This window comes from Dama dama, chromosome 10 (genome assembly GCF_033118175.1).
Source record: "Dama dama isolate Ldn47 chromosome 10, ASM3311817v1, whole genome shotgun sequence".
In the NCBI taxonomy this organism is placed as follows: Eukaryota; Metazoa; Chordata; class Mammalia; order Artiodactyla; family Cervidae; genus Dama; species Dama dama.
In genome coordinates, this window is record NC_083690.1 from 41,774,582 (window position 1) to 41,827,843 (window position 53,262).

The following is a 53,262-nucleotide window of genomic DNA, read 5'->3' on the forward strand; positions in this document are numbered from 1 at the left end:
GGCACGTCCAGCCACCCCGCCCCGCGCCCCCCACATCCCGCCGAGCCTGTGCCAGCCCCTGCCCTGGTGTCCTAACCACGCGCCTCTTCCCGACCAAACTGAGACCCCAGAGGCCTGGGCTCCAACCCCAGCTCTGCTTGCTACCATCCAGGTGAGCCGGGCCGGCCGCAGCCTTCCTGAGCCTCAGCTCTGTGGGGACGAGAGGGGGACCGCCAGGGCATGTGGCGCTCAGTGTTCACAAGATGATCTCAGCGGGTCCAGTAGAGAGTGCCCGGCACATGGAAGGTGCTGGAAAAACGGTCAAGCCTGACTAACTCGTCTAGTCCACGGTGCCTGGGAAGGATGGGCAGACGGATCAGGAAGGGCTCCTTCCCAGCTGACAGTGGGGCCCAAGGTCCACCGTTTCCAGGCAAAGTCCTACAGATCGCCCCGGGGCCCCCCGCCCTCCACGGCCCGGCTCCTCCTCCAGAAGGAAAGACGCAGAGGAGGAGGAGGAGACGTCTGAGAAGTTGGCACGTTGCAGGGCAGCGAGTGGGTTTCTGAGAACCCAGGTGCAGCTTAACCTACAAATGAAAAATTATGGTGATGAGAAAGAAGGAATATTTGATGAGGCAGCCTTGGGGGAATTGGAATTTGGCTGATGTGCAAGGAGAGGCTGGCTGGGGGGGAGGTGGGGAGGGGGGAGGCCCGCGGGGAGGGCGAGGGGAGGCATTGGCGGGCGCGACCCTGGCAAGGTGCCCCCCTCAGCCTCACACCCTCCCCGGCGCCCACTGCCGGCCAGCAGGGCCCGCCCAGTCGGCCTATTCATTGCGCACACGTCTGTGACGAGCACACGCTGGGTGCCTGCTGGACACTCCTGGTGCTGCTTCCTCGGGCCCCTGTGCCCCGCAGTCAAGGGCCCCGGGCCGGCCCCCCGCAGTTGTGGGATCTCCCTCGCCCCCAGAGGCAGGCTGTTGCCCTCCCCTGGGTCTGGGCCAGGCCCGGGACACATCTGACCGCTGGAATGCTGCAGGGGTGAAGGTCCACGTTCCCAAGTTTGCCCTGAGAAGCCCCTGAAAGGCTCGCCCCAGCGGCCCCGTCCCAGTAAGGAAGCTGGCCCAGCCTTCCGAGGGTAGGGGCCCAGGAAGGCAGCCACCCAGCGCCGCAGCCTCCAGAGGGCGGCCCTGGGGGCGCCGGTCAGGCGGGCAGGCGCTGCTACACCGCAGGGAGCCAGCAGCCCGGCTCTGCCTGGTGCTCTGGGAAGCCCCCACCCCCAGCGCTCCTGACTCTGACCCCGGGGGGCACAACCCTGGGCCCTCGCAGGTGCGTCTACAGCCCTCTCGTCACCTGGGCGGCTGGGAGCCGGGCAAGAGGCCCCACTGAACTCTCCCCACGTCCTTCGAGGGTGGCAGTGCTTTCCCCCCCAACCCCCATCTTCTCAGGAGGACGTTTGAGACTCAGGTCACAAAGCTCCTGGGGGGCAGAGCCCAGCCTCACACCCAGACCCTCTGTGACCTGTGACCACGGGCCCACCCTCCCCAGAGGCCTCAGCCATAGCCCTCACCTCTCAGGCCACCTCTGCCTCCCACCTGCCCTCCCAGACCCCAGGCCCCGGGCCCCCCGCTTCCTTTCCTCCACTCTGACCATCCCTGCTGCTGCCTCCTGACACCACGTGACCCAAAGCACCCAGGCGGCCCCTCTCTGCGAGCACGGCAGGGGGCACCAAGGACCCTGCGAGCCTTGCCCTCCTGCCGACACGGAGCCCGCATGCCCTCCCAGACTCTGCGGGTTCCGTGGTGCTTATCGAGGGTATATGGGGGGACTTCCCTGGTGGTCAGTGGATAAGAATCCACCTGCCCTGCACAGGACACAGGTTCAATCCCTGGCCCAGGAAGATTCCACGTGCCTCAGGGCAGCTAAGCCCAAACGCCACAGGTGCTGAAGCCTGTGTGCCCTGGACCCGTGCTCTGCAGAAAAGAAGCCACGGCAGTGGGGGGCCTGGGCACCGCAGCCAGAGAGCAGTCCCCGCCGGTCACGACCAGAGAAAGCCCTGCAGCGGTAAGACGCAGCACAGTCAACATGAAATCAATTCATTAACATTTTTTAAAAAGAGCATGCAGGGGTCCCTGGCATCCCTGTGGTTCCCACACTGTTCTTTCACTGCTGAGGGCCCAGCTTCAATCCCCAGCTGAGGAACTAAATCTTGCGGGCCGCATGGCACGGCACCCTCCCAAAAAAAACAAAACAGCCTGGGGACTCAGATACTTGTACACCCACAATCACAGCACCATTATTCACTGAAGCCAAAACGTGGAACAACCTCAAGTGACCATCCGTGGATGAATGGATAATAAAATGTGGTCCATCCACACAATGGGATATGATTTGACTTTAAAAGAGGAAGGAGATGCTGACACCTGCTACAAGATGTATGAACCTGGAAGACAATATGCTCGGTGAAGTTAGCCAGTAACAAGAGGACAAATACTGTGTGATTCCATTTAGAGGGGTCCCCCGCTGGAGTCAAATTCATAGAGACAGACAGTAGAGGCTGAGAACCAGGGCCTGGGGGAGGATGAGGGGGAGTCAGTATTTAACGGGGATGGAATTGTTGTTCCAAGTGATGAAAATGTTTCAGGTACAGGTGGTGATGGTTACACAACGTTGTAAGTACCTTCAGTGTTGCTGAATTGACGTTTACAAATGGTTAAAATGGTGTAATAACTACGGTGTTCTACGTGTGTGCGTGCTAAGTCACTTCAGACGTGTCTGACTCTTGCGACCCCATGGACTGTAGCTCACCAGGCTCCTCTGTCCAAGGGATTCTCTAGGCGAGAACACTGGAGTGGGTTGCCATGACCTCCTCCAGGGGATCTTCCCGAACAGGGGACAGAACCCGCGTCCCTTGTGTCTCCTGTACTGGCAGGCGGGTTCTTCACTAGGGCCACCTGGGAAGCCCCACTGCGTTTTGAGTGTTTTGCCACAATCAACAGAGAGAGAACAGGCGATGGTGCCGTACTGCTGGCTTCTGGTCCAGCCCAAAGACATTGGCAAACTACTGCCTCCAGGACACCGGCTCGGGGGGCCCTGGGCTGTCACATGAGAAGTCCAGCTCCTCTGGAGAGGCCACAGGGGGGAACCCCAGTGGAAAATCCCAGCTGAGCCCAGCCGTCCAGCCATCCCTGTCACGGTGCCAGGCGTGAGTGACTCTGTCTGGGACCCACCAGACCAGCCCCTCCCGGGCTGAGTGCCCCAGGTGGCCCCTGGGCAGCATCACGTAGAGCAGAAGAACCACCCAGCTGAGCCCAGCCCAGATTCTTCACCCCCAGAGTCTCGAGTGACGGTAAGTGTTGTTACATGGTTTGCTACACAGCACGGGTAACTGGAACACGCAGTAGGACAGACAGTCCAGATACTGACCCAGATGTGACTGACCCTCTCACTGTGCCCAGAGCACGGGGACACCGGGGGCATTCCGGTGAGTCAGAAACACACTTCCCTCGGGGCTCACATGAGGTCTTCGAGGCAATGACGGTGATGATGCACGGCCGCACAGGAGCTCAACGAGGGCGCCCAGCTGGGGAGAAGGAAGGAGGGCCTCCTGCTGTGGGCCTCTGGGCTCTGAGCCGGCCAGGACTCTCTGAGCCTGTTTCTCCATCTGTGACGTGAGGACCACGAGACACCAGTGTCAGGAGGGGACGGTCCAGGACACAGAGGTTCCCCAGCGCCTGACGACACGCCCCCTCGCCTGCAGGAGGGGGCTGGCTCTGAGGGGTGCCCCACAGCGTTGCCCCGGGCCCTGCAGCAGAGGGGGCCACAGCCGCCCCCAGGGGGCCTGCATGACACCCAGCCCTCGACGGCCGCCCCTCCCCTGCCTCACCCCCGACGACCACGCTGGGTGCACCTTCCGACGGCCGCACTTCTCAGGCTCTCCTCTCGGGGTGGGCTTCCGGGGGTATCCCCGAGTCCTTCCCAGGGCCGTCCTGACACCTGTCTTGCACAGGGAGGTCTGAGGATGGGGGCAGAAGCAGACAGGTCTGCCATCGGCTCTTCAGGGGGGCCGCTGTGCACCCTTGGACAAGTCACCTAACCTGTCTGGGCCTGGAAAAATCGATGTCTGTGGATGGCGGGCTTGGCTTCTGGGTCATTACCAGCGTCTTCCTCATGCCCCTTACAGGGGTCCCTGCGGGGCCCCCGGTGTGCCGCGTGACTTTGCAGGCACCGCTTTCCCTCTCTGAGCCTCAGATTCCTCCAGGTTCAGCTGAGGAGTCAGCCTGAGTCTCTGAGACCCTCCGAGCTCTTAGAACAGAGCCTATTCGCTGAGGAAGCGCTGCCTAGGGGGCAACTCGGCTCCGCCCTGCTTCCTCCCCAGAAGGGATGGAAGGCCAAGCTGGTCCTGGGTGCCTCCTGGGTGGGGAACGTGGGCGGGATCTTTGCCCCCACGCCCCTCCCCACCCCGCCCTGCCCTGGCTTCTGCATCAGAGACGGGAATGATGGGCAGCCCTCCAGGCAGTCTCTGGGGGCACCCCCACCCCGTGCCCATCTCCCCGGCTGTGGTGGCTACAGCCCCTGCCCCGGGCCCTCCACTCCACCCAGAATGCTCCCGTTGTCCTCGCTGCACCTGCTCTGGGCCAGGCCGGGATGGGCAGCCCTGGGGTGACCCCGTGCACCATCACGGGGGAGGGGCCCCCCGCCCGCCTGCCCACACCCCGCGCGAGTCACGGTGAGGTGGGCTGGGAGGACACAGGAGGGGCAGGAGGAGCCGGCCGGGCGTCTGACCCTGGGCCAGGAACGCAGCAAGCTGCCAGTGCTGCTCGCCCTGGGCAGGCACCGCAGGGCCATCCGTCATCCCCAGCTGCCCGGAGAGTGAGCCCAGCTCTGGGCAGCGTGCCAGCCGGCTGGCCCCACCTGCCCTCCCTGTGACCTCGGCGTCCACGGGCACAGCCACGGGGGCGCACAGACTGTGCAGCCCACCCCGGGGCGGGGTGCAGCAAGAGGGAAGGTGGGTGCCCCCGTGTGAGGAGCGGGAATCCAAGGCTGGGGAGGGGGTGCCTTTAGGGTTCTCCTGGGGTCCTTATGCAAGGCGGGGGGGGGGGGTGGCTATAAGGGGAGAGCGGGCCCCTCAGAGGCTCTCCAGGTGGCTGGGTGGTAAACCATCCTCCTGCAATGCAGGCGATGTGGCAGACCCGGGTTGGATCCCTGGGTCGGGAAGATCCCCTGGAGAAGGACATGGCAGCCCACTCCAGTCTTCTTGCTGGGAAATGGCGTGGACAGAGGAGCCTGGTGGGCTACAGCCCTTGGGGTCACAAAGAGCCAGACAGGACTGAGCACACACACACACACTTGGGGGCGAAGTGCAGGCGAGCAGGTCGCCCGAATTCACTCAGAACCGGCGTTTTCATAAGCGGAACTACAGGTGGTTCTTGCAAGAGAGTAAGAATCAGAACCCCAGTCTGGACCCCGCACAGCATCCGCCCCACAAGCCAGGCAGCACCTGGGCATCAGCCCCCCAAGGCGGCCATGCCCGCCCTGGGCAGGAGGAGCCCCCCGGTGCTCGGAGCAGGGGAGGTGGTGGGGAGGTGGGCGGGAAGGGCCGTCACCCTGACGAAGCCACCTCGCCACCGTGATGAAGACCTCATGCACCTCCAATGACACTTAGCAAATCCGGGCACAAATAAATAACCCCAGTGCAATTGAATCAACCTTCAACTGATCAGCACAGCTAAACAAATTATCCTCAGGCCGGACGAGATTACAAGGCCGGCGTGCAGGCTGGGATCATGGGCAGGCGGGGTCGTGGGGTGTAATGAGTTTAAGCCAAATCCCCCGTGTTCACTTCTCTGGCTTCAGGCCGCTCTGCTCCCGGAGTGCAGGCTCTCGGGGGCCACAGCCCTGGGGGGCTGCCGAGGGACAGCAGACGCATGGCGGCGGGGGACAGGCAGGAGCTGGGAGGCCTTCGGGTGCAGGAGAAGGCACCTCCCGCTGGTGGAGCCGAGTGCGGTGTCGGGGAGGCAGGCAGGGGGGCAGCTCCACCCCAGCCCTCACCCCACAGCGCCACGGCGCACGCTGCATCCAGACCCCGGGCACCTCTGCTGTACCAGGCCGAGCCCTAGAGTGAGTCCCCGGCCCCCAGCCCTATGCAGGGGTGCTGGGGTCTCCCCCAGATACACGGCGGGTGAAGAAGCCCCTCGACAGGCCCGAGGCCACGCGAGGCCCATGTGTAGACAACCACGGCAGTCTGCAGAGAAGGTTCCTGTCTCCAGCCACGCTGGGTGAAGCCTGCTGTTCCCCGCAGGACACGGCCGCCTCCTCGCTTGTTTGCGGGGGGAAGGGCTCGGGCAGTGGTGCTCAGGACCAGTGTTCACCCCCCAGAGTGCGTGGCGGGGGCAGCAGGGGACTCGCGGGCGGCGGCTGACTGACCGCCAGAGGGCCCAGCAGAGCCGTACCTGGGCGGATGTGAAGCCCCCACCGCGTGCCCCCACACATGGGAAGTCTGACCGGTCGTGCTGGAGGGTTGGCCCGACAGCCATGTGCCAAGCGCCAGGACGGAGGCGCGGCACGGCCCGCTTGCCCCCGCTGGCGAGGACGAGGACAGACACGGGCCGCAGGAGCATGAGGCCCCTCCGGGAGTCGCGCCCACGGGGTCCCCCACGGCCTCCTTCCCCAGGGTCACCCGTGCGTCTCTACAGAAGTGCCTGCTGCGGCCGGGAGCGGCCAGGCCCCTGTGGGGGGCGGGCGGCGAGGAGCCTCAATACAAGGGGGAAGGAGGACTAAGTGTCCCTTCGGGGGCTCACCCCTGCAGAGGCGGTGAGCCGGGCAGGGGGCAGAGGGCGGGCGGGGCCGCCAACACCCCAGGAGGGACCAGAGACACAGCTGCGGGCACGCAGGGGCACACAGGTGCAAGCGCTTACCCACGCGTGTCTGCACGGCTCACCGTCCCCAGCAGCCCTGCCAGCACGTGCCGTGTGGTTCTGCTCCGGTGGCTGCTTCATTGTTCAGTCGCTCAGCTGAGTCTGACTCTGCAACCTCGTGGGCTGTGTAGCCCGCCAGGCGCCTCTGTCCATGGGATTCTCCAGGCAGGAACACTGGAGTGGGTTGCCGTTTCCTCCTCCAGGTGATGTCTCGGAAAAGGCGAAACTGCAGGGACAGAGAAGAGCCCAGGGGTCATGGGGGCTGGGGGGCCGGGGGAGCTGGGGGTGGGGCATGTGGTCATGGTTACAGGGCGACATGTGTTTGTCAGACCTCAGGATGGCACGCCAAGGGCATCCCCCGCATGGACATCAATCCTTAATTTTTTAAAAGAATGAAAACCAGCTCTAAGAGTCCTGCTGTTTATTCAGGGAAAGTCACGGCCCCCAGGACCCCAAGGCTGAGCCCCGGGGGAGGCTGGTCCTTGTTCTCCGTCCCCCAGCCGTCCAGTCCTAAGTGACACTTCAAGGCCACATCCCAGCAAGGGGCAGCTCGGACCCCACAGTGGCCCCTGCAAAGAGTCTGGAGAGGACAGTCCTCCCCATGGAGTCTGCACAGCCCATGCCTCTGACAGTGGACAGAGGGGGAGGCACCTGGATGCCTGACCTTTTCCCCTTCTCTCAGCGGCACCAGGAAGCGCAAAGCTAAACCTGAGGCCAATCTTAGCGAAAGTGGGGCCCAGAGGCCAGCGGGGACCCACGCTGTTTCAGCACAGCTGCGACGGTCTCATCCAGTGGTGCTTCCTGGGGCCCAGGGCAATGCCCACACGGGGCTCACCCCATGGTCTCCCAGGGCCAGGGCTGGACCTGAGCTTCCTGCTGGCCCTGCAACAGGGTCCAGGCCTCAGGACAGGCTCAGCAGGTGACGTAAATGGCAGATGCTGACACCTCTGAGGGACAAAAAGCTTTGTCATCAGGCGGCTCTTTGGATGGGGACAGAGGCAGAGGGGGAGAGGGTGGGCTGGAGTGGGAGGAAGCGCGGGTGCAGGAGAGACAGCAAGGCAGAGAGCAGAACTGGCCTCTGGGAAGATGCAGGACGGCTGATGAGGTGGAAGGGCCTGAGGGGAGGAGGCAGACAGGGCCTCTGCCCACACTGGGGTTGGCCGGTCCCTGCTCCACACGCTGAGACAGTTCTGCGGCCTCTGCTGCCCCCCAGGGGTGTTCGCTGGTAATGCAGGGACTCCCTGCCCGGCTCCTCCCTCCCAGATCCTACTCAGACCCCAGCCTGGGTGCACCTGGGGCTCTTGGTGTGTCTGCCCGGTACAACACCCCCTGACGGCCAGGAGTACATCTCCTTCTCTCCCCTTTGAAACACACTACAGATTCAAACGGTACAGAAATGCGTGGCCGTGGAAACTGAAAGTCCCACCTAATTCTTTACCCCCACCACCCCAGAAGGCCAGCGTCGTGACGGGCCTTTTCAACAGACAGCGGACCCTGTGTCTCAGGACCTCGTTGCATATAGGTCCGTCTCCTGTTTCAGAGTTGTTTTCCTAGAGGAGTGTTCCCACTGCGCTTTCAGCCTCCTTTGAACGTCTCGCCAGCTGCCTTTGTTGGGGTGGGGCTTCTGCTTTTATGCCTTGACCTGCAGCTGTTTGCTCATCATTGGTCTCTTGTCTGCAGTGAGGTGGTGGGCATCTGGGGGGCCCTGAGACCAGCTCCCCGCAGAGGGTGCCCACTGGCTGAGTGAGCAAGCAAACATTTCACCCCTGGATGGATGGAGAGATGGACACATGGAGAGAATGCAGGGATGAATGTACTGAGTATGTACTATGTATGTATGTGTGATGGATGGACACACAGGTGGATGCACGGATTTGAAGGCTGGATGATTTCCCACGGTAGGGACAGACCACATGGTGTTCATCTGTTTGCCTGTCCAGGGACACTTGGGTCACTTCCACCTTCTGGCTACAGGGAACGATACCACGGTGAACGCGGATGTGCATGTTGACATATCGCTTCAGGGCCCTGCTTTCAGTTCTTCTGGGCAAAAAGAAGCAGAACAGTTTGATCACATCATAATTCAATGTTTTGAGGAACCGCCACATGGTTTTGCACAGCGACCGCAGCATTTACAGCCCCCCACGAACAGCGCCCAGTTCCCCCACACCCCGGCCGACGCTTGTTCTCTCCATATCCGTGTATACACCAGCCATCCTGATGGGTGTGACGGACCCCCGTTTAAAGGCAGTGACTGCCTTGGGCCGGGGTGGGAGTTTCCTACTGCTTCTGTCTGCTCTTTGCCTGAATCATTTCCTTGCCCTTCTTTAATTTACAAAGCTTAGGATTCACTCCCAACACACAGTTCCGAGAGTGTAGACGAGTGCTCAGCCACCAGCACACTCAGGACACGGCAGATCCGTCATCCCCGGGGCGTCCCCCATTAGCATTTGAACCTGCCCCTCACTCCCGCCCTGCAACCGCGGATCCACACAGGATCCTGCCTTTTCCAGAAAATCACCCAAGTTGACTCACAGAGCACACTGCCTTCCCTGCTGGGCTTCCTTCCTGGTTCTGTTCTTGGGATCCATCCCCGCCATCAAAAGCCCCGATAACTCCCTCCTTTCCATCAGAGAGCAGTGCTCCGTCCGCAGATGGACACAGCTTGTCATCTGTCCACCTGCTGGAATTCAGTTTTTGGTCACTGAGAACGCCTGTGTGCAGGTGTTGGTATGAAATGATGTTCGTGTCGCCCGGGTAAACATCAACGTGTATGCAGTTGCGTGGCAGGTGCGTCTTCACCGCCGTGAGAAGAGCCACATCACTTTTCAAGGTGCCCACCCTGTCAGCACCCCCAGCAGCAGTGCAGGGCGCCCCAGCTGCTCCGTGTTCCCGCCAGCACTTGGCACGGCGGGTCCCTGCGGAGTTCAGCTGTGTGTCTTGCTGGAGACGCTCTAGTAGCCACATCTCTTGTGGTCATCGGCCCACCCTGACTCACAGAACCGCAGACGTTGGATTCGGAAAAGCCTTCAAACTCTTTCTGAGTCCAGTCCCCTCAGCGCAGACACCCTAGCACAACCATACCCCCAGTGACCGCCCAGCCTCAACACCTCCGGAGGGAGTGTGCTCACCACCTCCAACGGAAGGCCCAGCATTTCCGGTGGTCAGACAGTCCACATGTTGTGCCCAGGCTGCCTTCCCAGACCCTCCGCGGGGTACAGGCCCCCAGCCCAGTGTGCAGATGCGGAACGGGCCTTCAGAAAGGCGAGCCTGCCTCTGGCCTCCCCAGAGAGCCCCACGCCCTCCCTGCTTGGACGAGACCTACATCAGGTTCCCCCACCCCCGCCTGGCCCTGTCCCCATCACAGGCCTGGAGCTCAGAGGATGGATCAGAGGCACCTGGAGGCCACCCAGTCAGTTTGCCCATTTTACAGATGAGGAAACTGAGGCCCAGAGCACGGAAGGGCGTTCCATGGTCATCAGAAGTTAGTGCCGGGGCCCAGGGGCAGGGCTTCATCCTTCCGCTTCATCCTACCCCCTCCCCACTCCCACCCACTACCCTGGACCCCTGTCTCACACACCAACTAGAATACAACCCAACTTGGCCGACCTTTATCAAAGCCGTATGCTGGCTTTCTGTCCTCTCCCCGTAAGAGAGGGGAGGACAACCGATAACCAGCCTGGCAGGCTCTGTCGTTCAGCTCAACATGGTGCAACAAGACGGCTTCTCATCAGGGGAAATAACTTCTTAAAATATTGAAGGAAAGGCTTTCAGAAATTGCACTTGGATTAGGGTTTCATTTATTAAAGAACTAAACAAATAGTGCAAGATATGAGTACAAGGAAGTCTTCAATATCTTTAATGAGGGCAGGAAGCTTCGCTTGAAGAACAAAAATACTGAAACCTGACTAAGTTCGGCAGAAAACAAGGTGACAAGCTAAACTTAATTCTATGCCCTGCTGAAATTAGGTCAGAAAACAGAGGATTTTCTTTGTGTTTACCATGTGACGTTAAATAAAAATACTCCTGCTGACATAAAGCTCCAAAGCTGGGGGCACCGCTGGGCCATGGAGAGGGCAGCTGACCGGAGAGACAGCACCAGCCTCCACGGGAAAGTGCTGCTTCCACGCCTGGCCTGGGTGGCAGGCGTCTCGGAAACGGGTCTTTGCATGCTGTCTGGGAAGCAGATTTACGCCATTTCAAGAGAAACATGCCCTGGACCCTCATAAACTGCGCCTGGTCTTAACGGTGTTTGTTTCCCTCAGGAAAAATTAGAATTTCAGGTAGTCCCAGGGTTTTGTTTCTGTAATAAAATACATGTGATTCTCAATGGGTTGCCTTTAATCTTTATATCCTTTCCCTCCCTCAACTTAGATAAACCTAGTTCATAAAAAATTAATGGTCACCATCTTTTCCCAGGTAACCGGGTGCAGTGAAAGGGTCGCTTCTGGGTCCCAGAGCCTGCTGGCTGGAACTGTTTCGTTTCCATGCTGCTCCTCATGCACGGCTCTTTGGAACCGCCAAGCAGGGGCACTCCACACCACACAGGTGACTGCCGGGCTCGCAGCCACGCCTTGAGACCAGGCTGCAGCCGGCCAAGGGCAGACAAAGAGCAGCGGCAGGCTGGGGTGACAGCCGGGGTCCGCAAGCACGAAGGCGCCGCCTCCTTGGCTGCGGGGCTGCCGGGTGCACAGAGGTCTGCAGACACCCTGAGGCTGACCCTGGTCGCCACACTGGCCCTCTCGGCCCCCGCGGCTCTCATGCCCGCTTCTGAACGCATGTCCTGTTTCAGCAAGGCGCGGCTTCTGCGTCATCACAGCCTTTCTCCGGAGAGGGGGCCGTGGCATCAGGCCCTCACGGCCCCAGCGGTCCCTAGGACGCTGCTCTGATACCAGACCCGGCATCGAGGGGAGTCAGGGACTGAGCCTCTCCTGGTCTTTCTGCTGCTGCCAAAGCTTGGCACATGGAGAGGCTGGTGTCACGGACCATGCGAGGGCCTGTGCGCAGGGCACTGCCAGGGAAACTCCATAACTTGTGAGGGGAAGGGGACTCTGTAAGCGCCTCGTGTGGGCCAGGCCCTAAAGGAGGCCCTTCTGCAAGTGGGATGTCATTTAATCCCGCCAATTGTTGAACAAGCAAGAATGGGTTTCTCCAAGAGGGATAAACCACTGACAGAGGCAGAGCACAGCTGGGTCTCAAAGGCTGCGGGACGGAGGCCAGACACGAGAGGCCGCAGAGTGTCAGCCCACCTGCAGGAAATGCCCAGGACAGGCTGAACCAAGTGAGCGAGCGGTTTCCAGTAGGAAGTCCTAAATATTCTGTCATTCCCACTTGCAACCTCTTCTTTGACATATATTATTTAGAAGTATTTTTTAAAGTCCTAGATACATGGGTTAACGCTTTTGTGTTAATTGTTTCTTTTCTTTTTCTGACCGAGCCACACAGATCGCGGGATCTTAGTTCCGCGACCAGGGACTGAACCCACAGCAGTGAAAGCTCCGAGTCCTAATCACCGGACAGCCAGGGAATTCCTGACATTAACTTTTTGTAAAAACAGTGACTGAGTCAAGAACAGGCACGTGACCCAGGATGGTCTAAGGAGATTCAGTCATGGGAGTTGCACTGGGGACCCAAGGAAAGGGAAGCTGCTGAGGTGTGGAGGCTGGTGGTTCTGCCGCAGCACCGGGACAGCCCATGCACCTGCAGAGCTGAGAGGCAGAGGGAGATGTCAGAGCTCTGGTCTTCTCTGTACAAACCCGTCTGTTCTCCTTTTGGGCAGAAGATGGTTTCACATCTGTGTCTGCCACCTACACTTGAAAAAATCTGAATGGATGCAGCTTTCTCACTCACTCGAAGCTATCTATGATCTAAATGTAATAAAATATCTGTATCTGATGGCTGTCTCAGGTCTGCATTACAAATGTAATCTCCAAAGGCAGCGACCCAGACTGGCCAAGAGAAGTGAGAGCGAGCATCATTTATACAAATAAAGTGGTTCTGGGACTTCCCTGGTGGTCCAGTGGTTAGGACTGTGGTTTCACTGCTGCGGCCCATGTTCAACTGCTGGTCAGGGAAGCGAGATCCCGAAAGCCAGGAGGTGCAGCCAAATAAATAAGTAAAGGGGTTCCACTAACTGCCGCGTCTCATAAAAATTTAGAGGGATGTTGCCTCTGCAAGACCGAGGCAAACCCTGGCAATGCCTTACCTGTTCCAAGACTGCGATACCTGAAGTCCTGATGGTCCAGGTTTCGGCCCCCTGGGGGCCTGCAGTCAGGAGGCTGCAGAGGAAAAGAGACATTGTCATAACACAAGGAGTTTCATGAATGAATTGACTATTTGCATAATTGCTCCGCTCAGGTGTCCCTTACTGTGTAGCTCCAGAATCTGCTTCTCTCTGCCTCTTTCTCTGTCTCTCTCACACACACACACCCCCAACACTGAACGCCCTGGGAATCATGTTGCGAGGTTGTGGAAGTGCGGTGCAGATCAAGTCAGATTGTAAATCTTGCAAAACAGGCAAAATTTCAGAAAGTCCATAAAAAAAATGCTGAGGGATGTTCAGACCTGGCCCAAAGCCATTGGCAAGTGTAGGAGGGCCTGACTGTGCAACTGAGGGACCAGGAAACTGACAAAGCTGGTGTCACGCTGGGGCTCCCACTGTGAGTGACGTGAACAGCAAGGGGCTAGGAGAGGCTCCTGGGGAAATGGATGGCGAGCTTATACATCTCAGCACAACTGACCCTTTTCATGACAGAGCTGAGAAAATCATACACGATGTGAAGGAGAACATGGAGAGCTAACATACACTTTGTTGGAAAAATTATGACCTGCCAAAACAACACCTGATTAATTTTTCATTGGTTCTACAACTTATCATTGCATTAAGAACCTAAATTCCCTTGAATACAAGACAAATTCAAAATACTCCCCCTCCTTTTTTTTTTTCAAGATAAATTCTCAAACTCTTTTGCCCCACCATTGACATCATTACTATGTCACTCCCCTTTTTAGTGAATTCACTTAAGGGATCTTGCTTTCCAGTTTGAGTCTCATCTTGCACTCAAGTAGTCAGGGGCAGGCGGTGATCTCCTGCTCCGATATTGTGTGTAATATCACTCAGCCCACCAGGAAGCCCCCCAGCCCCGACGGCCATCACCTCAGTCTGGGACTGCATCTCACCTCCTGTGTCCTTCATGCTCAGTCTTTACCAAAGATCTAAACCAAAGAACCCCATCATAAAAACATTATCCAGTTTGGGGACTTCCCTGGCAGTCCAGTGAGAATAAGAGCTCACCTTCCAACACAGGGGCTGTGGGTTCCACCCCTGGTCAGGAAGCTCAGGTCCCACAAGCCTCACAGCCAAAAACCCAAGACATAAAACAGAAGCAATGTAACAACAAATTCAACAGAGACTTAAAAAACGGTCATCAAAAAGAATCTTTAAAAAACTATCTACTTTGTTCTTCAGCATCTCTTTAATAAAAGAGATAAGCTTATTCCCGACTTGGGGGGTTTTGTTTTGTTTTGTTTTGGGTGGGGTTTCTTCGGGAGAGGTCAGATTTCTTGTACCTATTTGCCTACAGAGAGAGAATGCATGAATTGGTAAATAAATGAACCTACTTTTACAGGTTTCACACGGCAATACATTGGCAATTGGCTTTTGAGGCATGTGTGGATGGACGGGTGTTTAAATTTAGAGCCACAAAAACCTAGATCCTCCTGAGAAACTGTATGCTTCTTCTTTTGAATATCAGAACCACGAAACTCCTTATCTTCCCCTCGGTGAACTGGCTGCAAAAAAGCTCAAAATACAAGGTTTCTCTTGACTTTTATGTCTATCTTGATCACGTTTTGCAGACATTCCTTTTTCTTTCATGCCGCCAGAAATCACTGTGCAAGGAGCATGCTTCATCTGACATAACTTGGATTGTGCACGGAGTTTTTAAACCCTGAGAAAAAGCAGTTAAGAATAGGAGGGTGCCAAAATTTCCTAGGTGGTTCAGTGGTAAAGAATCTGCCTGCTAAAGTAGAAGACACAGTTTCAATCCCTGGGTCAGGAAGATCCCCTGGAGGAGGAAATGACAACTCACAGCAGTATTCTTACCTGGGAAATCCCATGGACCGAGAAGTCTAGTGGGCTACAGTCCATGGACTCGCAGAGAGTTGGACATGACAACAACAGGGCTTCCTAAAGGGTTAAGTGATGTGGACAGACCAGGCCGGGGAATCTGCCTCCACAGGCCTGTCAGGAAGCCGGAAAGGCTTCTGAGGGGGTGTTCGTCTCTTCACGGAGAGGCTCAAGGCTCTGATTACTGCAGGGACAGCACATGACCCCTCCTCTGCCAACACCACTTCAGCTGAGAGAGAGATGTGCGCAGTGGTGGTGGGGGGGTTGCTCTCAGACCCCTAGGGGGACCAGAAATTATCCTGCTGCAGGACAGCACTGCCCCTGCTCTTGCCCTTCACCTGGGCGTGTGCATCGTGAGACCAGTAATCAAGGGTAAAGTTCGGAAGCCCAGATCCCGCCCTTATCAGCTTTGTGACCTTGGGCAAGTTCTGAACATACTGTCTATACAACAGGGACGATAATGTGTCCACTTAGTGGGGTTAAGATTAAATACGTTACTACAGGAAAGCACTCAGCACAACTCTGGCACACACCAAGTGCCAAATGTCAGCTATTATCATCCCCTTGGCCGCGGAAGGCTAGCCCAGAAGGGCTTTTGAGGGCAGAGGCTCCTGGTACCACCTAAAGGAGTACAAAGGCCTTAGGGAGTTCCCTAGAGCTCCAGTGGCTAAGACTCCGCACTTTCAATGCAGGAGACGTGGGTTCCATCCCCGGTCAGGGAACTAAGATCCCACATGCCATGTGGTACAGCCAGAAGAGGTTTTCTGAAGACTCAGTGACTTTCAAAGATGTGTGTTTTGCTGTGTAGGTCTTCGTCGCTGCGAGGGCTTCTCGCTAGCTGCAGCGAGTGGAGGATACGCTCTAGCTGTGGTGCTGGGCTGAGTCTCATTGTGGCGGCTTCTCTCCTTGTGGGTTTCAGAGCCGAGGCTAAGAAGTTGTGCACAGGCGGAGCTGCCCCTCAGGAGGTGGACTCTTTCCAGACCACGAATTGAACCTGTCTCCTGCACTGTCAGGCAGATTCTTTACCACTGAGGCCCCTGGAAAGCCCCCAAAAGATTATTTTTTTTTAAAGACTTTTGTTACTACCAGGCAGAGCATACTGACAAAGATTCTCTCCTAGACCAGACTGCACTCCCTGAACTATTTTTAAAAAAATTCTATTCCATATTTTATTTATTTAATTTTGGCTGCGCTGGGTCTTCCTTGCAGCACCTGGGCTTAGCTGCAGCATGTGGACTCTAGTCCCCTGGCGAGGAATGGAACTCTGCCCTGGGAGCACCGTCTCATCCACTGCACCACCAGGGAAGTCCCTCTTAACTCTTTCGCAGCTAGGCATTCACTTTGGGACTTCTGTTATGTCTCTGCATTTTCCAGTCTTAGTAAGAACTGCTCCCCGAATCCTGCATGTCTGGTAACCGCCAATGTCCAACCAGTTTCTCATCCCCCACTGTCCCCCAGGTGGTCTGAGGCCACCCTGGCCTGCCTCCAGCAGGAATTCTGCTAGGTTTTCCTACCTGGAAACCCCTCAACCCCCTTTCCTCTTAGTAATTTTCCACCCACTGACCCTATCCAGAACCTTGGCTGTAAATCCCCACTGGTTCCTGTTGTTCTAAATGAAAAATGTCACCTGATGTACCAGTAAGCAAAGGATGTTGCAACCTACAAGCCATCACATCACAGCTGCCCGACGGTGCACCCTGAGGGTGAGAAACCGCGCTGGCCCCAGGAAGCTAACATGCACATCAAAGGAACGTAGGAAAGCGCTGAATTCCTAGATACCCGGTTTTCCTTTATTACGCACTGTGCTGACTTTCGGACTACCTGATCTTTGTTGCAAAAACCCCTGCATACCCTGGCTCCTCCCGTACCTCTTCGGGGCAGTCCGTCAGTTATCTGAGATGCTGCGTCCTGGGCTTAAGTCCTCAGTTTTGTCCAACTTTTGGACAAGTTTTCTCCGACTTTTAGGTCGTGTGTTTTTTTCCAGTCAACAGGCATTTGGGATGAACCCGGAGGGTCCCACACTGAGGTCTCTTGCGCCCTAAGACAACGGTCCTGACTGGAATGTTTTCGGCGCTTAAAGTGGCGGCCGGCCCTGCTTTTCTCTCAGCAACCCGTGCTTCCTTGAGGGTACTGGAGCCTATGGCCAAGGGGCCAGAAACCCCGTTTCTGAGCTTCCTCAACCACAGAGCTGCAGGGTCTCCCTCAGGAGGGCGCGAGGACGCCCTTCTGGAGAAGTCAGACGCCCCTCGCCTGAGGGCCAAGGGCCAGAGGCCCACGGGGGGGTGCTGCAGCCTCTTTACGCAAACATGGCGCCCAACCCTCCCTGCCCGGAAGCACGGAACCCACAGCGCAGAGGCCCGAGGCTGCCGCTGGAACCGGAAGCCCCTCAGGCTGCACTTCCGGCGGGGGCGCGGAGCGAGCGGGAGGGCTCGGCACTCGCAGGGCGGGGCCGCGGCGCCTGCGTGCGTCACTTCCGGGCGCGGCGCGGTGAGCGCGGGCGGCATGGCGGGTGGCGGGCTAGGTGGGTGTTCCGCGGGGCTGGCGCCGGGCGGAGAGGCTGGGCGCCCCCGTGGGCGCCGGCCGGCCCCCGCCGTCCTCTTCCCCGCACTTTAGTCGGGGTGCTGCTGCTTCTGTGGGACTGACGGCTTTCCCAAACGCAGAAAACGATTAGTGGGCGGGCCGGAGGGGCGGCGGAGGCGCGGCCTGCCGCTTTGCCGGGTTTCCGAACCTGCGGCGCCTACTCCCCCTGCGAGGGCGGGCCGCCGGGACTCAGGGAGGGCCCTCGGGGTGGGGTGGGGCCCCCGCGCGGGGAAGACGAGCCCTCGTCTGCCTCCACAGGCAGAAGCGTACTTTGACATCCAGCCTGTGTACCTCTGTGTGTCTGAGTGAATCCAGAAAGTTCCGGGCGAATAAAGCCTGTGTGGGCGAACAGACACAGGCTTTTGAATGGGTCAACTTGTGTTTCTCTTTTAATGCCAAATAGTGTTTATTCTGGAGCTCCCAGGCTGTCGGCCATTGATCGATTTACTTATTTTCGTTTTTTCTTAACATAAATGAAAGGTGCCTTTGAGCAGACTCAGCTATGGAAGGTAAACCATTGGTGACATCCAAACAGAAGACTGCAGTGGTGTGTGGAGTCCCCACTCAGGTGGTCTGCACAGCCTTCAGCAGTCACATCCTGGTAGTGGTGACCCAGTTGGGGAAGATGGGTACTCTGGTCTCCCTGGAACCCAGCAGTGTGACTAGTGACATCGGCAAGCCTGTGCTGACCACTAAAGTCCTCCTTGGGAAGGATGAGGTAATGTGGTTGGGAAGGGCTCCCAGTCCTACTTTGTCAGGATGTGGGGCATCTGGTAGGCAAGCACACCGCCTGTCCCCCCCCTCCCCCCGCCACCATGGCCCAGGGTAGCATTGTTCCGGGCCTCCCAGATAATTTGAGGGTGTCCACCTGCTACGTGCAACTCATCAGCATTTTATCAGACAGACACGCAGAGGCATTGATTTTGTAATGCAAGCCTGTGCCACAGTGTGACCCCATCATAGTGCCTTATGGTTATGAGTGCCTGTCCTGCCCCGTTCTGGAAAGATTATCTGTGAGGTCTGACAGGCTTTCCCTCTGTGGACCCTCATGGCCCTTCCCAGAGTAGAGATAACCAGGAGAGGCAGGACCCGGAAAGCACTAAGGAAACACGTCTAATGATGCTCCCAAGCAGTGTGTTTATAACTGAGTGTCCAGAGGGTCTTGTTAAGTCTGAATCACTGTCGCTCCCCACTGGCCAGGTGATGATTTAATGGAGTGGGAAGCTGGCCTGGGCTCCTGAGAGGTACTGGGAGAAGGCATTAAGAAGAAAAAGGTTTCTTTCAGTTAAAGCAGTTTTTTCCTCTTGCCCTTTATCAGCCTCTCGTCCATGTCTTTGCAAGGAACCTGGTGGCATTTGTGTCTCAAGAAGCTGGAAACAGAGCCGTTCTCCTCGCCCTGGCCGTGAAGGACAGGAACATGGAGGTGGTGAAGGCCCTGAGGGAGGTGATCCAGACGTGCCAGGTGTGGTGAGCCTGCAGCGGCCACCCTGCCGTCCCGAGGGACGCAAGGATCTGAAGGTCCTCCTCGAGTTAGGAGGAGGAGCTCTCTGGCTGTGGCCCTTGAAGCTAGAAGAAGCACAAACTCCTCAGGCTGATCTTGGTTTGGAGGCTGACGTCCCCTGTGGAGGGAGGACAGGAAACGTGTCCTGAGAAGGTTGTGAGTCCTCCTCCCCAGGTCCAGACAGCTGTACCTGTGTGAGAATTGACGGAATGAGTCAAGGCCCTTAAATGTTGGGGGGAATTTTTTTTTTTTTTAATTAAAAATAAATGCATATCCCCAAATACCTTACCATTCTTAACAATGCTGAGAAATGTCAGGCACACAGCATACGTTTACTGCAGTGAATGGCCAGGGCGAGGAAAACCTATTTGGCAAAAGCTCGATCTGAGGTTTACATGGTGAGATGGCTCCAGGAGCTGACTGCCCCTTCCTCATCCTGCTCCTCTTCCTGTGGCTCGTCTGAGCCTTCCATTGCCCAGACGCCGCTCGCATCCTCGCGGTGGGCTGGCACGCTAGCCTCCAGAGCCGTGTGCTTAAAGGCGGGGGGTAGAAGAGCATCCCCCCACAGGCGCGGGTGCTTGTGAGAACGGCCGGGGGGCAGAAGCGCAGACTGGGACGTGAGGGGCTGCCGAGGACCTGTAAGGTCGAGACCACGCTGCTGGTCTAACCTGAGAAGGATTCAGTGAGGTTGCTGAGCATGGGACAGAGGACAGCCGTGTTCAAAGGCTCGTCCCTCAGCAGATGCCAGGGACCCCGGGGACGCACTGTCACGGCCCCTCAGGACCGTCGGGTAAGCCCGCAGGTACCCACCAGCTGCGGGGTGACCCGTGTCAGGAGGGCCGGGCAGTCATATGAGGGTCCACCAGACTTCCAGAGCGGGTGCAGATGCCCCTGTGTGGGGAGCTTGAGGGACCTGGGAGCCAGGCCCCCACCCGGGAAAACAGGCAGATCCACGCCGGGAGGCACCGGGCTCTTCGGCGGCCACATCTGGCTGGGGGCCCCGGGTCCCGCCTCCCTGCTGCTCGCTCTCAACCCCGGCCTTTCTCCTGAGAAGACCCCACCTGGCGTGTGCACTTGGGGGGCCTGCACAGACGCTTTAAAGGCCAGAAAGCAGCTGACAAACCAGAGAAGGGAAAGGCCTGCCCACCCATGTGTGCGGACCCGAGGGGCGACCCAGGTCACAGCAGGTGTGGGGACACAGATACTGGGGTAGAGGAGATGTGTTGGGGAGGGCGGCAGGACCTGGGAATGATGGGGGGGTGGTGCTCCTGGAGAACTGGCGCCTGGCTGGGCGCACAGAGCCGCCTCGATCTGTATCAGCCTGTAATCAGCGCGCGAGTCTGGAAACACGCTTCTCCCGCTCGACCAGCTGGGAACCTGAACCTTGGGTCAAGCTCCAGCCTGGGGCTAACTCCAGATTTGCAGCTTTGGTTTTCTGACTCGGCCCCTAAATGTACGAGAGGTCTGGCTCATGCTGCCTGTCGGTGAGCCCTGGGCTCACCCTTCAATCCTGTTAACACGTTATCCTCCCGCCCACCCCACAAGGTCACTGCTCTCACCTACGCGGCAGTTGAAACGGGCACGCTGCCACCAAGCGGCAGGGCTGGGGTTTGAAGCAAGCAGAGGGCCCTGAGGCCACGCTAGTCACCCGGCCCCAGGCCCCTCACTGGCACTCCTTGGATGGGCCACACTGTCTTCCCTGGTAGCTCAGCTGGTCAAGAATCTGCCTGCAGTGCAGGAGACCTGAGTTTGATTGCTGGGTTGGGAAGATCCCCTGGAGAAGGGAAGAGCTACCCACTCCAGGATTCTTGCCTGGAGAATTCCATGGACAGAGGAGCCTGGCGGGCTACAGTCCATGGGGTCGCAGAGTTGGACGTGACTTAGCAACTTTGACTTTTCCACACTGTTTACCCAGCCCCAGCCCCTTGCTGACACTCCTTGGTCCCCTTTCTAAGGGACAGGCCATCCTCGTCGACATGCAGGCGGATGTCCCTCCCTGCTCTGCGTGCAGAGCTCTGGTGCATCCTCGCGCGGAGGCGTCCTGCACACCAGGCCCTGGCGGCGCCCCCGCCGTCCGACCGAGCCCTCGTGACTGCTGTTAAGAGGCAGGTGGACAGAGAGGAAATGGAGGCTCAGCAGGACGGGGCGAGTTGCTCAGACCCCCAGGGGACTGGCCCCAGGATACAAATACACTTGAGCCCCTGTTATCTGTGCTGTCCCACGGCTGCCCGCCTGGAATGTGGGGGGACGGCTGACGTATGACTGAAAGCAGGGTCCCTAGCACTGTCCGGAGTGGTACGTACAGCTGCCCGAAGCTGTCTGGTGGCTATCGAGAGCAAAGACTTCTGTCGCTGAAGCCAGCACCTCGCTGCTCTGCTCTGCCTTGTAAATCAAGATGAGTGGCTCATGAGAAGGCGCTTGGCCCTTGCTTTCCGTGGTGCTCTGCTCGCAGCTGCTATAATTCAGGAGGAGAGATACATGCTCCAATAAAGAGATCCATAAAGCCGCGGTTTCCGCAGGCAGGGCTGTCGGCTTCGTGGAAATTGTTATTCCTTTAGATGGAAAGGTTGCATATGGTGCTTTACCCAGCGATCAAACTGTAATTACAACTCCCAGCAATTTATGGCCGAATGTGAATAATGCACGTGGGGCCGATGTGCCAGCCCCTGCAACACCGACAGGCGCAGGAAGTGCCCTTGTTCAAGGCCATGCCCTTGGACTAATGCAGTGTGGGCTGGACACGCGGTGTGGTGTGGGATGGACATGCAGTGTGGGGTGGACATGCAGTGTGGTGTGGGATGGACATGCAGTGTGGGGTGGACACACGGTGTGGTGTGGGATGGACACCCAGTGTGGGGTGGACACTCCTGCTGCTGAGTTGCAAGCAGAAAGCCCACGTTCCCCTCCTGCTCGCCGCCTTTTCCTAAGTGGACACAGGCCTGTAGCTCTGGCTCAGAGTCAAGGCCGAGTGGGTCCCTTGGCAGTCAAGAGAGGCCAGGAGGGCGGCCGCCCTAGGTTATCCATCCAAGCAGCTTGTCCGGGGTTTGACAGAGCACTGGACCCACCTGAACCAGTTACGACAGGCAACCCGTGGAGTGAGGCGGCGGCCGCGGGCTCAGCTGGATAAGCTGGTGTTGGCTGTTTTGTTTAGCACCTTGGAGCGAAACTCGAAATCAGGAGGGGGCGCTGGGCAGGGGACAAGGGTGATGGCCGGACCCGTGAGCTCAGAGCTGGCTGAGTGACGTGGACGGTGACTGTGCCATCGGCTCTCACAGTCACAGATGCAGAGCAGGGGGCAGGCCCGGCCTCCTGTGGGGACCAGGGACATCAGGATGGTACATTCCGCATGGACTGCGAGACGTGGGAGGTGCCGGAGCCCTGGGAGGCGCGGCTCCCTGATGTGGGGCAGTTGAGGGCAGAAGGGACGAAGACAGGAAGATGGAACAGCGTGAAGGGAGGAGGGCTGGGTCAGGGTGCTCCGGGTGTGGCAGACGCCACGTCACCCCACTCAACCCTCACCGCACGTGAAGTGGGCCTCAGACCCCCGGCCACACAGACGGGCCGGGCAGATGCAGGACCCAGAGCCACAGCGGTCCCTGGTCCAGCAGGACCACGCCCTGGGGTCAGAGACGTGATAGGCAGGTGGGGGGTGGGTAGGAAGGAGGGCTGGCCCCAACCCTGGGCAGGGCACAGCGGAGGGCGTAGCTGGGCTACCCGGGCAGGTAGGGCCGGCCTGGCAGGGTGGCTGGGGTGGGTGGCAGGGAGGCGTCTCCTGGGTCTGGGGCAAGGCCAGCGCTTTCCCAGCAGCAGGCATATCGGACTGACCCAGGCCGCCGGGAGAAGGCACGGCAGAGGCCTGGAGGTCTGGCGGTGGTGCCGGACAGCTCAGCCACCCCCTCTGGCCTGGAGGCCTTCGTCAGACCTGCCTCAGGGGCCCGGCCTGACGGCCGAGGGCGTTACCAGGGAGGTGAGCTGTGTGTGTGTGTGTGCGCGTGCGCGCGTGTGTGCACGTGTGTGTGCGCCTGCACACCCAGGAGACAGATGTGTCCAGGCTGGGCCCTGCACACCCCTGGAGAGAAATGCCCACACCCTGAGATTCTGAGCTCCACAGCGGCTCCATCCCCAGCCCGTCCCCACCCCTGAGGCCATGCCCCCTGCCAGGCCCCCGGGTGCCACCAGGTGACCAAAAAGGGCCTCAGGCCAGGCCCAGGTCAGCACCCCTGCCCCAGCGCCACCGGGAAGAGTGCCCCCAGGCAGGCAGCCAGGGCTGGCGGTCTGCTCTTGGGCAACGGGCAGGTACGGACAGGCCCCCGGCAGGCACAGGCTCTCCCGGGGACTGGGGCAGCAGGCCTGGGCACGGGCAGGAAAGAGCGCGGGATGCAAGGAGACGGCCCCGTGTGGGTGCCCGCGTGGCCGCGGGGCAGGCCTGGTTGGCTTGGTGACCGGGCAGCAGAAGGCCACCCACGTGCACTCGCTGGCGGGACCCCACGCCCAGCCCCCAGCGGCGGCAGCCGAGGCTGCCTTTGGGAGGACCCGGCAGAGCCTCCCGAGTCCCGCGCTGACCAGGGCTGCCCTGCCGCACACGGCCATCCGTCACCCGCGGAAACCAGGGCCGGGAGAGGCCACAGTCAGCCGAGGGCACAGACGCAGGGAGGGGCCCGCAGGTCCCGGGCCTGCCTCTGACGGGTGCCCTGCACCCCCGGCTTCAGGCCCAGGGTCCCGCCCAGGCAAGGAGCTGGCACCTTGGACAGGGGGAGGCCACGCTTCCAAAACTGCCCCCAAACTAGAACTGGAAGGACCCTCAGCCCCCGCCCTGCTGAGGCCCAGAGGGAGTGGAGGAGGGGCTCGGGGTCCCCAGGCTGGTGGGTGGCCAGGCCGGGACTCATCCCCCGCTGGCTGCAGAGGCGTTCTGGGGGGCCTGACCAAGCTCCCGGCCCAGGCCGTGCAGGTGTTGGCTGAGTCAGCGGGCATTCTGCGGGCAGCAGCCACAGCCCAGGGGTGAGTCTGTTTGCCGCCTGTGGGCACCGTCAGCAAGGTCCCGGGGAGTGTCAAAGGACCCTGGCAGGCCAGCCCAGGGTGGGTGGCTCTCAGCAGGGGAAGGGCCTGCATGCAAGGAGAGCGGTAGGGGAGAGTCTGCCTGCCGCGTGCCCCCAGAGATGTCCCCAGGCGGCAAGCTGGCCTAGAAAGGGGCTGGCTCGGCAGGGACGCCTGGAGGACGGTTTGGTGCCCTACGCAGGCCAAGAGCCCCGGGCATCAGGTCACTGAGGTGAGGGACAGGCGTCAGGACGAGGGCGCTGAGGTCTGTGACGGGCCGCGGCATCCCAGCCTCCCGCAGCGTGGCCGGGAGCCGCCTGGGGCCCCGTCACCTGTCAGGTGACCTGCAGTTAGGGGCCTCGGCCTCTGGACGGGCAGGTTTGTCCCGAGACGGGCTCAGTCAGTGTCCAGCCCCGGGCGGGCGAGCAGGCCCAGCCGGACCGGCCACCTCTCCCGGGGAAACGTGGCTGCGACAGCAGTAGGGCCTCCTTTGGCTGGAGGGTCCCATGGTGGCCGAAGGGTCGGCCTCGCCCTGGCCCTCCCCAGGACCAGGGTGCTGAAGCCCTCGCCTCCCTAGAGCCGGGACCCTTCACCAGTCATGCGCGGGCTTGGCATAGCTGGCCCTTCCCTCTAAACTGGAGAAGCCACGCCTGACCTCCCCGCCCCGGGGGCCCCCGGGGCCCCCGGCTGCCACGCCGGGCACATGGCCCTGCTCTGCGGTCTGGGGTCTGCGGTCTGTGGCTCAAGGAGGGATTGGGTGGGGCAGGGACTACAGTCTGCACACAGCACCCCAGGGAAGGGCTGGCAGAGCCCAGACTCACCTCTGCAGACAAGAAAGCAGAGGCGGCGAGGTGAAGGGGTCTCTGAGGAGGCTGGGGTCCCGGCAGGAGGCAGGGCCGAGGCGGCTGCTGGGGTGACCTGATCAGGAAGCCGCAGGACGGGCGGGCGCCCAGGCTTATAACGTGCGGCCACTGCGTCGGGGGCCGGTGGGGCTGGGGGCCCGCGGGAACTCGCGGCGGCAGGAGAAGCCACAGGCCGCAGCAGTGTGGGAGCCCACGGGCAGGGCGCTGGCTCCCCACGGCCCTGGCGTGGGCTGGGAAGGGCACAGGGATCCTGACGCCTGTGGAATTGAAGGAGGTGACAGGAGAGGAGGCGACATTCGGGATGCAGGAGGAGGCGGCCTGCAGGGGGCCTGGGGGAGGGGTGGTCCAGGGCTTTCCCTGCGTCAGGACCAGGACCTCAGGGAGTGTCTAGGGGCTCCCTGGGGCAACCGTGTGGGTGGACGCATGCAGGTGCAGGGGCTGGCAGCCTCTCCCCGGGCCCCCCATACCCCTGGGGGAACCCGGTCACGTCCCCCAACGACTCCCGCCTCTGGAAGGAGCCTGACCCCTTGACCCAGGGCCTGGGGGAGGCTGGGCGTCACCAAGGACAGACTGTGCAGGCAGGCACCCGCGCTGATGCCTGCCGAGGCGCCCCCGCCGCCCCCTCTGAGGCCAGGCGGGTGGGCACCCCCCTCCGACCCCGGCCCAGGGCTGACCCCGCAGGCCCAGCCCGCCTTTCTCACTCACCCGGGTCCCTCTTCCCCTCCTCCAGCAAACAAACACAGGAATGTTTCCAGTGGACTTTTGGGGGTGGGGACCCGATGATAGATTTACCCCTTTTAAGGGGCATTTAATCCACCCTCCATGTCACGCTATGCCCCCTCTGTCTCCTCGGAGAACTCCATCAGCCCGACGGGAAGCCTGTACCCACAGGGACTCAGCCCACCCTGGCCCGCCGCAGACCCGCCCCCTGTGTCAGGCCCCTGCTGGCCCGGCCTTCTGGTCCAGGCAGGTGAGGGCAGTCCCAGGAGCCAGCCGCCTGGAGCAAACAGCCGGGGGAGGGATAGAGTGTCAGGGGAGGGGCCCGCCCTCTGCGCCGCCCCTCTGCCGGCCCGCCCTCCGCCCGAGGCTGGGGGGCCACAGGGCTGTGTGTGCAGGTGGCCGCCCCTCCCCGGGCCTCCTGAAAGTAGTCCGATCCCACCCCCACCGGGGCCACCCACCGGGTTCACTGGCCACGCAAACGACCAGCCTAGCTTCCCCGGAGGCCTGGCCACCCAGGACTGGCCCGGGAGCTTCCTGCCCGAGAGGTAGGTGCTGGGCCCCGTGACCAGGGCTGCAGGGAGGGGTGGCGACCTCAAGTGCGAGAGCAGGGAGGTGCCTGGCACCCCAGCAGGTCACAAGAGACTGCAGAGCAGGCACCCAGGACAGGCGAGCGGTCCTGGGGTGGCCAGGGGCCCCGGCCAAGCAGGACGCCAGAGGGTCAGGCAGGCAGGCTGGGTGGGTGGGTACCGGGCGTACCCCCAACCCTGTCTGCTGCTGAGGGCAGGGCCAGTCTGGCCGGCTTCCCAGACCCCACCCCCGGCAGGCAGGGCCAGAGGGGCTCCCCGACTTCCTCAGATGTCTTTGGCCCCTGGACGCGGGCTCCCCGCAAGCCCAGGACACCAGAGGGGCACTGCCCCAGGTCACGGCCGGGCAGCTGGCATCTGCACCCGGGCGGCCGACTCCGGGAAGGAGGGCACCTCGGGGCCGGGCCTCAGAGTTGCGTCCCTGCACACGGAGGGCTGCCCGGAGCCCAGGTGCGTGGGCAGGAGAGGCTGCCTGGCGCCCTTGCGGGAGGGCCGCTGCCAGGAGCCCAGCACAGCCGCCCAGCCCGGCGCTCCCGCCCGCCCACACTGCCGCCCGCCCCCGGCGCACTTTGCCCTCACCACGTCCCGTGTGCCCTCCCTCCCTCTGCAGATGACTGACGCTCCCGGGCTCCCGGGCCACCCCCTGGTGTGGACGCCACCGGCCGGGCCTGCAGGGCCGCAGATGGAGCGTACGGGAAACGGCTCGCAGGGCGCCGGGCCCCTCTTCCTCACCTCGCCGCTGGCCCGCGGCATCTCGGGCATCTTCGTGTGGGCGGCCCTGGTGCTCACCGGCCACCAGGTGAGCCTCCCCTCGGAGCCCGCTGGGGACCCGCGCCCTGGGAGCTGCAGCCCAGCCCCAGGAGGCCTGCTCGGCCCGCAGCCTCGGGGCAGACCCGGAGGCCTGGCCGGCTGGAGGAGCAGCGCCTGGTGCTTGCCGCATGGGGGAGGGTCAGGGGACGCAGAGAGCCAGGCCGGAGGACACGGCCTCCACCCAGCAGTGGGAAGAACTCTAGCCGGACGCCCGGTACCCCCCACACCGGGGCGCTTCGTCAGCCCGTGGGCCCATTCGCTGAGGTCAGTGGCAGGGTCCCCTTTCACAGATGAGAAGACTGAGGCTGGGAGAGGCCAGGGGTCAGAGCGTGGCTGGAGGGGCCCAGAGCTGGGGAGCCAGGTCGCCCCAGGTGGACGCGCCGGGCCTGGCAGCGAGAGTGAGGGAGTGGCCAGGGTGAGGGTGAGAGGCGGTGCTTGCGGGCAGCTCTGGGCAGTGGGTACCAGGCATCGCAGATAGCAGAGGGTCTCGGGAGCCCAGGACCAGCCCAGAGAGGCATGAGCAGACGTGGGTGAGAGGGGGCTGGAGGCATTGGGGACCCCAAAAGAGGGGCTCCCCAGATGTGTGGGAGCTTGGCCTTCAGCTGGGGGTGCTGGGGAGCCAGAGGAGGCTGGGTCTGGGCACCGAGGGCAGAGTGGCCCCGCGGGACAGTTTGGCTGGCAGCATTGCAGGGGCTGGGCTGGTGGAGTGAGCCTGGGGCAGGGGCAGTCAGGAGGCTGGCTAGCAGGGCAGCAGGTGGCCAGAGGCCTCGAGGCAGGGCCGTGAGGGCCGATGCCCCGCCCCCCCCCACCCAGTGAGAGTCGCCCCCAGGGTGGTGCATGTCTAGGCGTGGCCTCAGATAACCAGGTCGTAAGAGGGACAGGGCAAGCGTATTAGGGTGGGCCAGGTGCAGCTGAGAGCGGCAGGAGGAGGTGGCCCCTTCCTGTTGGGGCCACCCAGGAGGCCTTCCTGGAGGAGGCAGTATTTGCCCTGAGTTTTAGCAAGCTGTCCCGGGGCATCTGGATGGTAGACAGGACAGGTGGGTGGTGCGTTGGCATCATGCGGAAGTCAGGCCTTCTTCCTGGTGGCAGCGTGGCTTTAGGTTTCCAGGCAGCTGTGCTTTGTGGGACGAGGAGCACCGGGCTGGGGGATGGGCACCCAGCGTCCTGGGTCCAGGCTGTCCCAGTTCCAGCCACAGTCTGGGCCTTGGCTTGGCCCTCAGTCCAGCCCTGACCTTCTGTGATTCTGGGAGCGTGTGTTTGGAGCAGTGTCCCGGGGCCCCACGGCCTGGGCAGGGCTAACAGAGACCCCGTGGGCGGCACTTCCCCACCCCCTGTCCTCCCCCCATCCCGACAGGGAGTCCCTCACTCTCCACCCAGGGGGACAGAGAGCGACTCGACCCTCACTTTAAAGACGGGGCATTGAGGCCCGAGAGGACAGCGGCTTGCTGAGGCCCGCAGCGGGCAGCGCCTGCCCAGGGGCCCGAGTCTGTCTCCCGATAGCTGGTCAGGCCGTGCCCTTCCCACTGCACCCGCTGGGGTGGGAGCGGCTGATAAGGAGCCCGACTGACGCAAGCCTGCCCCCGCCACCCCGGGCTGTGCCCCCAGAGGCTGGGCTTCTGCGCTCAGCCTGCCTTCTGCCTGCCCCTCCCCCCTCCCTCATGGCGATTCCTCCGGGAAGCCTCCCGGGGTGCTGGGGACCACGGCCAGCTACCTGTTTGCCTGGCTCCCTGTGCTTCTTCCCCCCACTGCTTTTTCATGTCCTTGTAGAAAACGAGGAAGATGTGGGAAGGTCACAGACGATCACGGGGACCACCCATCTGTCCCTTTCGTCCAGGGATGTCTCCCCCGTCATCTCTGCCCGGCTCTGGCACACACCTGGGTCCTACTTGGCTTGCTGTCCTGTCGCGTTCTCTCGGAGCAGCTCCCCAGGCTGGTGCCTGGGGCTGAGGGTCGCCCTCTGCTTGGCATCACAGTCACGGGCCCACCACCAGGCTCCGTCTCCTGTGTCCCTACGATGAACGTCTTTGAACATGAATCCTGTCTTTGTTTCTGGATAAATCTGTTCTGTGGGCTAAGTCCCTAGGAGGGGTCAGAGGCATCAGCCATTCTAACGACCCCATGTCCCAGTGCCACACTGCTCCCAGGCCAGCGTACATGCCCACCCCCAAGATGAATGAATGAACGAGCCCGTGACCAAATGCACATTCCCAGTGCGCAGCGTCTGCTCAGGGGAGGCTGGCTCTGCTTCCTCCCACTGGCTGGGGGGCCGGGGGCGGCGGGCAGCATGCCCCAGGCCTGCCCTCTCCGCCCGCCCAGATCTACCTGCACCTGCGTGCCTACACGGTGCCCAACGAGCAGCGGTACATCATCCGCCTGCTGCTAGTCGTCCCCGTCTACGCCTTCGACTCCTGGCTCAGCCTCCTCCTCCTGGGGGCCCAGCAGCACTACGTCTACTTAGACTCCGTGCGGGATTGCTACGAAGGTGAGTGCCGCCGGCTCTCCAGGGCCCGCGGAGCGAGTGAGCGGTTCCCGGGGGCTTGCACAGCCCCCGCCAGCCTGAATCCGGCTTAGCGAGGGCCCTGCCGGATGGCCAGATCAAGGGTGCCAAGGAGACTCCCGAGGTCCCAAGGTGGGGGTGGGGCTGCAGCTGGGCCTGCCTGGAGCCCGGGAGGGGTCGTGGACCGGGGTGGGAGCGTCTGAGGCGCAGGGACTGCTGTGGGCCCCACCGGCCCCCACCCCGGGGATGTCCCAGGGCGGGCGGCAGCCCCGTGAGGGGGGAGTCTGTGTGTCCCCGGCGGGGGCCGCCCAGGAGCTCTGCGGGGCCGGCAGGCCTCGTGGGCGGCCCAGGCTCACCGCCCACACCCGGCTCTGCAGCCTTTGTCATTTACAGCTTCCTGAGCCTCTGCTTCCAGTACCTGGGGGGCGAGAGCGCCATCATGGCTGAGATCCGGGGAAAGCCCATCCGGTAAGCATCTGCCCAGAGCCCGTGGGTCCTCCACACCCCGGTGGGCAGCCAGGCCCCTCTGGGGGTGTCCTCCGGGGACACGCCTCAGGGACTCCTGCACCCCAGGACCAGCTGCTTCCACGGCACCTGCTGCCTTCGGGGCATGACCTACTCCATTGGCTTTCTGCGCTTCTGCAAGCAGGTGAGTGCCTGGGCCCCCTGGCCAGTCCCCCACGGCCCCTGCGCGCCCAGCATGCTGGGCTGGCTCCTCACCAGCGGCCCCCAGCCACCATCCTCAGCCCCTCCCCGACCCCCAGGCCACGCTGCAGTTCTGCATTGTGAAGCCCATCATGGCCTTGGTCACCATCGTCCTGCAGGCATTCGGCAAATACCACGACGGGGACTTCAAGTGAGGCCTGGCTGGCGTGCGGGCGGGGCGGGGGGCACCCTCGGGGGGCAGGGGCGGGAGGCAGGGCTCAGCGCAGGGGGAAGGGCCGGGGGCAAGGCTGTGGCAAACAGACCCTTGTCACAGGTGAGCCCTGGGGACCCCAGGGCTTCGCGGCCCGACAGCACAGCCCCCAGACAGTGAGGATGGATTTAAGGGCACCCGGGGAGCCGAGCTCCGCCCTTGCACACGCCCCTGGGCCAGGCCCACAGGCAGGTCTCACACACATGCACACTCCTGCTCACATGTGCAGACACATGCTCGCACAGGGGAGTGCACACATGTGTGTGCACACATAAGGCTCACGTGTGCATGCTCACACGGTCACATGCACACCAACGCCCGCACACGGCGTGGGTCCGCCTTGCGCAGGGCTGTGCCCGTGGCAGGAGGGTGGAGAGGGGCAGCAGGGCCCCTGCCTGGAGGGGGCGGGATCTGAAGACCAGCGCCCGCAGCTCCTCAGCCGCCCCGCCTGGGTGCCCCGTGCGGCCCTGGAGGGGGGCCCGGGTCTGAGTCTCTGCGGTGCCCAGGCTGGGGGCTCAGGCCACTGGCGCAGCAGGTGGGGCGGGGCGGGCACAGGGCCGTGGCCGCCCTGACGGGCTCCCGCCCTGGCCCCCAGCGTCCGCAGCGGCTACCTGTACGTCACCCTTGTCTACAACGCCTCAGTCAGCCTGGCGCTCTACGCCCTGTTCCTCTTCTACTCCGCCACCAGCGAGCTGCTGCGACCCTTTGAGCCTGTGCTCAAGTTCCTCACCATCAAGGCCGTCATCTTCCTCTCTTTCTGGCAGGGTGGGTGGACACGGCCCCAGGTGCCCTCAGGCCCAGCCCCACCCCCAGCTGCGGCCGCTGTCAGTGGGCGGCCCTCTCAGCAGGGGAGACAGCGAGGACCCCCCGGCAGGTGGGGCCTGATGTGGGGAGACAGGACGCCCAGAGGGGTGCAGGAGCCCCACGCCCACCAGCCCCTGGGCACTCCTGGCCCCCACTTCTCAGAGGACAGTGAGCAGCTGGGGCCGGGGGAGAGCAAGACAGGCCCTCCGGGGATTCTCGATGCCCGCTGTGCCAAGGACCCCACACTGGAGGTGCCCAGCCCCCCTGAACTGAGCTCAGACCCTGCAGACCGCCCCCCCCCCCCCAAGCTCATGTGGCCTCGGCAGGGGGGTGGTCTTGGCTGGGGTCAGCTCCCGTCCAGCCTCCTGTCCGGCGCAACTGACTGAGCGGCCGGCACCACCCCCAGGGCTGCTGCTGGCCATCCTGGAGAGGTGTGGGGTCATCCCCGAGGTCCAGGTCATCGACGGGAACACGGTGGGGGCCGGCACGGTGGCCGCCGGGTACCAGAACTTCATCATCTGCATCGAGATGCTCTTTGCTTCCATCGCCCTGCGCTACGCCTTCACCTGCCAGGTGTACTCGGAGAAGAAAGACCACTCTCCAGGTATGCAGGACCGCAGCCCCAGGCTGTGGAGGCCCTGGACCGTCTTGAGGGCAGGGGTGCTGAGGGGGGCCCGAGCAGCCCCCTGAACCATGCCTGTGTTCCCCATCTCACCCTGGTGGGCAGGGAGACGGCCCCAAGGAGGGCCCCAGCCCCCGAGAGGAGCCTCACCTGCTCACGGTCCAGGGGAGGAGACCAGAGCCAGGATGAGCTGAGTGAGCCGGCGGGACCTGGCGTTTGGGCCCAGGGTCCCTCCTGTCCCCCAGGCCTGGGGGGGTACCCGCCAGCACTCCCAGTTGCCCAGACAGGCCTGGCAGGACAGTCGGGGGGCTGGCTGGCACTGGCGCCCCTAGAGAAAGGCCCGTGTGGGTAGGGATGGGCCTCGGCCTGGACTGGTCAGCCTGGAGTGGTGAGGAGGTGGAGATAAGGTGGGGGCCCCAGGGTGGAGATAAGGTGGGGGGCCAACCCAAGGCGGCCTCCCGCCATTGGCCCTGGCAGAGGGTCTGGGCTGGGAGCACCCCAGGGCTGGGCCAAGATTCAGGGGTTCTGGAGTCACCCCCTGCTGGCCGAGCCAGGACCTGGACATGAAGAAAGGCCTCGGCCCTGGGCAGCCCGCAGGCTGGCAGGGAGGAAGCTGGGTCCTGGGGGCGGGGTGCATGAAGGGCAGGGTGGTGCATGCCCAGGGAGCACCCAGCCCACCCGCCACCCGCCCCCAGCCCCCTCAGCGCCCATGCAGAGCATCTCCAGTGGCCTCAAGGAGACCATGAGCCCGCAGGACATTGTGCAGGACGCCATCCACAACTTCTCACCCGCCTACCAGCAGTACACACAGCAGGCCACGCAGGAGGCCGCCCGGCCGGCCCAGGGCAGGGCGCCATCACCCTGCACGCCCCCCCACGGCCCGAATGGCGGCCCCGGTGGGGGCAGGAAGGGCCGCAACATGGAGAAGAGGATGCTGATACCCGAGGAGGAGCTGTAGGGGGCCCGCGGTCAGCGGCCACCCGGAAAGGACAGGGCGCCCCGCCCACTGACCATCTTGCCAAAGGTCAGGCCTCTCCCGGGAGCTTCCTGCCCACCCACCTGCAGCTGGTGGAGTGGGTCACCTGGCAGTCCTGCCAGGCGCCCAGGGGCCGCACCCTCACCCGGTGGGCCCGCAACCCCAGAAGAGGGCACTCGCGCCCCCCAGATGGCCCCAGGGACCTGCCGGGCTCCCCTGGCTGTCAGCTCAGGCGGCCTCCCTGCACGGACAGACCCCAGGCGGGGCAGCAATGGGGAAGGACGCTGGGCGGCCCTGAGCTGGGGGCCACACAGGCGGGAGGGCTCCACCCGGGCTGTGGGAGGCGGGGTGGCCCATGGAGGGGGGTGTGCTGGCCGTGGCCTGGGGGAGGGGCAGGGCCCCCAGCGGAGGGCACGGGATCTCCTGGTGACCTGCACTTATTTATACATAAACAGCCGAGTTTTCTCGTGCCTCCAGCAGCTTGTGTCCCTGCAGGGTCAGCGCTCTGACGGACGGATCGCGGGGTGGGGGGGACAGTCTGTGTGCTGCGGGGAGGGTCTTGTCCACCGTAGGGCGGCCGGCCACGGTCACAGCTCCAAGCAGGCGGGCGAGGGGCTTGGACCTGAGATGGGGTGGCCTGCCCCTCGCGGGCTCTGATATCCAGAGCCTCTGCTCTCCCGGTTCGAGGCCCCGTGCCTCCCCGCCCGGGATGGGTTCATGAGACTGGGTGTGCAGAACCCAGAGGCCAAGGAGGGGACTGGTCCCTGGAGCCGCCTCCTTGGCCTCTCCCCTTCCCGTGCCAGGCTGGCGCGCGGGGGAGGCCTGGGACCTGGGAGGGGGGACAGAAGCGGGGCAAGTGAGGGTGGGCCCCAGGCGTCAGGGGTCAGCACGTGGGGAGGGGCGGCAGCCGCCCGGGAGGCTGAGTCGGTCCAGTGTGTCTGGGGGAAGGAGCAGGGCGGGGGCCGTGGCCTGGCTGGGTGGGCAGGAAGGCCCGGGCACCACCCAGCCGCGACACCCCCACGCCTCCCGGTCGCTGGCTCCCACGTCACCAGGGACAAAGGGAAGGGCCGAGAGGCTCGGAGAGGATCAGAGCGGTGTCCGGGCCAGAGCGGGTCACCCCTGGGCCTGGGGACGTGGGGCTCAAGGCCAGCAGCCTCTCCCAGGGCCCAGCCCGCCTGCCTGATAAGATAGGCCGGCCTCCTCCCTGCCGCCCCCTGGGAAGTCCCCACCTGCCTTATCGCCCTCTGCGGCTGTCAGACCCAGCTCGGGGAGGCCCCTCGTCTGTCAGCTGCTCTGGGAGCAGCCACAGGGCTCCCCAGAGACCTGCCGGCCCAGGAGGGAGGTTTTCTGGAGGCCGTAGGACAGGGGCCTGGTGCCCAGGCTCTGTGGCGAGCCGGGGGCGGGGCAGCCCGGAGGCCCTTGTCTGCAGGGACCTCCTTGCGGCTTGAGTCGTCCACAGCTGTGCACCCGGGGAGCCCGTGGGCCAGGCCTCCTCCTGGAGGCCCCAAGGATGATGGGGTCCTGGTGGCGGGGGCGCTCGGGAGCCCGTGGGCCAGGCCTCCTCCCGGAGGCCCCAAGGGTGATGGGGTCCTGGTGGCGGGGGCGCTCGGGAGTCCGTGGGCCAGGCCTCCTCTCGGAGCCCCCAAGGGTGGTGGGGTCCTGGTGGCGGGGGCGCTCGGGGAGCCTGTGGGCCAGGCCTCCTCCCGGAGCCCCCAAGGATGGTGGGTTCCTGGCGGTGGGGCGCTCGGGAAGCACCTGCTGTGTGTCACACACACACACACACACACACACACCTCACAAAGGCTCAGGGAGGTTGAGCCACTTGCCTGAAGTCACAGAGCCGGGAAGCAGGGGGGCGGCTCACCCCGGTTCTGCCCCGCAGCCCCTCTGCCTGCGGCCAGGCCCTCCTGACCTGACAAAGGGAGAGGATGCCTGGCTCCATGCCTCCCCTGCCCACACCCACGGCTGCTGCCTGCCCTGATCTCCGGGCCCGTCCTGCAGGTGCTGAGAAGCAGCAGGCCGGGGCGGGGGTCCAGCCTCGCTGAGAAGGCCGTGGGGAGCTGAGCGCACCTGTACCCACACCTGACTCCACGGAAGGGCGCTCAGGGCACGCGCGGGAAGGAGCCGGCGGAGGCCACGCGGAGGCCGGGCGTGGACTCGCGCGAAGCGGCTGGCACTGAAGCAGAGAGTCCCTGGGTTACCAGGTGCCGCCTGGGTCAGCTCAGGCAGGGGTGGGCGAGAGGGCCGCCAGCGGTCAGAAACGCCGATGAGCAGCTCTCCTTCAAGCCTGACTCTCTCCAGAGGCCGAGTGCTGACCTGCCTGTCCCTCCGCGGGTCCGTGGGGGCGCGGAGGGGGCAGCATCTGAGGACGACGGGCACCCCACCCCAGCATACCCAGACTGGCTGGGCTCCTGCACTGGCTTTCAGAGGAGCCTGCCTCCTTGCTTTCCCCCACACCCCGGGCAGACCCCAGCTCTGCCGCCTCCTGTGGGCCCACCCGAGCCCCAGCCAAAACAGCTGAGCGGGCGTCTGCGACGGGGTCTCCCGGTCAGGGCAGTATGGTCCTGGGGAGCCCACCCCCGGCCGCCTGGCCCCGCCCCACGCAGCCCGGCCCCGGGGGCGTGGTCACGGCTGTGTGGGGCACGTGCAGCGCGCCGACAGCCCCCTCGGGCGGGGGAAGGGCAGACGGCTGGCCCCGAGCGGTACGACGACGTGAAACCAGAAAACTCTTTATTGAAAGGTACAAAAGCGTCACAGCAGAGATGTACAGCAATAAATTAGGTGTGGCCGGCCGGGTGGGCCGCTTCGCACCTCGGGGCCACAACATAGGGTCTCTTCTCAATAATTTATATCATGATAAAAGCAGCACAAAAATAAATATTGAAATGAAACTGCTGAGTGGCCGGAGGTGTGGGAGACGGGGGTGGAGCTGACGCGCAGGGCCCTGTCGCCCGGGAACAGGGGGACGGGGCTGTCTTCTTAAATAAAAAAAACCCATATATTAAAACTGTGACAATGAAACTCCAGCGCTCTGAAAGGAGGAGGGGGCACACGGGTCTCCCAGGCCTGGTCGGAGGCCCGAGGGCAGCACAGGGCGGTGGGCGGCCGACTTGAGAGGCCAGGCGTGGGAGGGGGTCTCCCCCACCCGCACTACCAGGGAGCTCTGCTCTATAGAGATTTACAGTATCAAATAGGAAGAAAAGGTACGAAAATCTGCACGGTAAAATGTGTATAATTTTATATATATATATACTTTTCTCTCTTTTAAATATCCCCATGGTCCTTATTGATATCCAATGTGGATTACCTACCATGGCTATGGTATGGACAGCTTCTCTACACGCCCGCCTGGCTCTGAAGGGACCCAGACGTCCCCGAGGCTGCGCCTCCCCCCAGACAAGGGGACGCTTTCTGTCTGCAGCCCTTGGGGCCCTCTGCCCTTCCCACACGCCACCTCCTCCTCCCAGGTGGGCTAACGGTGGGAAGCAAGCCGAGGAGCCAGAGCTGGAGCTCAGGGCTTCTGGCCTGCGGGGGGCTTGGGGCTCACCGCCCACCTACCACCCGCCTCTCAGCCCAGCCCTTTCCCAAGAAGGGCAGGAAGGGGCGGCCAAGCCTGGCCACACCTAGGGAAGGCCACCGGATCATCAGTGGCTCTGAGTGCCAAGAAGGAAGAATGGATGAAGGTTCCAGGCAACGATTAAGCACCAAGGTGATAGAGTCCCATGTCTTCTGGCCGACCATCCGAGTGCCCCGGGAGGCAGGTCCTTGCGGCCTCCCCAGCCCAGCGCCCACCCCACCCCCGTCCTCACCTTCCCCCACCATCAACACTCCTCGTCCTCCAACCCACCCTCCTCCCTGCTTTCCATCTCATCCAGCAGGACCTCGGCTACTGCCAACTTCACACCTGCTCCCCACAGAATGTGCCCCCCCCCGCCTGCCCCCAGGGCTCCCCTCTCCTGGCCAGGCGGCTGCTGCTCCTCGCTGGGGACCGCCCCTGGGTCACCCGACAGGGAGAGGAAACCCAAAGCTTGCACGTGCCCCAGGAACAAGCCGCTCCCGCTCCCGGAGGCCCCCAGAGCGGCTGGCGCCCGGCAGGACGGCAGGTACACGTGTGCGCATGTTCACAGGCACAGGTGTGTGCAGGCTGGCACACCCTGGCGCACGCGCTCAGCCCTTCCTCCGCCCACTCAGGGGGTCTGGGCCGCTGGCCAAGGCTGCAGCAGGGTCACAGTGTTTGGACCCCGCAGGGGGCGGTTCCTCCCGGGCGCCCAGGCGCAGTCGGCGTGTTGAAGGGGTGCTGGCCCGTGCGGGGTGTGGACACGCTGCCGCGTGCAGACGAGCAGCTCGAGGGAGGGGTGGAAGACGTCTGGGCCGGGGGCCACCTGAGAGCCTTCGTCCACACACCCTGCCCCTGCCGGCGCCAGACAGAGTGCCCGGGAGGCAGCCGGAAGCGGGAGACGGCCCGGAGTGGGCGGCGGAGCCCGGGGCAGGCGGGGCGTGCGGTGCGCGTGCGCGTGCGCGTGTGCAGGGCGGGCGGCGCGCGGAACGCCCTCTGTTCCCGCCTGCCGGCCCACAGGAGTCCACAGGGTCCACTCTCCGCGGGACCGCGCCCCTCGGCCGGGCGGGCACTAGGAGGCGGCCGAGAAGGGCACGGAGGCGGAGGCGGCCATCTCGGCGGACTTGACGATGGTGATGACGCTGGTGGTGGCCACCTTGGTGGGCGCGACAGGGCCGCGGGCCACGGTGCGGGCGAAGGTCTGCAGCGCCTCGTACTTGGAGCGCAGGGCGTCCAGCTCGAGCCGCATGCTGCTGTTCTCGCGGGCTAGCTTCTCCACCTCCTGCTGCAGCTCCACGCGCTGGCGCTCCAGCTCCTCCTTCTGCGTCACGCGCTTGATGCGGCAGCTGGCCGCGTAGCCGCGGTTCTTGAGGGTGCGGCGCCGCTGCTTCAGGCGCACGACCTCCTCGCGCGTGAGGCCCCGCAGGTGCTGGTTCAGCTCCCGCACCGACATGGACACCAGCTCATCGTCGCTGAGCGCTGCGGCGTTCTCGCCCGCCTCCTTCTTGACCTGCGGGGCCCAGTACTCGGGCTGTGAGTGGTGCCAGGGGCCGAGCCCCTCTGCCCCCCAGGCTGCCCCCCCACCGGGCACGGGATGGGCACCACGGCCTCACCGGCCGTTGGGCACATGCCACGCGGGGCGCAGGGCATCCCGAGGGGGCCGTTGGCTACGGCCTGCTGTGAGCCGGCTATCTCAACCCTGCGAGGCCCACCCAGCTATGCTGCCCTCTGGGGACCTCCAGTATCTGGTGCAGGCTGCTGGGCTCGTTAGCCCAGCCCTGCCCTGCCTGCCCCTCGGGTCCACGGGGTGTCCCCAAGGCCACCTTGACCCAGCAGGACCCAGCAGGGGCCTGGAGGTCTGCAGGCCACACACACACCCACACACCCACACACCCACACACACGGAGAACCAACTCCCACCAGCCCCAAGGGGCTCTGCGGGACCAGAGGCCGCGCTGCCCACATCCAGGTGCTGGGCTGACAAGCACATCCCGGCCGGCAGGCACCCACCCCTCTACCCCAATGTCTCCTGAGGCCGCAGCCCTGACTTTTCCCGCTTCCCTCAGGTACTTCCTCTGGCCCGCGGCCCCCTCCCCACCTTGCTGACTGGCGCCCTTCCGCACACGCCAGGGCAGTCCCGGGGCAGAGAAGGGCTGCGCCCACCCTCCCTTACCTTCAACGCCTTGTTCGCTTTGGGATTAGTCGTCATAACCTGGGCACAGTCACCCGGACAGAACCACCTGGAAATGGTAGCTGGAAATCAGAGAGACGAGTGCAGTCAGTTTCTGGCAGGGGCCGGGGGGACAGGCCGCCGTCACAAGTGACCCGCGTGGGGACGGCCCCCTGCAGGGGCACCCGGGAGGCTCTGCTCCCCAGTCCGCACCATCCGGTCGCAGCGCCCTGAAAGCAAAGGCATCCCGGCGGGCCTGAGCCTCTGCCGAGGGCGGAGGGCACGCCGGGTCACGCCCTCCAGTCCAGCATCCACGCTCGGGGCGGCCTGGATGCACCTCGTCCGGGGTCCAGCGGTTACATGGCTGTCGCGCCCGCAGGGCCCCGGCCACGAGTGCCAGTGCCAAGGGCCCAGGCAGGAGCCGTGGCTGCTCCCTGCCCTGAGCTGGATGGCAGCACCGGGGCAGCGCGCGGGACGCCTCGCCCAGGGCTCCACGTGTGCGGCAGCAGAGTCCCTTCCCGGGAGGCCACACTTCAGCCGAAAAGCACGCCAGCCCCAGGGACGCGCCCGCCCTGGCAGGACCCTGTCGCCCTGGGCCCACCTGGCCCCCGACAGGAAGGCCCCCTTTGGGGAACTGCAGCCTTGCTGAGCTCGCCCCCACCCTCCCCAGAAGACCTACCTCCTCCAAGGGCACTGCAGCAGTGACATCACCCCCTCCACTGAGGCTGCCCCACAGCCATGACCCGAGGCCCAGAGGGTGGGTGGGGGCTCCCGACACAGGCCAGCCCCGGACTGGGGGAGCGGGAGCCGCTGCCTCCAGCGCCCACCGACCGTCTGGCGGGAGCTGTCCCCGCCGCCCGCCACCCGCCAGCCCCCACCGCCCGCCCTTCTCATTTTCGCGTCTGCATTGTGTCACACATTCTAATCATTCATGAAAAAGCCAGCCAAAGCATCCCAAGCATGATTCCCCTCTGATAGTTGCCATGGCGACCTTGGGACGTAGCCAGCCCCTGATGGTCGCCATGGAAACGGAGAAGCCCACAGTAAAAACGGCTCTGGGCAGGCCGCATTGACAGCACAGTGCGGGGCCCTTGTGGGCAAGCGGCCCCTAGGCCTGCAGCCGGGCAAGGCGCGCGGAAGACCCGGCCCCAACGCGCACACGGGCCTCGGGCTCACGGGCACCCCGAGGGGAGCTGAGCAGACAGAGACGCCGAGGAGGCTCTGGGGGCGGACACGGAGGCTCAGCAGGGGCCCCGTCTCCAGGTGAGGGAGACGCGCTGGGCCGCCTTCCTCTGGAGCCCCGAGACCCTCACGGTGGCACCGCCGGGACCCCCAGGCCCCGGCCCCGCCTCTGGCAGCCCGCCCACCCTTCAGCACCAGAGGATCTCAGCACCCCGGCCTGTGCCCCGTCTGCTCTCCCAGCCCTGGGGGCAGGCCCTCGTGAGCTTGCGCATGTGCCCACAGCGACCCCAGCAGGAGGTGAGAGCTGCAGCCTGACTGCGGCTTGACCCCTGGGTACCCAGGACGCCCTCTGGGCCACCCTTCCCCAGCTCGGGAGTCAGTCTGGGCCTGGAAAAGCCACTGGGAGGGCCGGCGGGCCGGGCGGCTGAGAGGCCATGAGAAACTTCATGCTGAGCGAGGAGGGGCCGCTATCATTCCAGCCCGCTCCCAGCACGCCAGGGCATAGCTGGGCGGTGAGTCACCAGCTGTTTACAGAGCCGGGCTCACATTCCCACAGGCAGAGGCCCCGCCCACCCCCGGTGGGAAAAGGAAGGGCAGGGGGCCTGCGCTGGACCAAGCAGACCCTCAGGGACCTGCCAGCCTGGCCAGGACTCCAGCGCCTTCCCAGGGATGCCTCCCCTGAGGACCTGCCCACCGTGATGTCGCCCGGCAGGGCACCCAGGGCCCAGGACCCCCGTCCACCGGGTCAAGTCCGCTGGGGCAGACCCCAGGCCCCACGTCTGCCCGCGCCGAGCCCACCGGGTCCGCCTGGCCTCCGGGCCCAGGCCCAGGGTGAGGAGCCTTGGCAGACGGGGGAGCGCAGCCTGGCTGGGGTTCCCCCGGGGCCTGACCTCAGGGGGCTTTACCCAGTCCTTAGGGCCCCACCCGAACAGACGGAGCCAAGGGGCTGGATCCCAGCCTCTGAGACAAGCTGGGGGTGACAGACCCTCTCCTCTCTGTGGCTCTTGGTTTTCTCTTCTGAAAAATGTGGGGCTCGGAACCAAGGGCCCAGTGCCAAACCTCTTCAGCTGGGCCACTCCGGTGACACTGGGAGATACACCCTGACCCTGGGCGCTCACCCCAGGGTCTGCACCAGGACCCCCACCCCAGGGGAAAGGGGGGTGAGCCCCAGGCAAGCAGACGCCGGCTGGCCCTGCCCACTGTCACGACCCCCACAGACCCGGGTGCGTCAGCGCTTGGCTTCCACCTGCTGAGGGCCCGGGACTCACGACGAAGTCAGGCTGTGGGTCGGCAGGCCGAGAGCCCTCCCTTGGACTCAGTGTGGGGACGGCAGCGGCAGGCTACTCACCTCACCCCAAAATACCCGAAACACCCCCAGACCGACCTGATGTCACTTCAGGCTTCAGAAAACAACAACCTGCTTTTGGAAAGAGGTTCAGAGAAGGGTTTTGCAGGTGTGAACTAGAGTCTGTAGGACAGCTGACTGGGGAAGAGCCGCCCTGAAAGAGTGTTTGTGACCCCTGCAGCCGTGCGGGCCAGCGGAGCTCACAGGCGGGGACCCAGCAGGGGGAGACGGTGGCCAGGGGCGGGCAGGGCGTGCAGGGCCAGCGCTGCTGCGTTGGAGCCTGGACCCTCCACACACCTTCCCGACAGCCTGGCCAGCGGCTCGTCATGGCGGCATCACCCACGAAGCCAGACCGGCAGGCTGGGACCCCAGATGGGGCTGCCTCAGCTCCCTCTCCCGCCCCAAGGAGCCGCTGGTCCAGCGCAGACAGCCAGCACCTCTCCCAGGAACACCTCCCAGCCAGCCGTTGGCTAAGACGCTGCTTTTCAACCCAAAGCCAGAAACTCCATTCCGATGTCCAGCTGAACATGAAACAGGGCGTCCCCTGTAGGGAAGGGGCACCCAGCAGCCTAGACGGAGGCAACCCCGGGGACCACACGGTCTGCAGTAAATTCGGGAGCAGCCCTCCCCTTCTGGACCCGTGAGAAACAGGGCGGGGTAGGGAGCCCGGGTCTGACAGCGCAGGACGGCCCTTCCAGGAGGCAGGTGAGCCCGGGCCAGGCTCTCTGCCTGCCCTCCTTCTCACTTGTCCCTGCCGCGGCTGAGATCTGGCTCCTGGGGTGACGCATGGCCTGGCCAGCCCCTGCGTGCTCCAGCCCTCCCTGGGCCGGGGCCCAGGGAACCCGCTCTTCATAAGCGCAGCCAGTGGTCAATGGGAGCGCGACCCACCTGGGCAGCCCTGGGCTTAGATTCCCCAGGAGCAAAGGAGGCCTCGAGAGGCTCACACTCTCATCAGACTGCACGACCAGTCTGCATGCCAAGGTCGTGAGCCCGGGCAGGAGAAGCCAAGTCAACGTTGAGCAGGGCAGGCTCCCGACGCCTGCGCCGCTCAACCCAAGAGAGGGGGACGGAGCGGACCTTCCACTCCCAGGCCTCGGGGGCATCTGAGGGGAGGGGACAGGTCACCGTCACGGCAGCCCAGAGTGAACCCAAAAGCCTGAACCACCATGCCTGCTGCCTCTGCTCTGGGGACCGGGGCCTCCTCTTGAGAGACCCCCGGCCAACTGCCCCTCGGGCTGGCCCCACGGCAGGTGCCTGTCTCCCAGACAAGCACCCGTCTGCTCATCCGTCCCAGAAAGGAGCCAGCAGAGGTAGGTCCCAGAACCCGGAGGGCGCCCACCACCTGTGCCAGCTCCCTGAGATGGGGGTGTGTCCCACCGCGTACTGCCGGCCACCCCACCAGCCCGGCCCGCACCCAGCCTGCAGGCTGGCCCTGGCTGGCTGCCCTCCGGCAAGACGTGACTGTCTGCCTGGCCTGGAGGACGTCTGGTCACCTTGCCTTTGCAGCCTGAGGAAGCTGTGTCATCCTGGCCACGTCCAGAGGTGACTCAGGCGGCCGCCGGGCTGACAGCAGGCTGAACGCTGCCCCACCCCCACCACCCAGCTTCAGGCAGGGCCCCTGGTCCCCTGGAGCTCCCGCCGCCGGGGGTTCTGCTCTCCCCCAGCCCAGCAGGGCCGACCAGGGCTCCGACCAGCCCCACCTCTCTGTCCAGCCAGGAATACGATAGCCGTGGAGCACCCCAGCCTGCATGGTCCTAGAGACGTCCCCTCTTGCACCACGCTCCTCCTGGGTCTCCAGCTTGGGTGGCGGCCCCAGGCCTCCCCTCCCCTCTGCGCCCACCTGCTGGCTTGGCCCGCATACGCTGTGATGCTGCAGCCCTTCAGCACCGCCTGGGCATGGGCCCCCGAGTCTGGTCTGGATTCCCATCCCAGTGCCTCAAACGCAGCCCCCACAAGCAGGCGGGGGGAGTCCCTCCTGAAGCCGCCACTCCCAGGGCCACCTGGTGCCATACCAGGCCTCCCCCACGAGCTTCCTGAAGCCCCCGCCCATCTGTGCCAGGGACCCTCCAGCTTCCGAGCGCCTGTCCCTCCGCCAGTGCCCCCTTCCTTCCCTCGATTCACGTGCAGGAGGTGGGCGCCCCCCTCCTGAACACGCAGCCAGGGCAGTGCCCGGATGGATGGCAGGGGCACTCTCACCTCCCCGCTCCCCACGACTCCTGGCAAGTGGAAGGTCTGCTGCATGAGCAGGTGCCAGCGCCTGCGTGAGGGAGGGGGCTGGGGCAGCTTCCACCCCGTCTCCTCTCTGCCCCTCTGCCCAGGGCACCCAGGTGGGCAGTGAGGGAGGGCAGGCAGTGCGAGTGGGGCTGTTTCCTCAGCGAGAACCTGTAGACTGTCCTGTAGACTAAGACCCCGCAGGTTCATCTCTACCTGCTCTAAAATCCTACGATTGTGAGATGACACTCTCAATTTCCTGAAACTGTAAGAAAGAGGAAACATGACGAGTCTGTGACTTATAAAAAGCAAAAGTAAATACCGGAGCAATGCATCTTCCATCAGCCGAGAACAGGGAGGTGGGGAGCAGGGTGGAGAGTGAGTCACTGTTTACTGCCCCGAGGAGCAGCCACGCAGAGGGCTGTCCCCACTGGCCGGGGCTCCATTTCCCGTGCGGACTGGACCTGCTGCCCAGAAAGTCCATCCAGAAACCTTTAGACTCGGGAACAGCCAGGACACAGGCAGGAATCCGAGGTTCCCTGAGACTGTAAACAACTCTCCAGCTACGGCAGAGCCTGAGGGTGAAAGCACGCACCGCAGTAGACAAAGAATGGTCCGGAAAACGACCTCGCTTGGCAGCAGCCTCAGCCCTCAGCCGCAGGGCTGGAGAAAGGGCTGGAACGCAGCAAGCCCCGGAGCCGACTTCCCCAGTAGCCGCGATTCAACTCCCATTTTTAGCAACTACCTTGAAAGTGAGCGATGCTGAACTTGGAAGCTGTCCCTTAAAGGCCAGCCCTGCTCAAGCACGAGACGCAAACGCGCTCGGGCGAGAAGCCTCACTTGTGGTTCTGAATTAATAAATGTTTTATTCTGGAATACCGAGAGGTCCAGCTTAAAGTTGTAAGAGCAGACACCCTCTACCGAGCTCAAACATTCCTACTGGACCCAGGGAGGGAAGTTCTCAGATAGGAGGCAACCATCCACAATGCAACAAGTTGCACGTGTGCCCCTACCCACCTGCACAGCCCACCTTCAGTGTTCCAGGCCCTCCCACCTGCTTAAAGAAATGTTTTTTTTAAAAAGGGTCACCCCCCACAACCCCCAGCCAGCAAAGACATCAGGCTTGCGGACTGGGCTTCAGAGATGGCAGCCAAGGCATTCGGCAACACTTCATTAAGACTCCTGTGTAGCAACTCCTGTGCTGGCAAAACCTGGCCGATGCCAACAGAGGGGCGAGGGGACGGCAATGGGCAGCCAGGCCACACTGCCCGGAAGCCACCGATCTGTCACCATGGGACCTCCAGAGAACAGACACCTGGCAAGGGGGGGCTGAGTGGCAGCCAACTCTGAATGAACTGTCAGGGGGAGGATCTCACTTCTCTAGGCTACCCTACCGTGGGGAAGGTAAACAAGAGCATAATCATTAACACAAGAGGGAGAGCAGGGGACTTCCAGCAACGCGGCCTCCGGCTGCTCCCGGAATGTGAGCAGAAGGGGCGAGCGCCGCTTGGGTGAGGGCTCCGGGACACGTGGCGAGTGAGGACACTTCTTCGGGGGGCAGGGGACGGGCGGGGGGGGGGGGTGCGGGGGCAGGGCGGAGCGACCGTGCTTTCCCAACACAGACCCGAGGCCAGGTGGCGGGGCAGGTGTGTGGAACCGCGCAGTGTCCGGAACTCAACAGAAGTAGCGAATGGCCTCTGTTTCCAGTTAGAAGAGGCGGAGACCCCCACTCACCGAGGAGAAAGATGAGACGCGAGCCACGGGCTTCGGGAAGTGACGCGCTCGTCGCCCCCCTCCCCACCCCAAGCTCCCATGCCGAGGCCTCCCTCGGTGAACCCCGGCAGATCGGCTGCTCGGACAGGGACCCGGTCAGCGAGGCCCCTGCTCCTCGCCCTGCGCACGTCCGGCGCGGCGGGGACCCGGGCGCGCGCGGGCAGCGCAGGCCGGGCCTGAGCGCCGCCGGGGCGGGACCGTGCCGCCGAACCCGGCAGCGCCCAGGTGCGCGAGGCCCGGGTCGCCCGGGTCGCCATGCGCTCCCCGGCACGTGGCCCCCGCTGCGCCCCCGCTTCCCCCAAGCGCATCTCCGGGGACCCGCAGAGCAGAACAGGTGGGGCGGGCCGGGCAGGGGCGTCAGGCCCACCGGAAAGCCGCGCTGCCCACCCGTCCATCCCCGGGCCCGCCTGGCACCCGCCGCCCCCGGACGCGGGCCGGGGCTCAGGGATGGGGGCGCGCCCCCGAGGAAGGGCCCCCCTCCCGCACGGCGCGCTCGGGGCAGGACACCCGACCGCAGGTGCGCCGGCCAGGCCAGGGTCCCGAGGTCCGACACCAGCAGCCGCGGGACCGAGGCGGCAGAAGACTCGGCGGCGGGGGCCCCCCGGGCGGCCCCTCGGCCCCCCGCCCGGCCCCACCCGGCCGCCCCTCACCTGGCGTCGCGCGGGGGGCGCGGGCGCGCGGCGGCTCCTCGCGGGCACGCGCTCTCCTCACGCTCAGTCTCCCGCTTCCCGTTGGCCGCCGCCTCCGCCGAGCGCTCGGGCTCCGACCTCGCGGAGAACAACAAGTCCCCCCCGCCGCCCGCCGCCAGCCCGCCCGCCCGGCTCCCCAGCATCTGACACCGCTTCCGGGATCGGCGTCGGGGCGCGTCACGCCGCCCCGCCCACCGCGCGCCGCCCCGCCCGCCCACCGCGCGCGCCAGCGCCCCGCCCACTCGAGGCACCACCCACCGCGCGCCGACGCCCCGCCCAGGCCCCGCCCACCTGTGGCTCCGTCCCCGAGCCCACCTGCGCGGAGCGGAGCGGCCGTACCTGTGACCGCAGGTGCAGCGCGCGCTGCGCGGTGGCGGCAGCAGTCCCCAGACGTCGAGAGCCGGGAGCACCCCCAGTCTCCCTGTCGCTTGCCCGCTGGCAGCTCGGCGGGAGGGCAAACTCCTGTCTGCAATCCACATCCATATTCTCCAGTTGGCCTCCCAAACCTAAACGCCCCCACCTCCCAGGCCAGCTCGTCCCTGAGATTCACTAGGGCCCTCAGAGACCCCGATCTCCCCAGGGTTAGCTGCAGCAGAAACCCCTGTTGGGGAGCCCCTATTGGGGACAGTCTGGTGGTTTTGTCAAGAGAGGAGGTGGGTCTGGGGGCACACCAACCTCCCTGTCTTGGTGGGGGGGCTGGCCCCACCAATGAGGGAAGAGCCCTGACATGATAGACACCCCTGTCTTTTGATTTCCCGGTTTGACCAAGATACGGGTAGAGAGAACAAGATAAAATGGTGTTAAATGGTTTCAACCCAGAGCCTCAGGGTTAAGGGGCTCCAAGACCCCTGGCCTGGAAACAGTGCCCACCTAAGGCCCGGCTGATGGTTGCTGTGAGGAGGTAGACCCTGAAAAGGCAGAATAGAATGCTGCCCGGCCTCAGGCCAGGGCCAGGTCGGGAGAGGAGAGCCCCCTCCTGCTACACGGAAGCTGGGGAGCTGACCCGTGCGGTCACACGCCCCGACCCACTCCCCCCTCCCCAGCACTTGGATGGGAGGCTGGATCCCTGGACGGTTTCTGGATCCTTCTCGGAAATAATGAGCTACGTCCATGAGGCCGCATTTCTGAGTTCTGAGAGAGCAGGGAAAGTCGCTGAGGCCGGTGTGGGGGCGGGGGGCCTGAACCATCTTGGGCCTTTCAGAGTGTATCCTGGCAACAAGCGGGGGAACGTGCCAGGGGGTTTTCGGGCCCCCCGTCTGCAGCCCCCAGACAGGTGGGCTTCCTTCTGAGCGACCTGGCCCCGGGGGGCCACCGGGCACGCTGGACTTCGCAGCAGTAACAGCTGCCAACAAACACAGCCGCGTTCGCCCCTCCAGGGTGTTTTCAGAGCTGGAATTTGAAAGGTGTTTCCCCTTCTCCCAGCCCACGCCCTCCGTTCTCAGATTGTGGCTCTCTCAGCAGGGCTCCACAGTGAGAGGTCAGGGTGATGGACTCTGTCCTCAGTGTCCTCGTTTCCCTCCTGGCCTGCAGACTCTTCGTATTAACGTGGTCACCAAGGGCACTGTCTAAATGGTTTCGGGGCCACGGCCGCCGGGCGCAGAGAAGCAGAAGCAGGTGGATGTGGGAGCCGAAGGACACAGCTGAGCCGGGACTGATCACGTGGGTTCACTTCTGGGTCTCAGCTTCCCCAGCTGGAAAATGGGCTTGATAAACGAACTTTACAAAACAGAAACTGGCTCACAGACTTAAAGCAGGAGCTTATGGTTACCAGGGTGGGGGCGGGGGAAGTGTAAGGGGACAGAGATACCGGGAGTTTAGTACAGACATGTACACACTGCTGTAGTTAAAACATATAACCAGCAAGGACCTGTATCACAAGCTCCCTGTATAGCACAGGGAACCCTGCTCAATATTCTCTAATAACCTCAATGGGAAAAGAATTTGATAAAGAACAGATGCATATACATGTATAACTGAGTCACGTTGCTATATACCTGAAACTAACACAACAATGTTAATCAATTCTCCAACATAGAGTATATTTTTTATTTTTTAAAATTTTTTAAAATAAGTTTTTTAAATAAAAAATAAGATGGGCTTGATAAAATCAAATTAAGATGGGCTTTTCACTTTTAATTAATTAATTAATTAGGCTGCAGTGGGTCTTAGTTGCAGTATGTGGGATCCAGTTCCCAGACCAGGCTTCGAACCTGCACTGGGAGCCCCCCGCAGTGGGAACACAGCGTCTTAACCACTGGACCATCAGGCAAGTCCCAAGACGGGCTTTTTAAATAAGTGATGTTGAGACAACATGATAACCATTCAGGATAAGATAAAGTTGTGCCCATGGTTCACCTACAGGGTACGGCAATATTATGCATCTCAAAGGGATCAAGTAATTATTAATAATATTTTAAAAGAAACCATGAAATGATGAGAAGGTTCTGGAAATGGATGGCAGTGGTTGCCCAGCAATGTGAACGTGCTTGATGCCCCGGAGCTGAAACACCAAAAAAGGTTAAAATGGGGAATTACACTTTACTTTTATGTCACCACAACAAAAAAAATAAGCTTAAGAGAACATTCACATATTGAAGAATACATGAGTGACTTCCTTTAAAACTTCACAGTGGGAAAATGTTTCTTCTAATTACGATGACAAATCAAAACTCATAAAAATGACTTAATAACTTCCCCGGTGGTACAGTGGCTGAGAGTCCGCCTGCCAATGCAGGGGACATGGGTTCGATCCCTGGTCCAGGAAGATCCCACATGCCGTGGAGCAACAAAAGCCTGTGCGTCACAGCTACCGAAGCCCGCGTGCCCTAGAGCCCGCGCCCTGCAACAGGAGAAGCCACCGCAATGAGAAGCCTGCGAACACCAATGTAGACTCCACTCACCAGAACTAGAGAAAGCCCAGGGGAGAAACAGAGCCCCAGCACAGCCACAGAATAATAAAAAATCTAAAACGTGATTTCAGGCAAAAATCACCATAAGCAAAGTTACCATGCAAACAATAGACTAGGACTGTTCCCGTACACAAAGGACTCCTAGAAACGTAAAAGACAAATAAAAGGAGCAAAGGATAGGAAGAGATCAGTCACAGAAAAGGACATCAACATGACAGATGCAGCAAAGGCGTCCACCGCGGAGAAAACGCACGTTACCACGGCATCGCGACACCACGGCTCATCTCCCAGGGTCCGAAAGCCAGAGCGCTTCCTCGGATGGGAAGGCTGGGGGGACGAGCCCTGGGGCACACTGCTGGGGGTGTGCGGGGGGGCAGTATCTGACAGCTTCTTGTATACTTACCTTGGACCTTACTTGACCTCAGACCCAGTCACTCACTTCTGGAAATCTCTGCCACATGTGCACCTGGTCACATGTGAAGTTGGGAGTGTACGAGCTCACCGTTGTGGCAGTACCTGTAATAAAGGAAGATGGGAAACCACATTGTCATTATCAAAGGACCAGCTGAATAAACTGTGGAACGCCTGCATGGGGGAGTACTACGCTGCCATGCAAAAAGAACGCAAGAGGTCCCATGCATTGATGTCAAAGACTTCAGGGTCTGTTATACACGGAATATCACGGTGCAGAACTAGGGCATGATGTTCGACCTTTAGTGTAAGGAAGGGAAGGACATAAAAATGTATACAGTTGGTGCTCTGTGTCTTTGGGTTCCATATCCTCAGATGCAACCAGTCTCAGATTGAAAATATTCAGGGGTAAAATTTCTCAAAAGTTCCAGAAAGCAAAAGCTCGGGGCTGCAATGCACTGGCAGCTCTTTACATAGCAATTATATCACATTAAGTGTCACAGGTAATCTAGAGATGATTGACAGCATATGTGTGTAGGTTTCATGCAAATACTGTGCGATTTAAAAAAAAACTTTTGGGGGTTGTGCCTCATGGCATATGAGATTTTAGTTCCCTGACCAGGGACCGAACCTCTGGCCCCCTGAATTAGAAGGGCAGAGTCTTAACCACTGGACCACCAGGGAAGTCCCCTGTGCCATGTTACGGAAGGGACCTGAGCATCCTCGGAGCTTGGTATCCCTGGAGGACCTACGGCTGTATTCACGTCTGTACCTGCAGAAGGCAGGCTGGGGGTAAAACGGAAACCCAGGGCGAGGGTTGCCTGTGGCTGGCGGGGCCGACGCCGCGGGGACAGAAACGAGATGCTGTGTCAGCCTCTTTATGTCAGTTCCACTGCCAGACCATGTAACGTATTAGCTATTCAAGGCTATAAAATCAAATTAAAAATGAAATAAAGTGGAGGGAACTAGGCTGACCTCATAGGACTGTCGTGAGAGTGCAGTTTCTAAACGGCTGCGGAGACCTTTGCACAGCTCCGGGTCCTGGTTGGCCTTGACAAATAGCCCTTTTATGACGGCTTTATGGGGAAGGCAGAGCTGGTTACCAGATAAACGGCTCCTCTTTGCCCTGGGAAGAGGCTTGTGATCGTCAAGGCCCCTGCCTGGGGCAGGCAGACCTGCCCATTGCCCAGCTGGGTAGAGCTGGTCCCCAGGGAGGAGTCTGGGCTCCCCCTCCCCGCCCAGGGTCCACCCGGCTCCTCCCTCCTCCCAGACAGCTGGAGGCCGTGGGCAGACTCAGGTGATCCTGGCCAAGGTCGGGGGAAAGAGAGGGACACTGAGGCCCGGAGATCAGTGACTCTGCCTGCAGCGGAGGGGACGAGGGGCCCGCTTCAGCCCGGGAGGCTCCCAGCAGTTACGACCCCTCGGCATCCCCACAGTTACCCTCGGGATCCCGAACCCCTGAGAGGTGGAGGGCTGGAGCCTTGGGGGGCCGGCATGCATGGACTCCTCCTGCACGCCCACCCAGCCCCAGGCAGGCCAGCAGGGCTCTGGAGGAACCAAGGGCTGGCGCTGGCACTCAGGCCTGCGAGGGGCCGCCCTCGTTGGGAGATGTGTGCACCTGCTCCGGGCCCCGGTCCCTCCCTCGGGGAAGCTTCCGGGGCCAAGGCCCCTCCTGGGAGGGCAGAGCCGCCCTGCTCCCCACAGCCTGGGCCCCGCCAGGAAGCAGGGGCTGGAGGGGCGGCTGTGAGCCTCTGGCTGCTGGTTCCCACCTGGCTTCTGGAGCGAAGGAGGTGGTGGCCTGGTGGGGACAGGGGCCCGTCTGGAACCCTCTGTGTCCCAGCAATCTCCTCCCGCTCCAGCTCCGGGGAAGGGGCCCCTCGCATCTCCACCCTGGGAGGGGGGCAAGGGGCCGCAGAGAGAGGAAGCGGCGTCGGGCTTCCAAGGGCGCTGCGCTGCGTGTGGTCCTCTCTGCGTCCATTCGAGCAGAGCTGCCTGAGGATCACACGGGGGAGCTCTCTGTGAAAGGAAAAGACCTCAGTTATCGTGGCCCCAGGTTCACATATTCCTGAGAAATAAAGCTGGTCTCCAGTCACACTTGAGAACAATTCTATCAAGATTCCTAAAGAAGGTACCTCCCTCCCTCCTGCAACCTCCCTGCCCACCGCCTCTCCTGTGTTTACCCGGGGCCCTGGGGCTTGGAACAGGCTCCTGGAGTTGTGGGGGGTCCTCGCGGGGCTGAGCCCCCACCCACGGGGTCTGCACTGACCCTGGGAGTTAGTGCTGGCGGGAACTGAGATTTAGGAGTCGGGCGGCAGCTGGGCGCTCTGCAAAGCCCCTGCTCCCAGGTGAGGGTCCTGCAGCCACCCCACCCGGCATTTCCAGCCCAGCTGCGGCGGCCGGCCAGGAGGGGCACGCTGGCTGCCCCCGTGGTCTGCAGCCCCGCCCCACACTGGTACCCACGGGCTACCCAGGTGCTACTCGGCCCCCTTTCCCAGGCCGGGCACCTGAGACGCAGGCAATGGCAAGCTCGCCCGCTCGTGGCCACCAGCGTCTTGCTGAAGACGCTCACTCCCTTGTCTCCAGGCCTGGGGCCCAAACCCTGCGGGTTATAAAGGAGGAGGGCCCGCATTGACCAAGGCTCTGAGAGCCGGTTCTCACGGGTGCCTGTGGGGCGGGGAGACCACTCGCCACCTTCCCTTGGTCACCACAGGAGACATGCCTTTGATTCTGCAAAGAAACGCACCTTTCCTGCCCTTGGGACTTGGAGATGCTGGAGGGCGGGGATCTCAGCCAGGATGATTCGGGCCTGGGGACACTTGGTCAAGACCGGACACAGTTTTGTATTTTGGGTTGTCACAGCTTGGAGAAGGACAAAGGCTGTGGTCAGACGTTTCTCTCTCAATGACTGCACTTGACTCTAGGATCCAAAACTAAAAATTCTTTTGCCAAGTCATGCCTTTCCGTCTGGAGTCGTAAGTGACCGCGATAACGGTCCCTGTTCACACAGCCACGTGGGCTTTGCTACAGACAGCACAGCAGAGGCTTCCTCACCAGTGAAGCCAGCGATGCTCTGGTGTGTGAGACCTACACAGAAACCCTGCAGCTTTCCCTGCTGATGCTGTGGGTCTGCCCAAGAGGACATTCTGAGCGGTTCTCCCCTGTCCTACTGAGAAAAAGAATTGCTACTGGCATCTAGCATGTGGCGGCCAGGAATGCTACTAAACACCCCACAACGCACAGGCTGGCCCAGAAAGCAAAGAAGACTGCAGGGTGGAATGAGAAGGAAGTGGCGACGCACTCCAGTGCTCTTGCCTGGGGAAGCCCATGGACAGAGGAACCTGGGGAGCTACCGCGCGCTGGGTGGCAAAGAGCAGGACTCCGCTTAGCGGCTGAACAACCGGAAATACACACCAGTGAAGCAGCTCAGTCGTCTGGCTTCGTGCGATCCCTTGGACGGGAGCCGACCAGGCTCCTCCATCCACGGGGTTTTCCAGGCAAGAGTACTGGAGTGGGCTGCCATTTCCATCTCCAATATATACACACACTCCCTATCAATAAGCAGTATATCGGGTTTTTTTTAAAGGATGGTGAGAAACTGCTCTGCGGAAACGCGAGTCTCATGTCCCCCACGCGCCACAACAACAGCGAGGGAAACGGCTGCGTTCTGTGTTCTTTTCGGCCCCAGACACAGGGTGAGGCCATCAGACACCTTCACTGGACGCCCCCGCCAAGGACCCAGAGACACAGCTCTGTCACCTCGCAGTAACAGGACAGAGAACCACGGCTGGGTGACTGTGTGCAGGTGAAGCCAATCCAAGTAACAGGCCTGCGCGCAGGAGGTTATTTTGGCCTGATTCGTAATCTCCCCAAACTGGAACACCCGCTGCGTCCTCTGAGCAGCAGGCATCGCTGTTACCACGTGCTGTGGTCAGTGGCAGCCGGGCCCTGAGTCCCATTTTCAAGACCAAAGCACGATGGGGCCCCAGAGGATGCGGGGGAGGGCGTCCACGCCAGGTCACGAAAAGGGCTGTTCGGTTTTTTCCAAATACCAACCAACTCTGTCACTCTCCAATGTCAGTGGGGTGTCCTAC

General features: G+C 62.5%; 3 protein-coding genes and 2 long non-coding RNA genes across 10 annotated transcripts; 2 read left to right on the forward strand and 3 right to left on the reverse strand.

Moving 5' to 3' along the window:
• Window positions 1-6,911: 6,911 nt before the first annotated feature.
• Window positions 6,912-17,326, reverse strand: LOC133063204 (uncharacterized). 2 transcript variants are annotated; one of them, XR_009694377.1, is made up of 3 exons: window positions 16,887-17,326; window positions 13,096-13,168; window positions 6,912-7,116 (listed from the first exon to the last, which is right to left on the reverse strand). It is a non-coding gene; the product is annotated as an uncharacterized LOC133063204 (long non-coding RNA). The 2 variants fall into 2 exon arrangements; XR_009694376.1 differs by lacking the exon at window positions 6,912-7,116 and adding an exon at window positions 10,778-11,193.
• Window positions 17,327-17,496: 170 nt separating this feature from the next.
• Window positions 17,497-19,387, forward strand: PSMG3 (proteasome assembly chaperone 3). The gene is made up of 3 exons (XM_061152329.1): window positions 17,497-17,539; window positions 18,079-18,316; window positions 18,917-19,387. Exons 2-3 carry the CDS (start codon window positions 18,101-18,103, stop codon window positions 19,067-19,069), a joined length of 369 nt encoding a protein of 122 aa, XP_061008312.1. The 5' UTR covers window positions 17,497-17,539; window positions 18,079-18,100; the 3' UTR covers window positions 19,070-19,387.
• Window positions 19,388-26,053: 6,666 nt separating this feature from the next.
• On the forward strand, window positions 26,054-35,065 carry TMEM184A (transmembrane protein 184A). Of its 5 annotated transcripts, XR_009694541.1 has the most exons (10): window positions 26,058-26,261; window positions 26,911-27,099; window positions 29,427-29,592; window positions 29,985-30,075; window positions 30,181-30,256; window positions 30,372-30,463; window positions 31,119-31,288; window positions 31,734-31,931; window positions 32,645-32,973; window positions 34,927-35,065. XR_009694541.1 is itself a non-coding variant. In XM_061153814.1 (9 exons), the coding sequence occupies exons 2-9, from the start codon at window positions 26,911-26,913 to the stop codon at window positions 32,141-32,143; spliced, it is 1,071 nt and encodes a 356-aa protein (XP_061009797.1). In that variant the 5' UTR covers window positions 26,054-26,261; the 3' UTR covers window positions 32,144-32,629. The 5 variants fall into 5 exon arrangements, 4 of the variants coding, with proteins under 4 accessions (XP_061009797.1, XP_061009793.1, XP_061009794.1 ...); XM_061153814.1 differs by lacking the exons at window positions 32,645-32,973; window positions 34,927-35,065 and adding an exon at window positions 32,055-32,629 and having other exon boundaries at window positions 26,054-26,261; XM_061153810.1 differs by lacking the exon at window positions 34,927-35,065 and having other exon boundaries at window positions 32,645-33,386.
• Window positions 35,066-35,638: 573 nt separating this feature from the next.
• Window positions 35,639-45,983, reverse strand: MAFK (MAF bZIP transcription factor K). Its single transcript, XM_061153815.1, has 3 exons — window positions 45,813-45,983; window positions 38,655-38,734; window positions 35,639-37,991 (listed from the first exon to the last, which is right to left on the reverse strand). The coding sequence occupies exons 2-3, from the start codon at window positions 38,688-38,690 to the stop codon at window positions 37,554-37,556; spliced, it is 474 nt and encodes a 157-aa protein (XP_061009798.1). The 5' UTR covers window positions 38,691-38,734; window positions 45,813-45,983; the 3' UTR covers window positions 35,639-37,553.
• Window positions 45,984-47,976: 1,993 nt separating this feature from the next.
• On the reverse strand, window positions 47,977-51,163 carry LOC133063903 (uncharacterized). Its single transcript, XR_009694542.1, has 3 exons — window positions 50,941-51,163; window positions 49,164-49,276; window positions 47,977-48,351 (listed from the first exon to the last, which is right to left on the reverse strand). It is a non-coding gene; the product is annotated as an uncharacterized LOC133063903 (long non-coding RNA).
• Between the last annotated feature and the right edge of the window lie 2,099 nt (window positions 51,164-53,262).

Bases quoted from the DNA above. Each gene is read 5' to 3' on its own strand.
- PSMG3 (XM_061152329.1), top strand. From the start codon at position 18,101: ATGGAAGGTAAACCATTGGTGACATCCAAACAGAAGACTGCAGTGGTG. The intron at 18,317-18,916 runs GTAATGTGGTTG...GCCCTTTATCAG, and splicing joins TCCTCCTTGGGAAGGATGAG to CCTCTCGTCCATGTCTTTGC.
- TMEM184A (XM_061153810.1), top strand. From the start codon at position 26,911: ATGACTGACGCTCCCGGGCTCCCGGGCCACCCCCTGGTGTGGACGCCA. The intron at 30,257-30,371 runs GTGAGTGCCTGG...CCCGACCCCCAG, and splicing joins TTCTGCGCTTCTGCAAGCAG to GCCACGCTGCAGTTCTGCAT. The intron at 31,289-31,733 runs GTGGGTGGACAC...CACCACCCCCAG, and splicing joins CTTCCTCTCTTTCTGGCAGG to GGCTGCTGCTGGCCATCCTG.
- MAFK (XM_061153815.1), bottom strand. From the start codon at position 38,690: ATGACGACTAATCCCAAAGCGAACAAGGCGTTGAAG. The intron at 37,992-38,654 runs GTAAGGGAGGGT...TGGGCCCCGCAG, and splicing joins AAGCGAACAAGGCGTTGAAG to GTCAAGAAGGAGGCGGGCGA.